The 72089-nt window shown below is 44.8% G+C and overlaps 1 protein-coding gene and 1 long non-coding RNA gene across 3 annotated transcripts; one reads left to right on the top strand and one right to left on the bottom strand.

Annotated features, from left to right (window-relative positions):
- Nucleotides 1-59715: 59715 nt before the first annotated feature.
- LRATD2 (LRAT domain containing 2) lies at nucleotides 59716-65712 on the bottom strand. 2 transcript variants are annotated; one of them, XM_039231984.1, is made up of 2 exons: nucleotides 65286-65712; nucleotides 59716-64689 (listed from the first exon to the last, which is right to left on the bottom strand). In XM_039231984.1, the coding sequence occupies exon 2, from the start codon at nucleotides 64591-64593 to the stop codon at nucleotides 63649-63651; it is 945 nt and encodes a 314-aa protein (XP_039087915.1). In that variant the 5' UTR covers nucleotides 64594-64689; nucleotides 65286-65712; the 3' UTR covers nucleotides 59716-63648. The 2 variants fall into 2 exon arrangements, with proteins under 2 accessions (XP_039087915.1, XP_039087916.1); XM_039231985.1 differs by lacking the exon at nucleotides 65286-65712 and adding an exon at nucleotides 64908-65105.
- On the top strand, nucleotides 65076-70504 carry LOC120231758. The gene is made up of 3 exons (XR_005528406.1): nucleotides 65076-65128; nucleotides 70205-70278; nucleotides 70386-70504. It is a non-coding gene; the product is annotated as an uncharacterized LOC120231758 (long non-coding RNA).
- The last annotated feature ends 1585 nt before the right edge of the window (nucleotides 70505-72089 follow it).

Genomic DNA, 72089 nt, shown 5'->3' with positions numbered 1-72089 from the left:
TAAGTCAAGTTATGCTCATTTTAGTCTATCAGAGGTTTGGTTTTTGTTGTTGTTGTTGTTTGCTTTTTATTTTTTGTTTCTTTCAGAGAATCGGGATTCTAGAGAATATTCAAAATAAACTAAAATGGGATTTTGTTTTTCTGACTCATGCCCAACCTCCTTAAAAACAAAAACAGAAATAAAAACAAAGCCACTCTGCCCACTGACCTGTATAAAACTGAAATTGGGCATACATCAACCAGGCCACAGTTCTTTGAAAACCTTCAGAGTCACAGCCATGCTCTCCCGTGGATAGAACCACAGGACACCTAAATATAATTACCATTTAATTTGTTTTCTCCTTCTTGGCGATGATAAACTTTGTTGCGACTAAGTTCCAATTAAGGAAGAGTTAAGAGAAACCACTCCTCTCTGGGCCTAAGCAGAATGCAAGGGGGCTCCCGGCTTGGGTCTTCCAAGTGGGAGAGGAGCCAGATTATTTGTGTAGCTTAATTTATATCCATTACAATTACAATATGGTGAGTCTGATGCTGGTAATGATCGCCTGGAAGCCAGCCACGCTTCCCCTCTGTCTGGCTCTGGTGGGGTGTGCCTTTTAGGGCCCCTCCTAGCCAGGCTTCCTTCTATTGTCCACAACCAAAAGGCTTTCCCCTTCAGGCCACAGCAAGCCCGAGTAGGTACCCATGGCCAAAGAAGAAAAGGACCAGCGCATAAATATAACTGACAGAGTCACTGGGGATTAGAAAACAGAATCTGGCAATAAATATGGTAATCAGGTAATTTGAGACTTTGGCGCTAGGTCGTTTGAAAATGCAATCTCAGACCTGGAGTCTGGAGCTGATTTTTGTACCATCAAGGAGAATTATGAGACAGTCAAAACTTCTTAATGATATTTAAGTATTTTTCATTGGCCACTTGATAACTTTTTTGTCCACACTAGGGAAATTTTAATGAGGGGGCTGGGAAAGAGATCCCTAACCCCTTCCGAGCTGCCTAGTCCAAGGCAAAGCCCACTCCTCCAGAAGCCAAAGCAGAGTTTGGCTTGAGTATGTAATGAGCACTTGGTGGATGCTTAAGAATTCAATTGAGCTGCTATTTAGAAGAAAGAGAAAGAGATGGGGTGAGGGGGAGGGAGGAAGAAAAGAAGGAGGGAAGGGGAGGAACGAGGAAGCAGCCATCTTTTTCTTCCCCTCTAATTTAATAGCCTGGGCATTTTAATTATGCTTTGCCGTTTCACAGAGGAGAGTTTGGGATATTTAATCAATGTGCAGGTTGTGGTTCAGGCTGCTGTGTTTGCCGTGAGGAAGCCTTGATTCGTCAAGGAAGGCTTCCCTTTGTGTTTGGAAAAGGAAGAGAGAAGCCAGCTCAATGTGTCTTCCTTCAGAAGGTCACTTCCCAACACCCAAGACTGGGTCCTGAGCTCCTTCTGAGGCCATTACCTCCCGCCTCCCTCTGTATCCTCACAGGGACGGCTGTACTGAGATGGCTGGTTTTCTGGTCTCTCCTCCTCCCCCAGCTTCTGAGCCCCTCTGAAGAGAAGGCTGTGTGCTGTTCCCTCTGGGAGTCCAAGGCATTCCACAGCTCCTGGTACAAAATGGCTCAGTTATTTAGTGAATAAATGAGGGGGTACGGCCCATAGGAATAAAAAATGCGCTCATCACAGAAAAATTGTGTATTGGAAAGATGCCACATTCCATTTTCCTGCAAAGGCTATTTGCGTAATTCCTTGTACTGCCCTAAACTGTAATCTGTAAGAGATCAAGATAAAAGAACCTTGGAATAGTAGCTCTCAACCTGATTAGCGATCAAAATCACACTCAAAAGTTAAAATATCGATTTCCTTGTGAAATTCTAGGATGGGGGTCGGCAATACGACTGCATTGTAGTAGCGGTATGGGAAGCAAGATCTCTACTTGATCCTGAAATACTGTTCCCGTTAAATTAGATCATTCAGTCCTTTCAGGTGATGGATTAGGTCATTGACTAGAAAGAATAAGGGGCTTGCCCAAGGTCAAAAGCAAATTGGTGGAAGAGGTAAGACTTGGACCTACGTTTCCTGATTCTCAGCTCTTATATCTCTTTCTTACACTTCAAGTGCTCAGTTTCCTGAGCACCTATTATGTGCCAGCACTCTGCTGGGTGTTGCAAATAAAAGACAAATAGTAATAAAGCCCCTTTATTAAACACTTACTATGTGTGTGATACGGAGTGAAATGCTTTATATCACACAGCCCTGGAACGTACTATTATAACTGACTCAGAGAATTTCAGCTTAAAGAGGTTAACTTGCTCAACAGAAAAAAAAAATCACTGGTTTTTAAATAGCGGGCCCTGCTGTGGGGGGAATGCAGTCTAACAACAGAGCTTAGAAACATCTCTATGTGGTTTGATCCAGTTTTCTCCCCCAACACTCCTGCTACATTCTATCTTTCCTGGAGCCGGTGACTTTGACAACCTAACTCAAACTGGGGAAGGAGACAGACCCTCTTGAGCATAATAAGATATAGAATACAATAAGGTATGGATGAGTCTACAGGGCTAGTTTTATAGAATAAGGCCTTTGTGAATGGGGTTTTTCCCCCTTCATATAATCCCCTTGCAGACCAGTGAACTGTGAAGCCCACTGCTTCTTCCCCGAACCCCAGCCCCCTGCTAGGCTGGAGGATACTTAACACGGAAGAATGGAGTTTGAATGGACAGCGTGGGTGACGGGGTTAAAGGGCTCGGGGTGTTGATTAGGGAGGAAAGGAAGGTCCCAGGGATCACACCCTGCAGGGGATGACGGTGGCCCAGGAACGTGCCTAGGACAAAACCCCAAACCCATGATGACACAAAGCTCAGGGACAAGGCAAATGATCTAAAAACACCATCCCCAAATGCCCATTATTGTCTGGATTCTCAGTCGGTAGGAAAGTGAAACACATTATCCAGGATTTCATGTGCTCTTTATGTTTCTTCTGCTGATATTAACATTTTTGTAACACACTGTTCTACCCTTCTCTTCCATGATGGGGTGGAGCAGGGGACGGAACAATGAGCACATTCCAGAAGTGCTGTGGAGCCCAGATAAAAGAGAAACTAAATCTGCCTGAGGATAGGGTGTTGGAGAAAGAAAATTAACAGGGACAATGTGGCAATGCCCTGCCAGCGCCAGCGGAAGGAGCCTTGAAAGTGTGGCGGTTTAGAACATGATGCTCGGGCAGAGGGTCTCCTGTCCTGGAAACTTACTGAAATGCAGATTCTTCCACCTTCTCTCTGAGACTATTTCAATAGGTTTAGAGGAGGGACGTTGCTTTTTTTAAACTTGGTGTACCTAACTCAAATTCAGGAGGTGCCTGAACTTGGATGGAAATATTTCACATCTTTATTTTCACTGACCTTTATTTTTTTTAACATGTTTTTTAATGTTTATTTTTGAGAGAGAGAGAGAGAGAGAGAACGCTTGCAGGTGGGGAAGGGGCAGAGAGAGGGGACAGAGGATCTGAAGCAGGCTCCGTGCTAACAGCAGTGAGCCGGATACGGGGCTCAAACTCACACACCCTGAGATCATGACCTGAGCCGAAGCTGGATGCTTAACCGACTGAGCCACCCAGGCTCCCTTTTTCACTAACCTTTAAGTGAAGTGTAGCATTTTGAAGGTAGGCCACAAATTAGGGAAGTATTAGTGTCTGTGATGCCACCAACACAAACCACAAATACTTTGAAGTCACATTATTATTGTTGTAGATACCGTGAAATAATGTTTATGCTGAAACAACGGAAGCTACTAAACTTGATGCTAAATCTTATTTAATGTGTTAATAAATAAACATATAATTACCACATCAGAAAACTGATACATAGTTCTAGAGATAGAAAACTGTGTCATTGTTTTCCCTGGTAGATCTCACCTATTTAATTGTGTGCATCATTGTGAGAAGGGCCAAGGGTTCTGAGGACCAAAAGTGACACAACTTCTTACAGAGTAAGTTCCAGAAATCTCCATTTTTAATATGCAAACCTGATATTTCTGCTGCTAGTGGCGCAGAGGCCAAACTTTGAGAGATGCTGGTGTAGGTTATGTGTGTGAGTGTGCATTTATGTGTTTGTGTCAGTGTGTTTGGGGGGATAGCAGGTGGGTGTGAGTGTGTGTATGAGTATGTGTGTATGTGAATGTGTGTGCATATGTGGGTGTGGGTGTGTGTAGATGTGAATGTGTGTGTGTATGTGGGTGTGTATGTGCATACGTGTATATGTGAATGTGTGTATGTGTGTATGTAAATGAGTGTGCATGTGTGTATGTAAATGTGTGTGCATGTGTGTGTATGTGTCTATGTGCATGTGTGTGAATGTTTGTGTATATGTGTGTATACATGTGAACACATGTGTATATGTGGGTGTGTATGTGCATGTGGGTGTGTGAATGCGTGTGTATATGTGGATGTGGATGTGTGTGTATGTGTAATGTAAATGCATGTGTATATGTGGGTGTATGTGTATATGTGAATGTGTGTGTATGTGGGTGTATATGTGTGTGTATGTGTGAATATGTGCATATATGTGGGTGTATATGTGAAAAAGAGTGCATATGTGTATATGTGAACGTGTGTGTGTCTGTATATGTGGAAGTGGGTGTGTATGTGGGTGTGTATGTGTGAATGCGTGTGTATGTGTGTGTATGTGTAATGTGAATGTGTGTGTATATGTGGGTGTGTATGTCTGAAACTCTAATGCAGACAATGGGGGGTGAAATGTAGTGCTGTAGAGTAACAGCGCATGAGATGAGACGGGACAGTCAGCTGGGCCTAACACGCAAGTCTTCACGAGCAAGTACGTTCGGCACAGTGCAAGGAATGTCACACTCTCCAACTGAAATGTAAAGTCATAAACGAGCAATGCATACCACTTAGCCACCCAGCTGTAATTTATTCTTTACTTCCTACAGTCACTGTTAAATCACAGAAACAAAGCTACCAGGTTTATGACAATAGTGGATTTATGTATACGTTATGGCTCTTATTAGCCTGAAATCCAGGCCAAGAATAGGAATGAAAACAAATGAGCTGTGAGAGACAAAAGGAAGCAGGAAATTCTAAGAAACCAGGGCTCCACTGGTAACAGAGGTGGGGACCTGGGGCTCCAGGATCATTCTGGCAGACTGATCTCCACTTGGCTGGTATCCAAGGAAAGAAGCGACTGCAGCCACAAAGGGAAATAATATGCAGGCCACCCACAGTCTTACTGCAAGTTTTTTATTTGACCTCTTCACGTTTAATTATAAACCACATTCCTTTGTGGACTCAAAGGGAACTAAGACCTGAATTTCGTATGTGTTTCCTGCAAGCCAGGTAATGTATATACCTGATCTCATAGAACTTTGAGGGGGCTACTCTGGTCCCCATTTGACAGTTAAATGCAGCTCAGATGGGCAAAAGATTGTGCTTAGCAGAAAAAGTGCTACTGAGATGATCGACCTTTGCTATTTTCACAATTCCACGCTGTTTCTCTAATTTATGTTGAGGACTTTCTACAATTAGGTGGGGAGAAAAATTACGTACTGTTTTTCTTTAAAAACAAAATAAAGACGGAAACAGGACTCATTTATCTCTTCAGCGACCTATCTCTTCCTTTCACAGAGAGTAAAAGGATTATTTTAAGGACAAACCCTTAAAGCCAAAGAAAACAGGAGAGGACATAATGGCTGCATAATCCGAGGAGCTACAAAGCAGACAGATGATGGATATGACAGTGAACACAGAGGGCTGATCCAGAGCTCGCAATGGGAAAGCCAGTTGTACAAGCTGGTTTATGCCACACATGTCCCCAGAGAATCAGAAATTAGTGGAACCGTGCATTTCTGGAGAAGCGGACATTGGGGGCTAACAGCAAAAAGATTCCTTTATTTATTGATTGATTTTTAATGTTTTATTTATTTCTGAGAGAGAAGAGAGACAGCATGAGCAGGGGAAGGTCAGAGAGAGAGGGAGACACAGAATCTGAAACAGGCTCTAAGCTCTGAGCTGGCTGTCAGCACAGAGCCCGACAGGGGGCTCGAACCCATGAACTGCAATATCATGACCTGAGCCGAAGTTGGATGGTCAACCTACTGGGCCAACCAGGCGCCCCAAAAGGGTTCCTTTAAAATAGGTTTAAGTAGCAGTTAAACCCCACATTAATTTCTCTATGGATCACAGCCAGGAGTCAGTTGCTGTACTGCTGCAAAAAGCCTGGAGGTTTATTCTTTGGAGGAGTAAAACCTACCCCGTGGTCACCCATATGAAGGTGAATTAGGGTTGGCTTCCCACATCCCCTCCTTCCTTGGCTGCGTATGGGGCTCCTAGTCTCCTTAAAACCTGCTGAATCTGGAAGATGGTAATAAATGGCCCAGACTCTTGCAGTGAAATGATGATCTCAAAAAACAAAAGCAAAAACAAAAACAAAAACAAAAACAAAAACAAAAAAACAGAGAAGATGTGCTGGGGATTGAGAAGCCACAGTAGCCAGAAAGAAGCATAAATTTCCCACCACCAGCTTCACAGAAATGCTGACACCAAAGGTTGTGGGTGAGGTTTTGCAGTGAGCGTCAGCATGGTGCCAGATATACCAGAGACAGTTGTGAAAGTGTCCGCGTTTCCCCCAAAATGTCCTGGAAGACAATAGGCTCCGTCCTCAGAAGCACACTAGGTTTGGTAAGTGTCGTGATTGGACAGAGCCTTAGCACCAGGGCTGCTCGGTTCTGCCTCCCCTTGTTTTCAGGGAGAAGGAGGAGGGTTAGGAGGATGTGGGGAGGACCAACATTTATTGACCCCAACAATCATCTACTATGTGCTTTCCCTGAAACAGCAAGAGAGAAAAACCTAAAAGCCCATGGCCGCTAGGAGCTGCTCTGGACAGCAGCGAAGACATTCTTTCATGGCCTTTCTCTTCTTCCACCAGCAGATGCTGCTAAAAGGGAGAGAGTATCTTGGACTCTCTTTAAGAACAGGGGGCGGGAGGGGTGCCTGGGTATCTCAGTCAGTTAAGCACCCGAGGTCATCATCTCATGGTTCGTGGGTTCAAGCCTTGCGTCAGGCTCTGTGCAGATAAGCCGGGAGCCTGTTTCAGATTCTGTGTCTGCCTCTCTCTCTGCCCCTCCCCCACTCACATTCTTCTCTCTCTCTCTCTCCCTCTCTCAAAAAAATAAATAAATAAAACATTAAAAAAAAAAGAACAAGGGATGGCAGAATTTTTTTAAAAAGTGTTTTTTTTCAAAGTTTCTGCCTTGCTAAAATTAAAGCTATGTGATAAATAGCTCACTGACTTAGGAAAACACTCCTATGTCCTTTTCCGGTTAGGAAAGACAAGACCCGGCTGTGATCTACAAGGAGAAGGTTGAAGCAAAAGTGGGGGATAAAATACCCTGGAAAATAAAGAGAGTTTTCAACCCACCCCCATTCCCCAACCCACACCCCAGGAGGCTGCAGAGTGGAAGAGATAGGAGGGGCCAGGGCTTAAGCGAGGACCCATGCCCAGAGGTGACGCCAGGCTGAGGCCTGAGGAGCACTAGACTGACTCTGTCCCATCCTGGGGGCTGGCCAAGTTAGTGTTGGGAGAGGGGTACCAGATACTGGCTTTAAGGGGTGCCTCTTGTTCCTCAAGGCAGTCATGTGACATTATTTTAATTAATGAATTTTTTAAAATTTCTTTAAAATGTTTATTCATTTATTTGAGAGTAAGAGAGAGAAAGACAGCAATGCAGGGGCAGAGAGGGAGGGAGAGACAGAATCCCAAGCAGGCTCTGTGCTGTCAGCATGGAGCCCGGTGGGGGGCTCGACCTCACGCACACTGAAGTCACGAGCTGAGCCAAAATCAAGAGTAGGACACCTAACTGACTGAGCCCCCCCAGGGGCCCCGACATTACTTTTAAAAACTAAATCATTAAAGACAAGAATAGCTTTATTATGCGGTACTTTGGAGAATTGTGAGAATCTTCAGACATCTTGGCAGCATGGTGGACTCCTCTCTCAGTCATGTAGAATGGGGACTTGAGATGACCAGTTTAGGTATTCAAGGAAAGGGTGACATGAGAGAAGGCAGGAAAACTCAGGGACATTAAAACATGGTCTCTTCTAACCATTAAGATAGGAAGTGGTGTGTGTGTGTGTGTGTGTGTGTGTGTGTGTGTGTGTGTATGTGTGTGTGTGTGTAACTGCAGTGTCCCTCTTTGCTATCTGAGTTATAGAAAATGTCTTCAAGTCACTTCTCAGAGTGTACCGAGGTATAGAAGAGAGTCCAAATATCTGGCCTCTCCCCTCTTAAGGAATCTCACGTGCTTCCTGTGGAGGAGAAGCTTAGCTCAAAAAGGTGATTTGTGTCACTGAAGGTGAGGAAGTTTTCATGTCTTGTAAATTCTTGAGTTGTTAGTAACTTCTGGAAAAAGTCTGAAGGTCAGTGAGACATAGTGAGTGCAATGCAGAATAAAGAGGAGGAAACTACCTAAGAAGAAAATTTCATGTTCTTGTTATCATGGGAACAGAGTAAGCCAAGGACGCGTAATCCGATTAAGTGGAGATGAAGTCTCCGTAAAGACTGTGTGTATGCATCATTCCTGGTTACCTTGGTAACTCTTTCTTGGTGATCAGAATGTTATAAAAAAAAAAAAAAAAAAACAACCTTGTACATGTGACCTAGCAAGAGCTCCCCAGGGGAAGGTCTGGGGAGAGGTTTGGGAGTATAAGAAGTGAGTTTGGCACAGTTTGGCCAAAAGGAAAATCTTGGATAAGGCAGACCACTGTGCCCTCTGCTCCCTTGGGTGTGGTTAGTGTAGATAACAAACAAAATGCCTGTGGATCCACAGGGCTTCTCCTGCCACACTCCAGGCCCCCTGGCTGGCTGGTGGGGGGCTTTGCAAACACTGAGCAGGGAAGGTAGAAACCGAGGCTCAGATGGCTGTCCCTCCCCTTATTATCTACACTGTGAGATGGGCCTGTGGGAGTCCAGGCCACAGCCTTTCATCTCTTACTGGAAGGTGGGCAGGTCACCAGCCGCTCACCCCAGGAGGTTGATGAGGATTAAATGAGTTAATGCATAGAAAGCACTTTGAACAATCCTTGGTGTGTAGTAAGTTTTCTTACTATGTTAGCTGCGAATATTGGAGTGGTTCATAGTATGTGACAAAGGTGGAGTAGAACCCAGAGTCAGCACTTCAGTGTCTATCTGAGCATGATAGATGCAGAGAACAGAAACGGAGGAAAACGTTGGTTGCTAAACAGAAGATGGTTTGGGGCCAGGTCAAGTCCAAACTGCAGAGCTGGGTCAGAGTCCCTGGCGCCCCAAGAAGACACAGTTCATTTTTATTTTTAAAAAAATTTTAACATTTATTTATTTTTGAGAGACAGAGAGAGACAGAGCATGAGTGGGGGAAGGGCAGAGAGAGAGGGAGACACAGAATCCAAGTCAGGTTCCAGGCTCCGAGCTGTCAGCACAGAGCCCGACATGGGGCTCGAACTCATGGACCATAAGATCATGACCTGAGCTGAAGTTGGACACTTAACCGACTGAGCCCCCCAGGTGCTCCAGAAAAGGATAATTTAAGCTCAATTACAAAGGAAATACGTACACGGAGATTCGTGCAATGACAGAGACAGAGGTTGGAGCTGATTTCTCCACAAACCAAGGAGCACCAAGCAACTACTGGAAGCTAGAAAGAAGCAGGGAAGGATTTTTCTCTAGAGCGTTGAGAGAAAATATGGCCCTGCTGGCACTTTTATGTCAAATCTCTAGCTCCAGAACCATGAGAGAATGAATGTCTGTTGTCTTAAGCCCCCAAGTTTGTGGAAATTTGTTACGGCAGTTCTGGAAAAATAATACCACATGAACTTAGTGACCCCACTGCCCTTGTCCGCCTCTGAGCAGGTCATGTTCCTATTCCCCTCTGAGTAGCTCTTTCTACTTGGCGTCTTTGGTACCAGTCTTTTCTTCCTCAGAATATCATCTGGGTCCCCTAAGCAAAGTGGCCCACCACTCCCCAGAGCTCAGCAGACCACAAGGAGCAGAGGTAAGGAGGCCACCGACTGTTGGCTGCAGTCTATAGGGCATAGAATTAAGTAGAAATACAATTTTGGATTCATCGTCGCCTTGGGTGGGACCATCTTGGGATAGGAAAAGATAGGATTCAGTAGACAGGGAGGGAAAGATTAGGACCTGAGGTCCCTGGGTGGGGGAAAAACACAGATTTTGGAACAATGCTGGGAGTGCCTGACCACAGCAACCCCCCTCGGGCGTAAGGTTCCTCATGAGAAAGTAATAGACACCATCTACTCCCCCTCAGGTTCCCCTCAGGAATTTGACAGAGACCTGACTAAGTATAAGTAGTGGACCATAAAATGTATGACCCACAAGGAATGATATGGCCCTTGGGCACCCCTCATACAATGGAAATGAGCCCATCAGGAATGGACAGCCCAGCACCTAGAGCTTTCTGCCAGTGAGGACCTGAGAAGGAACGAGGGGGAAGAGAAGGCGGGGATGGGGGGTGGGGAGGTGTCAATCAGAACCTTTTATAAAACAAGGTCTTTTGCTTGTTGTAGCAGACATTCACTTTTGAATACCCCCTCTCTGTAAAGAGAGCTTTTATACTATTCTTCCTTTCTGAACTTATACTCTAATAAACTTCTGCTTGCTCCTCATTTTGTATCCACCTCTTCATTCTTCAAAGAGGCAAGATGATGAATCTCCAGTATTCAGGTAAAAAAAATCCTGCAACAATCGGACATCCACCTGCATGCCTAACATATGCCCTAAAGATCAGCATGAAGGTGACATTGTACCTCTGCCTATCCTGAAAGGGTCAGGGAACTGTTTGGGGCAGCTTCATTTGGAAGAGAGAAAAAAGTAAATCAATCTACGGTGAGTCTTTCCAACTTATTCCCAACATAAGGATTGAAGAACTGAGGCTCAGAAAGGGAAACCAATCTATAAGGTGAGAAAACAAATTTTAATGCATGTGTGTCTGGTTCTAAGTGTGTCTTCTTTCTGTAATCAGAATAAATGCCCTCTGTAAAATATGCAACATAGAAAGAGGTGAGTGCTAGAATCTAAAGACCAGGGTCACTTAAATGCTCTACTTCCGCATTCAATTTCTGTAGTGTCTGCGTGTGCGTATCACAAGGAAGGGTGTAACCTGTATAGAATAATGACAGGGATCAACCAAAATTGGTACTCAGACTAGAGTGGAAGAGAGATCTAGGAGAGCTGTGGAAGGAACGGAGAGGACAAAGAAAAGAACAGTTTTAAAGGAAGTGAGGGAAAAGAAGTAGGATAGAACAAAGTCTCTTGGGGGCGCCTGCGTGGCTTAGTCAGTTAAGGCTGACTTTGGCTCAGCTCATGGTCTCATGGTTCTTGGGTTCAAGCCCTGCATCGGGCTCTGTGCTGACAGCTCAGAGTCTGGAGCCTGCTTCGGATTCTGTGTCCCCTCTCTCTCTGCCCCTCCCCCATTCCTGCTCTGTCACTCTCTCTCAAAATTAAATAAACATTAAAAAATTAAAAAAAAAAAGAACAAAGTCTCTCACAACTCAGAGGCTCCAGCTCTAAGTTGAGCCACCAGCTGAGAACAGTGGAGAAAAGCAAGTCCAAACTGGAAACCCCCCAGCAATGCGTGGGACTGAGCCAAGCCCAAATGCCGTGGCTTACATTTCTGGCTGTTAGATACACATTGATTTAATAACAGACTTCCGGAAGGGGAGGGAGGGAGTAGGGAATCAACCCTTTATTAGCTGTGCACATAGATGTTGTGGTTTCTCAGAGGTAATAATTACAAGCCTTCATCTTCTGAGTTGGGAGCCCATTGACAATAGACATCAGTGTCAGGAAATAAAATATCAGCTTCATCACGGATGAAACTGGATTGGACAACTACAGCTCAGATCTGCCGCCAAGAAGCAGTGTTGTACATTTTCCAAGCCTAGACCACCACCCTATCCTGGGTGGAGTTTGCAAAGCCATAGGGCCTGCTGGAGAGCTTTTAGATGAAACAGACAAAGGTGCCCTTTCTGGTGAGAGCAGCCCATGCGTGCGTGTCCTGGCACACAGAGTGAGGGCTGCATCTCAGCCCCGACCGGTCCTCATGGCTGGCCAGTTGCTTTTGTTAGTACCTAACCACTCCATTCCTTGCAGCCAAGTGAGGATTCGCTCCTCAGTCCGCAGCACAGAGAAACTCAACCTGGCTCTAACTTACTGACCCGAACCAAACACCGGGGCAACCATGGGCTTCTGAACCTACCTCCAGAAAAGGCCCTGGATCCAGATGTCCTTACTACATTGGAGATGAAGCACACAAAGGAAACATCGTGCTCATTAAGCAGGCCAAGTGGCCCGAGAAAGCGAAGGGAGGCAGACCCTACAGGGGCCTGTGATGCACCATCTCAGTCATGGACATCAACTATTAAAGAAGTGTAATAGGTTTTGACCAAGACCTATAAGAGGGGATATGTTTTAGCCGGTGGAATTGCAAACTGGTGCATCCACTGTGGAATCAGCATGGATGCTCCTCAAAAAGGCAAAGACAGGGGCCCCTGAAAGACTCAGTTGGCTAAGAGCACAACTCGTGATTTTGGCTCAGGTCATGATCTCATGGTTTGTGAGATCGAGCCCCTACATCAGGTTCTGCACTGTCAACTTGGGATTCTCTCTCTCTCTCTCTCTCTCTCTGCCCCTTCCCTGCCCATGTGCTCTCTTTCTCTCTTTCAAAGTAAATAGATAAACTTAAAAACTTAAAAATAGAATTACTATATGCTCCAGTAATTCTACTACTGGCTATTTACCCAAAGAATATGAAAATACTAACTCAAAAAGATACATGCATGCCTATGTTTTTTTGTTTGTTTTTTGTTGTTTTTTTAAAGAAAGACAGGCTGCCCTATGCAGCACATCATTTGGATGTGTCTGGAGTCTTGGGAATTTGACCACCCTGCGTTCTCCTGAGAAAGGACCCTGAGAGATTGTTTGGAGATTCTAGTGGGCAAGTGCAGCTACTCCTACACCCTTGCCTGAAGAACAATCCTCCTCGATTGGGGAAGGTCACCTTCTTCGACTGACCGAGTGTGCCACCTCAAGAGGGATGCACAAGGAGCAGTGAGGGAGCAAGGGCACATTAGCCCAGTCAGCCAGATTGGCCACATCGACTCTAGTGATCAATGGGGTGATGGGTGTCACAGCCAGATCATAGGATGTACATCCTATGTACCCTTATGTTTATGTACCCAGCGGTGTTTACAAGAGCCCAATTATGGAAGCAACCCAAGTGTCCAGCGACCAATAAATGGATAAAGAAGATGTAGTGTATATACACAATGGGATATTACTCAGCCATCAGAAAGAATGAAAACTTGCCATTTATAACAACATAGAGAGAGCTAGAAAGTACAGTGCTAAGCAGAAGTCAGAGGAAGACAAACACCATGTGATTTGGCTCATGTGTAATTTAAGAAACAAAACAAACGAGCAAAGGAAAACAAAAATAAAGAGACAGACAAATCAAGAAGCAAACTCTTAACTATAGAGAACAAACTGATAGTTACCAGACGGGAGGTGGGCAGGGGGATGGGTGAAGCTGTGGATGGGAACTAAGGAATGTACCTGTTACGATGAGCACCGGGTGATATACGGAAGTATTGAGCCACTAAATTGTACACCTGAAACTAACATCACACCGTATGTTAACTAACTGGAATACAATACAATACAATACAATACAATACAATACAATACAATACAATAATAAATGAATGAATGAATGAATAAATGTTTTATATTATGATCCAACACATGTGTGTGCACACACAACCTGAAATAATCTTGCAGAACCTATATTTACAACATCGTCCATATTTATGTAATGTAAATCTCAACTTTTATTGAATTCAACCTTTAATCAGTTACTGCTCCAGTCTGAAAATACTCTGAAGAAGTGGAAATCCAAATCTTATCCCATCCATCAGAGAAATGACTCTTCCTTCCTTATGGAGGATTCAATGACGGGGGTGGAAAGGAAAGCAGGCATCACCTTCCTGATACTGTGTACAGGGATAAACATTCTGGGACCCCTGCCCTGACGACCCAGACACCGTAGTCTGAAAGACGGATGACAATTTCAGAAATGCCAACATGGTTTAAGTGCTTCTTTTAATTAAAGAAACATGTTTTGTTTGTTTTGTTTTGTTTGTTTTGTTTTGTTTTGTTTTCTTGAACTGTGACTGGAATCAAAAGTACTTTTTTGTTTGTTTTTTCTACAAATATGCCTACTGGATGGTTTCAGAGTGTGACCAAATCAACGCATTATCTGGTGACTCAACTGGAGCGGACCAAAACAACAAAAACATCCTGCATGCTGAACCAATATTTTGTTCCTTTCAAGCTTCAATGGATCCTGCTTGAGACGGAAGGCTTCTGAAGTGTTGATCCCAGAAGCAGAAGGACCCTGGACTTAATGCCACTCTGTCCCCCTAACTTGTAGCCTGTATCCCTATTGTTCTCAGCCACTCTCAGTTCCCATGTGGATCCCCAAAGGCTCCATGTGCCTAGGCCTCTGCTCACACAGCTCCTTCTGTTTAGGGGGCCCTTCCTCCTACCTCTTGCCTCCTTGTCTGCTTGCCTCCCTATTCATCTTTCAAAAGTCAACCTCATAATCACTTCACTCGTTCATTCATTCATTTGCTTTTTCAACAAACTTTAGTTGAAGATTCATCACATGTTAGAACCCATCCTGGTTTATTGGGAAATCCAAAGGTGAACAACACATGGTACTATGTGCTACAATGCATGGTACTACTCAACGCAACAGGCATTTATAAACTAACGTGGTGACGGTAGTCATCCAAGAAAGCATATAGGATATTGTGAGAGGACAGAGCAGGGTTCTTAACTCAGTGTAACAGGTTAATGCTTGACTCAGTTGAAAATGTGGAGGCAGTGGGGATCCTAGGGGTCAGCAATAATTGAGTTAAATATCATTATGCCCAGTTTGGAGATGAGGAAACAAAGGCATTGAATGGTTAAAGCCATTTCCCAAAGTGCAAAGTTATCAATTAACAGAGCTGATACTTGATCGTAATGCACACTGACTCCAAGGTAGTTCTCTTTAATCATTAACTTGAATCATCTTTCATTTACCATAGGAATCCAGAAAAGGGGGCAGTACTTGTGGGCAAATAGAAGACAAAAAGGAAATGGGGTAAGCACGGCTCTTAGATCCATGGTGAAGGCAAGTACTAAGCCTAGAGAGATTTATCGAGGGGGTGGCATTTGGGATGGGGGGTGGGGATAAACCCCCTGCATAGGACCTGTAGTAGAGTATTAGGTCCTTGTAGACAATCTATCAATACTACATGTTGGTTGAACACAAGTCATTTCAAAGTCCAATCAAAAGAGGTATAAATCCTCTGATAATTACTAGAAAAGTGTCCTTGGACAATGCATTTACCCTTTGTGAATTTCCTTTCCTGTGTCTGTACAATGGAGATAGTAATAGGTCTCTACCTTAAGGGGCTGTGGTGAGAATTCTATTTAAATTCTTTTTTTGTTTAAGTTTTATTTATTTCTGAGAGAGAGAGAGAGAGAGAGAGAGAGAAAGAGAGAGAGAGAGAGACAGCATGAGCAGGGGAGGGTCAGAGAGAGAGGGAGATACAGAATCTGAAACAGTCTCCAGCCTCTGAGCCGGTAGTCAGCACAGAGCCCGATGCGGGGCTCGAACCCATGAACTGTGAGATCATGACCTGAGCCGAAGTCGGACACTTAACTGACTGAGGCACCCAGGTGCCCCATGAGAATTCTATTAAGTGTGTAAAGCACCAAGCATAGATCCTGGGACACAGTATGTGCTGATCCACATTCCTTCTGCTTCCCTTTTGCATCCTGTAGGTTTCCCCTGTTTTGGTGAGAATTTAGGCCTATGTCCATCCACTTCCTCTGCCACAGGGTGAGCAGCAGCCTGAAACTCAACCTCATCCTGATATAGGTGAATGCCTGGTAACAACCCTGCCAGAGAGTGGCTGGGAACAGAGTCCCAGGGCACTCAGCAGGGATTTTTAGAGTGAAAATGAGAACAAGGTCCATCTTTAAGAGCTATCCAAGGGAGACTGAAGCCACCCATCCCCGGTAGGAAGGAACTGTTAATTGTGTCATTAATAATACTTAGCATTCTCCCCATGCTTTTCCAAGCTAATTAATTCTGCTCCAAATCCTGGAAAACAAATAGCTGGGTATGTTGGGGACAAGCTTGTTTCTGAGATAGAAGGTTGGAGAAGCTTGCCGTCCGCAATGACTGGGGGAAGGAAAAAGCTGTGTTACTGCTTCCTAGGGTCAAGTCACTCAAAATGTGCAGAGGGCTTTGAGTCCTAGTGGGGACTTGCTCTCTACCCCCAAGGCTTTCTTCAAATGGGGATAATCACCCAAAGGTGCAAAAATACGAGGCTCATCCAGCCATGGGGCACTGCCCAGATGTTAAGCTGGCACCATGGTCTGGAGGTAAGACTTTACCCTTCTCTCTCCTCAGAACCCAGGGTAGAGCTTGTGTACCAGAGGACAAGACGTACAGTCAGTTCAGCAACTCTGCTATCCTTTAACTCAGTGGAGACTAACTTTACAGACCAGAATCTGGAGGTCTCAAGAATCTGACCTAATTCCCTCCCTTCACAGAAGTGCACACTCAAGCATGAGAGACAGAAATGTCAGGTAAACAAAGAGAAAGCTACAATAATGAAAAGAATTACTCCAAGAAGGGGATCCCAAGAGCCTGTGGCAATCTGAGGGGTGCAGAATGGGTTCCTGGGGGAGAACATGCTGGAGCTGCTTGGGCGGTTGATTAAGAGGCAACAAAACACCGAAATGGAAAGGAGAGTCAAGTGAAGACTCGCTGTGCAGATCTTAAGGTCAAGAGGAAGCAAAGCACATTCGGGAACCTGAACATAGTCCCACGCACTGTGGGGAGTTGGGGGATTGGAATCAGATGGTGGCTTTTGTCATCACAGAGCAGAGAGAGGCTAGTGGGAAGACACACAGATGTAGAGGCATGCATAATACATGAGGAGGGTTCTGGCGAAAGAGAAGCGATTGAATGAAGTAGATACTACTCTTGCCTTTCAGGAAAGGAACAAGTCGGTGACAGATGAACAGGGCAGGGTCCTGGCCTGAGGCCAGAGGAAGCGTTTCTCTGGAATGAACTTTTGTCAGAAGCTCCTAGCCCACAAGATCCTGATTCAGCAAGTCTGGTTGGGGCCCAAGAACCTACACTCTGAACAAACATCGTAGCTTACACAGATTTGGGACATCATCTCCGGGTCTTCCTTGGAAGGTGTGGTAGAGATGTCTCGGTGCCCAGGTTAGCCTCACAGGTGCTCTGACTCTGGTCTGTGCTGTTTGCAAAGAAATCCCAGCAGGGACAACACCCACGGTGACATGGGTATGGTGTTGCAGGGAAAGTTTTCTTATCGCTTTCCAGTGTTCTACCTTTCCAAATCCAGAAAAGCTCCTGGAACACAATTTTCCAGATTCTATCCCTTGTAGCAAGATCCTTGAGAGAAAGGATGCATCTTATTTGAAGGTATAGCCCAGCTTCTAACATAGAGATGGTCCAGGGAGATTACATATGCTTGTTTAAATAAATGGAGCCGATCTCCATTTCTTTTCTGAAGAGTGTCCAGATGTTAGCAGCCATCATGGTTATTTGTATGGATATAACCTACCTATCCTATTTTCTCTCTCCAAAATAGGAATCTGGCCTCTCATTAGTCTAGAGCCACAGCTGGCACAGGGACCAATGATTTCATGTGCTTGTGGTGTTATGTCCCCTGCGTGGTCCCTGCAAAGTCAATGATGTGTGATTTAGCTGGTTATCAGTTATAGAACTCTGGGAAAGTGAACTGTTGTCTCCATATTTCAACTTCTTTAATAAAGCAAAGGCATTAAGTATCCATTGGTTCATTGACTCAATAAATTATAATCAAGCACATACGCAAAGACTACTATGCACTCTCCTCGTTGCAGGAGCTCATTGGTCAATAAGACATACTCTAGGGGCGCCTGGGTGGCTCAGTCGGTTGAGCGTCCGACTTTGGCTGAGGTCATGATCTCATAGTTCATGAGCTTGAGCCCAGCATCTGGCTAGCAGCTGTCAGCTCAGAGCCGTTTGGGATTCTCTGTCCTCCTCTCTCTGCCCCTCCCCCACTCTCCACCCTGGTCCTGATGACACAATGATGGATAACGAGACCATCCCCCCTCCACACAATCACCCATACTCAAAATCTGGAAGCATCTTGGAACTGTCCCCCTTCGACATCCCCTTACCAATCACCGTGCCAGGATAATTCTATTGCCTAAATAACCCTGGAATCAAGTCCCTCCTTTCCATCCCCATTACTGCACAGATATTCCAACCCTCTCCTAAGTGTTCCCTGGCTTTCATATGAGCCCTTAAGGTCCTTGCTTTTCCATGGCCCCCAGCTGCACTTTCTCAGATGTAAATCTGATTCTGTTACTGCTCTGTTGACACGCCCTCCCTGATCCCTGGAGTCACTAGACAATAGTGATAATTCTTAAAAGCAACTGCTTACTAGTCCCAGGTGTTGTTCTAAAGGGCTTTGCATACTTCACCTCATTGACTCACAGCAAGCAGACCGGGTAGATTCCTTCCTTGTCCCATTTGGGCTGTTTGCCAAATGTCAGCGCGTTCTTGCCTCTCCTGCTCTCCTTTGGGCAGCAGGGGGTGTGGGACCCTGCGCGCTGCAGTTCCCAGGCCCCCTGGCCGCCGCCTTCTGGTTGGGCTCTGCCAGCGGGAGGCACCGGGGAGAGACTGGAAAGCTGGAGGAAGGCAGGTTGTTCTGGTCTTGGTTTGGTCGCTCCCTGCTGCCGCGGGTATTTCCCCACGGGGGGGGGGGGGGGGGGGGGGGGGGGGGGCGGGGTTGGAGGTGGTGTTGGTGGGAGCGCAGCTTCTGGTCCTCGCAGCCGCAGGCACTGCCTGATGGCAGCGGCAGCCACAGTGCCTCTAGCGCACGCGCGGCACATGCACACCCCTTCGCCATTCTCTCCTCCCGTTTATTCTTCTATCTCTTCCCAAGGATTATAACGAATTACCTGCATTGAAGCCTTCTCTGCTGGAAATATCTGCAGTGCATTTTATTTTCTTGACTGCGTACTGATGGAGACACCACTTAATGCATGAGACACTGAGGCACAGAGAGGTTAATTAACTTGTCTCAAGTTAAACAGCCAGGGAGTACTGCAGAGCGTGGATAGAGAGGAAAACAACAACAACAACAATACTAAATTAGGTCAAAGTTCTTTCCACATGTCATTCAAAGCCCTTCAAAACGGTTTTCCTGACATCTGACAGTCTAATTGGGGAGTGACACCTGGTAGGGGGTTGTATGTTGTTCTGGTTTTTGTAGCTGAATAAATGAATGAATGAATGCCAAAGGCACCACACTTGTGTAAAACCCCAGCAGGATCTGTGACTGTAGCAGATGTTTGATGCATCAGTGAGGAAACACATAATAAACAAATGAATAAACTCCAAGCATACAACCAATTGACCCAAGAAGCAATTTGCAACCTCTGTTCCTTCCAGCCTCAGCATCAGAGGCTGCTGTATCCAAGGCACTGCACATTCACTTTCCTTATATGGAGTCAGTGTAAAATAAATACACATTTGTTAAATGGATGGATGAATCAATCAAGCAAAAATGTGATCAGTCAAGCCATGGCTCAATGATGTTTGAAATTCTAGTTTATTAAAATATGAAATTTTCCAGGAGAATGGCACACACACAAAAAAGCATTACATTTTCCTGAAAACAAAAAGCTTCAACACAGCAGCTCACAAATAATTAGATGTTAATGTTTCTAACTTGACGGGGGAAAAAAAGCCACAGTTAATCTCAGGGGGCATCCTGTATGAAAAAGGGAAAAAAAAAACCCAACACAATGAGTCATGGATTCTAACCTATTTATAACCTGGATCCACAAATGATCTGTTGCTAGAGAAGAAGAAAGCCATTAATCTCCCAACTCAGGGAGCAATTTTATATTTTGAATAAAAACAAAATAAACAGCATTAAGGAGGGAAATAAATCAGATATGCAGTAATTAGTTTGAAAGAGCCGGATTTTCCTGCCTAACGCTCTCTTTGGAACTTAAGCCTCATCCATCAAAGCGAAAGTGTATCGGATGACATGGAGATTTTCCATTCCCTTTTCTGACAAAATTAGTCAGTTGATCTGAATAGTAAATTGAAAGGAGCCAGAAGAGAGGGCAGGAATCATGAGGCTTTAGCAGAACTGGGATCTGATGCTTAATAACATTTGGCTAAGCCCTGACTTTGCACTTGTAACCTCCTAGCCTCTTTACTCATTAAGTTGTTAGTTTTCTATCTGTGCAATCTTAAAAGACTAAGGATTTTTAAAAATAGAATCTAAAAGGGGACCTTATTCATTTTCTAACCCAGTGTCCTTATTTTACAGATTTGGTAAATCACTCAGCCCAGTGATAATAACTGACTTGCTTACGTTTGCACAACACAGTCAGCCGAAATTCCAGAACCCCCATTCTCCCAGCACTTTCTCGTAAAACTCAATAAAGACAAAAGCCCCAGCGATCATAAAGGGGCTCCTTGCTTCAAGCGAGATCTTGGATTTTTTGCACCGCTTTCTGGGTGGGATCCCCTTTATGCTAAATTATGGAGAAGGTCAACTACCTTCCAGGCTCCACTTTCTGTATTCCCCCTTGGCCATTTTTCTTCCCAATCAAAAACCTTTCTCCAGATTCCTCTATCACTTGTTTGTACCTCAGTCAGAATTCTAATTATTATATCCTCTCTCCCAATTATTTTCAAGTGTCCTGTTGGAAGAATTTTTTTTTTCAACAGCAGTTTGGTCACTACTTTATTTGAGGCACAAGCATAATGAGTCTCCAGATATATTTACAAATCCTTGCGTCGGATTTTTACAAGTCTTGTGAATAGAGCTCTGTGCATAACACACCCCTTTCGTCTCCCACAATCCCAGCTATTCGGTTTGGGTCTACATATGCAGAGAGTAATGATCATACCAGTGGAAAGAGGAGGGAGATGTAGAAAGATTAAGATTTCATCAAAGCATTGATCAATAATAATAATAATAATAGATAATATTAGTTATATGTAATTTCTAATAATATTATTAATTATCAGAATAATTCAAAATTTGCCAGAACTTATATGCCCATCAACTTTTGGTCCGTTCATATAACAAAAGCTCTTTAGCCATTGAAAACGATAGAGAGGAGAATATGTATCAACATAGAACCATGTTCAATTGTTAACATGCATTGTTAACATGAGGAATGTGAAGATTTATCAAATGACACTTATTATACAATCCTATTTTTTTCAAAAACAAACAGATTTTTACCGTAGAAAGCATGTAATGATATTTCCAACTTTTGTATTGCATTTCATAACCATACATAGATTTCTTTTGTTTTTTTAAATGTTTGTTTATCTTTGAGAGAGAGAGAGAGAGAGGCAGAGCATGAGTGGCGGAGGGGCAGAGAGAGAGGGAGACACAGAATCCGAAGTAGGCTCCAGGCTCTGAGCTGTCAGCACAGAGCCCCATGCCGGGCTTGGACTCACGAGCTGTGAGATCATGACCTGGCAGAAGCCAAACACTTAACTGACTGAGCCTCCCAGGAGCCCCTTGTTATTTTTAAATATAAAGTAAAACTACCGAAGCCATTGTCCTGCACACCTCGAGAAACAAGGTAAGACATTATGCCTGGGTGTTCTCAGGGAATATGTAAACACTGGGGAGAAGAAGGATCCTTGGTGATTGGTCCCATCCTCCTTCCTACTGCCGTGCTTTATTTTACATATTGGTTTTGTTTGTTTTCATATATGACATTCTTTTTGAACAAAAGCTCCCAAGGGCAGATATGTAGATGTGTTTTGCTCAGTTTCCTTTAATAGTGATCAGAATATGTCCTTATTTCTGGGTATTTTCTTGGTGCGGACAAAAGTCGGAACATAAACAGTTACTGAAAGGCTTTGATGTATCAGGTGTTGTTCTAGAACTTTTTACAGATGCTATCCTGTTTGTTGTCCCAGCTCTGAGAAGCAGGTGTGATTTCCTCTAATTTTAAAACACAGGAGTAGGAGCTTAGAAAGATGTGGTGACCCATTCATGTTCTCTCAGGCAGACCCCGGTGAGACTGAGAAAGGAACTCAGAGCCGGGAGAAACAAGTCTTATCTTCTGGCCAACTCACAGCCATGTTGTCTATCAGTGCGGTTGGCATCAGGGGTTGAATCGTATCCCTGGCTCAAATTCATGGTTGAAATCCTAACCTCTCAGCACCTCAGAATATAATTTGATTTGGAGCCAGGGTGCTTACAGAGGTAACCAAGATAAAGCAACGTCATTCTGGTGGGTTCTAATCTAATATGGCTGCTGTCCTTATTCTAAGAAGGGGAAAGTTGGGCACAGACATGTACCGAGGGGAGATGATGTGACCAGGTGAAGATTTAGGGAGAACGCCATTGAATGTGAAGATGACCAAGTCAAGGGGAGAGGTCTGGAACAGAGCCTTCTCTCCGAGCCCTCAGAACGAACCAACCCTCCCAACACCTTGATTTTGGACTTCCAGCCTCCAGGTGATGAGACACGAAATTTCTGTTGTTTAAACCACCCAGTCTGTGATACTTGGTTACAGTAGCCCTAGAGAACTAATATAGCTGGCTGCCTGGACAATACAAGAAATGTTCAAGGGGTACCCCTAAGCACACAAGGAAGTTTGCGGCCACTGTATGCCTTTGAAGAATGGAATAGGAAAGCAGAGGCTTTGAGGAAGGAATAGGGAAGAGTGGAAAGTGGCCAGTAGGAAAGACATCCCAGAAAGCCCTGTTGCTTTCCTACCCCTGAGGCCTATTCCAGCCCTACTACTAGGGATAAATCCATAAGGTAAATTATTCAGAATCGTGTGTATTAGGGCCCCAAATGCATTATTCAAATTTTTTTTGGCAGCAGACGTACCTTTTTAATTTGGTTTTATTTTAGGCTAAAATTACAATATTAAATTTTAATATTCAGACGTTAGCATGACTTTGCATTCCCTGAACATCTACCACCTCTTTCTTTGGGCATATGCAGAATAGCAACAGGGAAGAGCTGGAAAGAAGACCAGGCTATGGCTGTGGGTCCTGTCCCTGCACCAGAGTGGTTGTGTGACCTTGAACACGTGGCTTCTCTCTTCTGAGGCTCAGTTACCTCTGCTGTCGATGGTGGAGACAATCTGGGTGTTCCCAAGGCTCCTCCTGCTCAGAGTATCAGCAGGTATGTGTGTCTGTAGAGACAAGGGAGAGCCCGATAGAGACCAGCAACAGACGGCAGTGCGGAATTGAGTCCTGATCTGTACCTTTGCCATTGCCAGAGCGGGGAGGGCCACCAGGGGCGAGGAGCATCTACAAGTGTGGGTAGGGACGTGCCTGGAGCAGGTTCCCTAGAGATCTTGACGGAGGCAAACACAAGTTCATGGTGCCTGTTCCTTATTCTCTTTTGTAAATGATAAAATATCAAAGTTACACGTTTGCTAAAAGTAAAAGATTTTCTGGGTGCCTGGGTGGCTCAGTCAGTTGAGCAGCAGAATACAGCTCAAGTCATGACCTCGCAGTTCATGAGTTCGAGCCCTGCATCAGGCTTGCTGCTGTCACCTGGGAGCCTGTTTCAGGTCCTCTGTCTACCACTCTCTGTCTCTGTCCCTCCCCCGCTTGCACTCTCTCCCTCGAAAATGAATAAACCTTAGAAAAAATAAAAGATTTTCTGACTGCAAAATCTTGGATTATTTATTCAAGCTTCTGTGATTATAGAGGGGTGTGTGCGTGCGTGTGTGTGTGTGTACATGTGCGTGACTGTACACTCACACACCTACATCACTCAGGAGGTGCCTCAGTTTCCCTGGTCTCTCAGGCAGGTTCTCAGTCTTTGGGGGGATGGTAATTAAGCTTTGGAGTGCAGATGCTTCAGTAATCCTTCCTATTCTCCACCCCAGGCTGCCTCTTACTTTCTACCACTGTGCAGAGTATGACTTGGCGCTACTTTACTTAGTACTTGGATCTTCTCTGCAGCCCCACAGATTGGGAGTCTCTCTGCTATGACTGATATCCTCGCTCTCAAGAAATTTTGTGCCAAACCTTGGAATGAAATTAGATAGAGAAATTGGTCTCTTCTGACCCCCTTCCTGATAGGCCCCATTAGTCAAATCCAGTGGACTGCAAAAATCCTAGGAGTTCAACACTGAAGAGTCAGGTAACGCCACAAAATTACTGTGACATCGTCAGAGCAGATAATGACTTTCCAGCTAACTTAAAAGTTTCCTAGAAAATGCTTCTATGCTTAGGCCTTAGAGAGGAGGGTTACTCTGCCATAGAGCATAAACTAATCAGGGGCCTGACATCCTTTGCCATAGTCTGTTGGTTAGAAGTGAGTCATAGGCTCTGGCCACACTGCAGAGGAGGAGATTATACAAGTGATTCCTCATTGGGAGTTAGCTTAGGGTGTGTCTACACCACACTATGATGTTTGTAATAATTTTGAACCCCTCCCCAGCCTTGTTCCGCTGCTTCCCCCCACCAGAGTCCAGTAGTGAAAGTGGATGACCAACCAAGAAGAGATGAAGAGATGTACAATCACTGCTTGGCTTTTCCTCCCTTTGTTGAGTAAATATTTTACAGATCATCACTGAGCTGAGAATTTCCTAAGTGAAGTGAACAACTAAATGAACAATAAAAATGGTTCCCACACACATCTATTATTCACTGGGTTCTATGAGCTATACTAAATATTTCAGTGATTTTGTTAACTATAGTAAGTTCTCATTATTAACACCACTTTATAGATGTGAAGGTAAGGATTCAGAACTTGAGCAAGATCTGTCTGACCAAAGGGCATGCCATTCTTGGTACATAATAATAATAAACAAAAAAAATTTATGGAATGCTTAATAGGTTTCGGGCAGGGTTCTGTGGGTTCTACATGTATTAATTAACTCATTTGACTTTAATAGCATTCCTATGACGTAGGTACCACTAGTAACCCCATTTTATCTACAAAGAAACCGAGGGTCAGAGAGATTAGTTAACTTGCTTTAGATCATGCAGCTGGAAGGTGGCAGAACTGAAATTAACCAGAAAGTATGGTCCCGAAAGTTATGTTTTTAATCTCTGTGCTCTCCTGGCTGCCACAACCTTGAAGGAGAAAGAGTGGGTCCTAGTATATCTACCCTCTCAAAAGCTAGTAAAATAGATAACTCATAGTAGAAGAAGAACGAAAAAGTGAATGAAATAAAGTAAAATATCCTTCATCAAGAATGATCTTTCATTTTAGAAGCAACATACTTCATTTGGATTCTCTGGCCAAAAGTAGACTTAAGGCCTTCTGAAATATTTTTATGAGAGCAATATTTTCGACAGTCCAAACAGAGTACAATGACTAGAATTCTAAGCTGAGTTCAAACACTGAGCTAAACTGACTGGATATTTGATGATATTAAGTAACTATTGTTATGTTCATTTCTTATGGCTCCTGTAACAAATTACTATAAATTTAGGGGCTTTTGTGCAACACAAAGTTATTACTTTATAGTTCTGGAGTCTGAAATGGGTCTCACTGAGCTAATAAAACTTATCAGCAGGGTTTTATTCTTTCTAGAGGCTCTGGGGAAAAAACATTTCCTTACCTTTTCCAGCTTCTATAGGTCACCCCCATTTCTTGGCCCCCTTCCTCTACCTCCAGGGCTAGCAGCACTAAACTATGCCCTTCCCGGGGCACCTGAGTGGCTCAGTCTGTTAAGTGTCTGACTTCAGGTCAGGTCATGATCTCATGAGTTCAAGCCCTGTGTCAGGCTCTGTGCTGACAGCTCAGAGCCAGAACCTGCTTCAGATTCTCTGTCTCCCTCTCTCTCTGCCCCTCACCTGTTCACACACTCTCTCTCTCAAGAATAAATGAACATTAAACAAATTTAAAAACACAACTATGTCCTTCCTGTACTGTCATCTCTATGGTCTCCCTCCCTGCTTCCCTCTTACCTTTAAGGCCTCTTATGATTTCACTTGTTCCCCTGGATAATCCAGGATTATCATCCTATTTTAAGGTCAGCCAATTAGCAACAGTAAACCCTTATGTAACCTTAATTCTTCTCTGCCATATAACTTATTTACAGGCTCAGGGATCAGGACATGGATGTCTCTGAGGAGCTACTAGTCAGCCTGCCATGACTACTGGTTTTCTTTTGTTTTGTGTTTTGCAGGGGGAAGTGATAATCGTATGGTGGTTATTAGCATTTTTTTAAGTTTATTTATTTATTTTGAGAGAGAGAAAAAGAGTGCAAGTGTGAGCAGGGGAGGGGGAGAGAGAGAGAAAGAGAGAGAATTCCAAGCAGGCTCTGCACTGTCAGCACAGGGCCCGATGTAGGGCTCAAACCCACGAACCGTGAGATCGTGACCTGAGCCGAAATCAAGAGTCGGATGTTTAACCAACTGAACCACCAAAGTGCCCTATGGTTATTACTATTTTTTAATCTTTATCTTTCAAGGGTACATGCTGCATAATTTACAGATGAAAAGATAGAATGCTTGACCTCTCCTTCAAAGTAATAACAGGGCAAAGAAGAGGGAAATGGAGATCAAATTGGACATGAGCTCAGACCTGTTGACGCTGTGTGTTTGGTATATAGTGGTTAACTGTGCAATTCTGCCTATGCTCAAATACATTTAAAATTTTGCATAAGATAGAGACATAGGGACCAAGAGACAGTAGCATAAATTGAGCAAATCTGTGTGCCAGCACTTTGCTAAATGCCTCATTCGACTTGCACAACAGCCCTATGAAGAAAAAGTTCACAGTCCCACCGACACATAAGAACCCACTGCTCTCTTAGGGTTAGATCTCATCCAAGTATATACCAAGAACTGGTTCTGAATCCAGGTTACCCTCGGTTTCAAAGTTCGTGTACTGAATCACTATTTTAGGTTAAATCATCAAATAGCCTAAGAGGCTATTTAAAGCACTGGTAAGGTGACAATATTTTAGGGGTGCCTGGGTGGCTCAGTCGGTTAAGCGTCCAACTTTGGCTCAAGTCATGATCTTGTGGTTCGTGGGTTCAAGCCCCGTGTCGGGTTCTGTGCTGACAGCTCAGAGCCTGGAGCCTATTTCAGATTCTGTGTCTCCCTCTCTCTCTGCCCCCTCTCCCGCTCATGCTGTGTCTCTCTCTGTCTCAAAAATAAATAAACTATATTAAAAAAGGTGATAATATTTTAGGAGATGTGATGGTTGGTCTCAAAGAAATGAAACCCTAGAAAACACTTGTTGAATCATAATTCCGGTCCTGGCTCAACCGCCTACAAACGATGAGAGGCAAATTACCTCAATTCTCTAGACCTCAGGCCTATATGATGAGATCACAGAATCCATTTTGCAAATTGTAGAGGAGAGTAGGGAGGATCAAATTTATGTAAAAGCCATTATCAACAATAAAGGGCTGTATAAGTAAAAAGGACAAAATGCAGCAATAGGGATGACATTGTGGTTGAAGATTAAAAGGCTGGCGACCCACACACAAAGAAGAAGTGTTTTAATGTACTGTGTCAAGTTCTCCCAAGCCTCATGTTGTTTTTTTTTCTTCTTCATGGAATCTCCTTAGCAAACTCACAGTGAGTGAGACCAACCCTAAGAACACCCAAGAGAGTGACATTTCGGAGTGACGGTGGAAAAGCTTGATCACCACAGGGATAACTCTCCCACCTCAGGGACTGCTATGAATGGGGAACGGGGATTATTTGCGATGTGGTGCCTGGGGAATCGTGACATGGTATATGAATAAGGAGACAAAAACAGATGGTGTCAAATGCACATTAACCTTCAGTGTGACATCCTCCAGGATCTGGTCCCAGCTGGGATCTCCAGGTTTACCATCCAAAGCCCGGTCATCTATACCTTTCATTCTGGCCTGATCTAAAATGAAGTTTCTGGGAAAGTCACACCATCTCACTGCCTTCTTGTTTACAGCTGTCACGTGAGCTCGCCCTGCCTTCACCTTTTGCTTGGTTCCTACTCATTCTTTAAGATTCAAGTCAGGTCCTTCCTTAGGAAGACTTGCCTGACTTGGGTCCACTTTGTTTTTGTTTTGTTTTGCTTTTTGTAATTAATTAATTAATTAATTAATTTTTGAGAGAGAGAGATGCAAGTGGGGGAGTGGCATAGAGGGGGACACAGAGGATACAAAGTGGGCTCTGCGTGGACAGCAGAAAGCCCAATGGGGGGCTTCAACTCACAAACTGTGAGATCATGACCTGAGTAAAAGGCAGACACCCAACCGACTGAGCCACCCAGGCACCCCAGGTTCACTTTGAATTAGTTATCCCTGCTTTGACTTCCATAAAGTTCTCTGACTTCCAGACTATATTGTGTTATCCATTTTAGCACTAGGCCAAGAGGTACTGAAGGCAGCTGTTGACTTTTCTTGCTCTATCTCTAGTTTCTAGACAAGGGCAGAGAACATAGTGTTTTGTGATTATATGTTGAATGGAAGATGGTATGTCACCAAAAATAAATATTATTGAATGTACTACTCCTTTTAAGGGGGTGGTTCTTTGTAATTGAAGGCTTCTTTGCTGAGCACTGCACTGCTTGTGAGAGTGTCAGCATGGAAACAGCTGCCTGCGATCTATGTTGTTGATCATAGTCAAGAAAAGAGAGACTTGGAGAAGAAATAAATATTGTTAAAATTTCCATACTACCTAAAGCAATCAATAGACTTCATTCAATCCCTATCAAAATACCAACAGCATTTTTCACAGAACTAAAATAAATAATCCTAAAAATTGTATGGAACCACAAAAGACTTCAAACAGCCCAAGCAATCTTGAAAAAGAAAAAGAAAACTGGAGGCTTTCAAGATATATTACAGATTTCAAGTTATATTACAATGTGGTAGTTTTTATTTTTTTTAATGTTTTTGTTTATTTCTGAGAGAGAGAAAGAGAGGGAGAGAGAGAGAGAGAGAGAGAGAGAGAGTGTGTGTGTATGTGTGTGTATGGGTGTGTGTGAGAGCAGGGGAGGGTCAGAGACAGAGGGAGACACAGAATCCAAAACAGCTCCAGGCTCTGAGCTAGCTGTTAGCACAGAGCCCGACACAGGGCTCGAGCCCACAAACCATGAGATCATGACCTGAGCCAAAGTTGGATGCTTAACCGACTTAGCCACCCAGGCGCCCCACAATGTGGTAGTTTTGACAACAGTGTGGTGCTGGCATAAAAATAGACACACAGATCAGTAGAATAGGAAGCCCATAAATAAGCCTACAACTATATGGTCAATTACTCTTTGACAAAGGAGGAATGAATATACAATGGGAAAAATACAGTCTATTCAACAAATAGTGTTGGAAAAACTGAACAGCCACATGCAAAAGAATAAAACTGGACCACTTTTTTTTCACCATGCACAAAAAATAAACTCAAAATAGATTGAAGACCTAAATGTGAGACCTGAAACCATAAAAATTCTTGAAGAGAGTGAGGCAGTAATCTCTCTGACATCAACTGTAGCAACATTTTTCTAGATATGTCTCCTGAAGCAATAGAAATAAAAGCAAAAATAAACTACTGGGACTATATCAAAATAAAAAGTTTCTGTGCAGTGAAGGAAGCTAAAAGGTAACCTATTGAACAGGAGGAGATATTTGCAAATGATATAGCTGATAAAGGGTTAGTATCCAAAATGTATAAAGAACGGATACAACTTAATACCTAGAAAACAAATTAAAATACCATTTAAACAATTTAAAAATGGGCAGAAGACATGAACAGACATTCCTCCAAAGAAGACATCTATATGGTCAACAGACACATGAAAAGATGTTCAACATCACTCATCATCAGGGAAGCATAAATCAAAACTAAAATGAGATATCACCTTATACCGGTCAGAATGGCTACACACACACACACACACACACACACACACACACACACACACACACAGGTGTTGGTGAGGATGTAGAGAGAAAGGAATCCTCTTGCAATGTTGATAGGAATGCAAATTGGTGCAGCTACTGTGGGAACCCATATGGAGGTTTCTCAAAAAATTAAAAATAAAACTACCCCGGTAAAAAATTTAAAAACACTAATTCAAAGGGATACATATACCCCTATGTTTATGGCAGCATTATTTACAATAGCCAGACTATGTTGTCAGCTCAAGTGTCCACTGATAGATAAAAGGATAAGGAAGATGTGGTGTACATACATACATATACACACACTAGAGTGTTATTCAGCCATAAAAAAAGAATGAAATCTTGCCATTTGCAAGGAGATGGACAGAGCTAGAGAATGCAATGCCAAGCAAAATAAGTCAGTCAGAGAAAGATAAATACCATATGATTTCACTCATATATGGAATTTAAGAAACAAAACAAATAAGCAAAGGAAAACAAAACAGAGAGAGACAAACCAAGAAACAGACTCAACTCTAGAGAATAGATTGATGGCTGCCAGAGGGGAGGTGGATGCGGGGAATGAGAAAACTAGGGGATGGAAATTAAAGAGTATAGTTACCATGATGAAAAAAGGTGAAATAAAATAAAATAAAATAAAATGATTTTTAAAAAGGAAGAAGGAGGTGGGTGTGAGAATGGGTTAACTAGGTGATGAGGGTTAAGGAATGTACTTGTGATGAGCACGAGGTGGTGTATGGAAGTGTTGAATCACTATATTGTACACTTGAAACTAATATTACACTGTATGTTCACTAAATGGAATTTAAATTAAAACTTAAAAGAAAAAGAAAGGAAGAAGATGTGTTCTTCCAGCTGGTACCTAGAGGATCTGAGGCCATACATGCACAACCATTGAACACGTTTTTAAAAATAATTTTAGGGGCGCCTGGGCGGCTTAGTCGGTTAAGCATCCGACTTTCACTTAGGTCATGATCTCGTGGTTCGTGGGTTCGAGCCCCGCGTCGGGCTCTGTGCTGACTGCCAGCTCAGAGCCTGGAGCCTATTTCAGAGTCTGTGACTCCCTCTCTCTCTGACCCTCCCCTACTCACGCTGTCTCTCTCTCTCTCTCCTAGAAATAAATAAAAATATTTAAAAAAATAATTTTAGAGAGAAGAAGAGCACACATGAGCAGTGGAGGAGGCAGAGAGAGAGAGAGAAAATGTTAACCAGACTCCACCCTCAGGATAACGCCAGATGGGAGGCTCCATCCCATGACCCTGGGTTCATGATCTGAACTAAAATCAAGACTCAGACACTCAACCGACTGCCACTCAGGCATTCCCACTGAACACGTTTTTATTGAAACCTACTCTATGCTGGGCAGTAAGATGCAATAGAGAGCGAACATGCTGTGGTCCCAGGTCTCAGGGAGGTTAGCTCATAAAGTGTCACTAAAGCAAAGCAACAGTGTTGTCCTTTCCGTTTTTGTCCCCCTCAACCTCCAAGAGATTGAATCTTGTCCTTTGTGAATTTTTTTTCATGTGTAACAGTCATTTTAATACAGTTGTAATATCCATTTCCTAGTAAAATTGACCAATGGGAAAAAAAGAGACATAGAGTGACTTGGGAGAGCACAAGATTAGAAATAATGGAAAAGGAGTCCTCTCTGGCTATTTAGACACAAAGCTTAATTTTCATTTACATAAAGTTTCTCACTCATGTAAGCCCTCAAAAGATGATTGTAATGGCAAGGGGTAGAGGTGTAGATTAGAGTTAGAATTAGTCCAACCCCACATGTAAACCAGTTGCTGGAGTCTTCAACACCATCAACAGTGAGCCAGTAGGCTTGGGAAGAGAGAGTGGATTGTCCATGGGAGGTTTTTATGGGTCAGGTTATTAGGAAGTGGTGCCCACCATTTTTACCCACATGTCAGTGGATAAACTCTGTCACAAGGATACACCTCACTGCAAAGGACTCTGGGAAATACACTCTAACTATGGGCCCAAGTGCAAGAGAAAACCACCTTTGAGGAACACAGGGTAGTCTCTACTGCTAGGGCTGAGAGGTGGAGAGTACCAAGAATGAGGAAGTGTTCTGGCAAGACAGAAGGCAGAGAAAGGGCTGATGGGGGGAATGAAGAAGGAAACAGGCAAAAAAAAAAAAAAAAAGGAGAGAAGGAAACAGCAAAGGAGAATTAGAAGGAGTCTGTGGTAAATTGTGTTACAGTTACAGTCACAGCCTCAACTCCGCTGTCCCTTACGGAAAATCTTCAGTGTACTACACTGCTTAGTCATGATTGTGCACGAGTGGATATATCTGGAAAGGGACTAGAACTGAAGAGCAAGGACAAACCTAACGTGGGTGGTAGAATGAATAATCATAGAGATTACGTGCTTCTTCCAAATGATGATTCCGTTTATCAAAGCATGACTGACACTCTTTTTGGGTAGCTGCCTCCAGAGCCAATTTCCAGGCTGTCAAGAAAAGCAGAGCATTTTTTTGCTTTGAGTTTTTTGTTTTGTTTTAAGGAAAAGTCACTAAATGAACACCCTTGTTATGGCATAGCCAAGACTAAGACCCAGTCTACAAATCCTGTTGTCTCTCTACTCCACTAATGGAGCTAAATATGAGAGAAGAAAATGCGAGTCCTGGACCACTCAGGAACTGAGAAAGCAGCCTCCGTAATCCACATAAGGATGGTGCACTTGGCTTATCTCACTAAACTCACCAGATCCCTTGGTAAGGTGTGTCATTTTCTCCATTTACAAATAAGGAAGCTGCAATTACCAGGCCACGTGACTGGTAACTGGCAGAGCTAGGAATAAAATAATCCAGACCGCTAATAGTATCAACAGCAGGAATAGTAATAAAGGGTGATCTTTAGTGAGCACATCCCATATGCTAAGTGGAATTTTAAGAACTTTACCCGAGTTGTTGAATTTTAACCTCAAGGCAAACATATGAGAGAGGTACTGAATACTATTCCCATTTTGCAGATGAAAAAGCGAGTAGAACAGACAAATCACTTATACAGATTTTCTCAGCTGTTTGGCAAGAGGGCTGGTATTTGTACCCAGGCGTTCTGACTATGAGTCTTCTAGATTAGCTCCCTGTCTCCCCAGGGGCCATCTCTGTCAATTACGCCCATTGCTTCCTAACAACACATCCACCATGTGCAAACCCCCTTTGAATATTTATCTAGTCAGAACCCCCAGAGGAGAGAATTTATTTTGGAGCCTTATGTCTGATGAGAAGATTGCTTTGTGGCCCCTCCCATCTGGGTGATCAACCCTCCCAGCTTGCCTGGAACTGTCCCAATTTCACTCTGAAAGTCTTGCATGCCTGGGAACTCCTCGGTCATGGAGAAACCAGGAATGTCAATCACCCTACTTTCAATTCTGAAATCTGTGTATTTATAAACTTTATGCAAGACCCTCTGTCCTACCCTGGAAAGAAGAGGGTCAACTGAGCACATGCTTAGAATCTCAACTCTTCTCTCAATTAGAGCCAAGCCACCCACACTATTTCCTCTTTTTAACCCACCTCCTATAGCTGGTTAAGGAAAACATGCAAAAAACGAGACACCACTGGAAGGAATGAGGAGCCATAATATTCTCAGTAGGTTATGCAGTTTTATCATCTGCGAAGACTCTAATGGGTAGAACATTCTTCATTTTTAGTAAGTCATCTATATGGTACATTTGAGATCAGGCACCATTAGAAATTAGCAAGTGTCTCTCTGATCTGTGCTGTTTGCAAACCCAGAGAACTAATGAAGCTGTGGACAGAAGTTAAGGTATGAAGCACTGGGGGGAGGGGGGGACGGGGAGGGAGGGGGCAGAGAGGACATGGCTAGCACAACTTCTGTAGGGGCTGCACGTGTTTCAACACTGTTTGGGGTCCAACCCTGGACTGGTGACTCAAACGTGGCACAGGAGAAAGTGAGCTTTAGCTACATCCGAGTCTGAACTGAGAGCATTAGCAGGGCATCCGAAGAAGAAAATGTTTCCTGGGCGGAATTTGAGATACGAGTAACAATTAACCATTACCAATTCTCTCACATCACTGCGATTTCACTTAAAATATTGTTTCTTTAGCTTGCCACCCTTAACAAAGGATGTCATCCTCTGTGTCTTGGTCTTCCCGGGCTGCTAAAACAACATACCACAGACTGGGTAGTTTAAACAACAAACACTGATTTCTTACAGTTCCGGAGGCTATGAAGTCCAAGATCAAGGTGTCGGTGGATTCGGTTCTTGGTAAGAGCTCTTTTCCTAGCTTGCAGATGGCGGCCTTTTCTCTGTGTCCTCACATGGTGGAGGGTGAGTGCCGTTCTGGTTCTCTTCTTTTTCTTATAAGTACATTAATCTCATCACAGGGGCCTCATCCTCACGACCTCATCTAAATTTAATTACCTCCCCAAGGCATCACCTCCAAATACCAGCACTTTGAAAATTAAGTCTTCAACATATGAATTTGGGGGGGACACAACATTCAGTCTATAACACCTTGTGTCAGGAGCTCACCACCTGCAGGCTTGCCCCAGGCTCTACAATTGATCATGTTTTTACTCAAGGGAAAATAAACACACACACACACACACACACACACAATTTTGTTTTAATAAACATTTAATTTTGGAATAATTTTAAACATACAGAACAATGGTAAAGGTATTGCAAAGAGCACCTGTATGTCTTTCAGCCAGTGTCCACTATCATTAACATCTTACGTTAGCATGGTACCATTGTCAAAGCTAAGAAACTAACATTGGTACTTTATTTTTAATGAAACTCCAGACTTTATTTGGATTTCACCAATTTTTCCATTAAGATCTTTTTTCTTTTCTGTTCCAAGACTCAATCTGGGATGGAATTTAGCTGCCATGTCTCTTTAATCTCCACTGGTCTGTGACAGCAACTCAGCCTTTTCTTGTTTTTGATGACCTTGACAGCTTTGAGAAATATGGACCAGATATTTTGTAGAATGTCCCTCAATTTGGGTTTATGTGATGAAAAGCGGATTTTATTCCATGATGCATCAGCCATGATTTTGCTTTTGCTTTGGTCAGATGACCTGGAACATTAATAGGGTCCCGCCTCGTTTGGGGGAAGAAGCATGTATTTTACATGCAGAATTTCTGTAGCTGAGTATTGTCCCTCTGTCCTCAGTCCCTCTAGCACTGAAAGATGTCTGATCCAAAGGAAAGAGCATAGACATTAGGATCATAAAAACCTGGATTCAAATCTTGACTTCACATTTACTAACTTTGATCTTGGGCAAGTCACTTAACTTCTGTGAGTCTCAGTTTATTCTTTAAAAACAAAAGAGAGAATCAAATGCTGAGTTTATGGGGGTGTTGTGAAGATTAAATGACCTACCATGTAGCACTTGGAATACTATGTAGTACATGTAGGTATTCAATTAACATCCATTTTCTTCCGCCCACATTTGTCCTTATTGTCAAAGAGCCTGCCTCCAAATATCATCTGTTGTCATTTGTTTCTTACTAATAATATATGGAAAATTAACTCATCAAAATAAAAAAAATTCTAGCTTTGACTGGGGATGGATGACAACTAGACTTACTATGGTGACCATTTTGCATTGTACACAAATATCCCATCATCATGTTGTATACCTGAAACTAATATAATGTTATATGTCAATTAGAGCTAAAAGAAAAAGAAAGGAAGAAATGAAGGGAGGGAGGGAGGAAGGAAGGAGGAAATGGAGATTGGGGTGACACGCCAGCTCACAATTTCCCTAGTAGTGTCATCATCTGTATTATTAATTCCTTTCTTACAGTAATGGACCTGCCTTACTGGCCATAGAAGGGACATGTGATCCAAGTCAGCCAATGGTAGGGTGCCCCTTTCCTGGCCATAGTGATTGGTCAGCCAATCAGAGTTTTTCTCTGAGATTTTTCTCACTAGAGTTAAGAGACTAAAGTTCTCTCCTCTCTGTTCACACAGTTAGTTGTAAGGATAAGCTGCTTGTAGCCTTGCTTATTGCCATGTGGAGACAGCCAGCCTGACGGCAAGAGACCAGCATGCATGGAGAGGCAGGGTGGAGAGATGGAGAGAGCATTCAGTGGAACTCTGGTACTTGGGTCCAGTGATTCCTGAGGATAGTCTATCTCTGGCCTTTCCGTAGTTTGGTAACCTGATTAAATCAAAGATCCTTTTTCCATAAGCTACTTTGGATTGCAGTTTTAAAAAGTGCAGTCAAAAGAATCTGAATAGATTGCTTTTCTGAACTTTGCTGCCTACTTGCACCAGTTCTAAGCACCTTGCTCTATAACCTGTTATCTGTTCCTCCCTTCTCCTATGGACTGGTTGGCACCGAAGTGGCCTCCCTCTTTGGCCCTTCGCCCAATGCTGGCTCTAAAGTTAAAAGTCTAAATTACTCCGACACAGGCAATCTACTAAAGGAACAAGAATCAAAATCTCTAGGAGCAAGTCTGTGAGAATGCACCGAAAAGAAAGAAAACTACAGATAATGTCCCCTAATTGTTCGGAACACAGACCCCCTGAGTCCATCAGACCTTACCCCATACCCTGCCTCTGCCACTCACCAGTTGTGTGACTTCAGGTAACCCACTTAACCTCTGAGTCTACATTTCTTCATTAATAAATGAGCACAAGAATACCTTTTTCATGCAGTTTTTGTGTGGATTCAACAAGATAACATACATGTGATGCCAACCATCGGGCCTGCTACCTTGCTGATACTTAACGTAATAATACCAGTTGTTAATAATGATAATTAAACTTGTGTAAATCACCTGCATCCACCAGTTCATCTTAGCCTCAGGAAAGGTGGGCTAGTCAGGCTTTGTGCCTATTCTGATGTGCTGTAGTATGAAACACACACGAAGCATTGCTCATGAAGTGTTCTTACCCACACACACATACACACAAATCTGAATCTGAGTCATATCAGTCCTCAAGGGCTCCTTTAGGAAAAGAGCACGAGAAAGAATAACAAGCTTACTGAAAGTATAAGGAAACAAACACACATTCAGAATGTGGGACATCCTAAAAGAGAGATGACTCAATTTCTTCAATGAGTCAATGGCAGGGGGGAAGAAAAGAGAGAGAGACAAACACACAGACGGACATAGACAGAGACTGAGAGCAAACCATGTTCTACTCACTTGGGAGGTACTGGAAAGAGTGCTGGTTTTATGAAATGACCTGAGCTCCTATCCCTATCAGCTATTATCATCACCCAAATAAGCTTGTGTGGCTCATCAAGAGGTGATAATCCAAGAGCTGAGGTGAGGTTCAAAAGAGACAATGTCTACAAAATAAGTAATATGAAATTGTAAGTATACGTAATTTTGTTGACATGGTCTCATTTAAATACCTGTACACTAAGTTCCTGCAATGCATACTGTTTCTCTCCCTCTGCTCATACTGTCCTCAAGTGTCCTAAGCTTATCTCTAGCCTGCTCCTCCACCCATTAATGCTGTCCACAAACTCTTCCTGAATATACCTGTGTGTGCTCAGGATGGTGGCAATTATAAACACAGTAAGAAAAAGTCCCTGCTCCAAGAGGATTTCCAATGCAGTTCAACTGTCACAGCTGCATCATGAAATAAAGGCAGGGACAGCCAAATGTGACATAGGGGTTGGGGCAGGCAGACATGGTTTCATCCTCAGCTCTGCCATTGCTAACTGAGTGGGCCAGAACCACTCTCCCCCTAAATCCCCTTGCTCATGGCTCTGGGAGACCCATATACAGGGACGACTTCAACAGGCACCAGTGCTGCCTTCTGGCTCCCTACTGGGTTTGACCACCAGAGGAGCTTGGAGACAGAGAGAAGAGGCAGGCAGGATAACTTCCTTCCTGAGCCATGACCTAGGACCTACTGTCTCCTACAACCTGAAGTTCCTGCTCCTCTCAAAGTGGCCCTCCAGACAGTTCTCTCCTTCCCTCCTCCTTTTAGTCCTGAGGGTAGTAACCTTGCTACTAACTAGTCCTGGAATACTTCACTATCCCTTGTGGCTTCCCATCTCTTTTTGAATGACCCTTTATTAAACTGTTTTCAAACTGCTTCCTTTGTGTGAGCCACCTGTTTCCTGCTGGAAATTTGACTAGTCCACAAGATGGACTTTGACTAGTCCACAAGGTAGACTCTTAAACTTTTGGAGACTTTGTTTACTCATCCGTAAAACAGGATTAAGTGTAATCCCTTCCTCTTAGTCCTAGGTAACTTTGGTTAGGAGAAGCCTGTGGAGCACAGGGAAGACTGAGCAGAGAGAAGGACAGATCAGGGCTCAGATCTGACTTCTGCCCTCAGAAGTTGAGTAACCACTAGCATTTGGCAACAAATTTTTTTGCAGTTCAGTTCCTTGTAGGCAAAAGGATAATAGCCAATGTTTAATAAGACTAAGTTTTGGCTGAAACCTCAAAGATGGGGACAAAGCTAAGTAGCCATGTGTTCTAAAGATAGGACCTTGACCCCTCTCCACAAGAATGCCTGGTCTGTATCCAAATCAACATTCCCAATAGCTTGTTTACAGGAAGGTAGAAGCTTCCTTAGAGAGAAGGAATTCTTCCAGAGACCCTAATAGTACTGAGTATGGTGTCGCTTCCATTCCCCCAGAAGGAAATGAGGACATCTAGCATCATTGATCTTGGACAGAGGATTCATTGGAAGAGGGCAGACTGGATGCTTGTAGGATGTGGAGATGCAGGGACTGGTCCCAAGCTGTCCAGTCTTGGAGCATAGTGGAATCTTCAAGTATGTTCTGCTGGCATTGATTACTAAGAGACTAGTGCCTAGTGCCTGCCTGGAGAAGGCTGAGGATGGGGCTGGTTAAAGCAGCCCAGGATGGCAGAGCAGGTATGTAAGCATTTTACTAGGGCCAGGTGAATACCATGGAAAGCAGCCAGCTTAACTTATTTGCTCAGATGGACTGGGGTACCATGAGGCACAGAGTCTGAGAGAAGTCACAAGAGCTTAGTATAGTGTCTTGTCAAGTCAGGGTCTCAAATGAAAGATGTCACCTGGGAAAGCCAACATTTGGATCCTACCATTTGTAGGGCCTTCAACAGCTAAAAGGACACAGCATCTACCACCAGACCTCTCATTCTTCTCACTACTCTAACCTTGGAAAATCCATCAGCAACCAGGAGTCAGGTGAGGGGTGGAGCAGGTATTATTGAAGAACAGATCAAAGGTCCTATGTCTTTTCTGGTACATCTAGACATACCTGAGCTGGGCAGTGGGGAGAAGCTCTAAACTGGATATGAGATTAACTTTTGATTTAAATTGGACTGGACATTTTAATACTTGTAAGTGACCGGGAAGCTATAGACCATCCCCAGTATGCCATCAGGGGAAGGAAGAGGCAAATGAATTTGAAGGCCATCGGGAGAAAAAGAAAGCTATTTTCTGATACCATCAACCAGGTCCAACCTATTTCCAACAAACGTATTATATTTACTTCGCTGAGTATTTGTCAAAAATAAGTGAAATAACATGAAGTAGTGCCTGGAATAGTACATAGTTGTGAACAGCAATAGTATTCTTAAAGATTTCAATATATATGCTACAGTGCAAGTTAATAACGCACGAAGTAGTCACATTCCAACAGTTAATGTCGAAGAGTGGTTGTCCACAGTGAGCTTTGGTCCAGATATCTGTTTTTAGGGGACCCTGGTTTCCTCCTGGAAGCAGTGTGTCCTGCTTTTAGGCCATGGTTGCCCTTTCAGAACAATCAAATTCTTTCTGTTAAGTCTAGAATATCTAGGTATCTATGTTCTTTTAGACTCCTCCTCCCCCTTCCCCCCGCCTTTAGTAAATCACTAATTGTATCATTTAACTATTACATCCTTTAAAGGAGGGTTAGGTGAGCAAAACTACCTGGATTGAACGGCTGACAAAATGCAGGCTGGGGCATTAAGAAATTTGTCCAACTTCACACGTAGGACACAAACCTTGAGACTTCAAGAAGGCTCACTCCCTGGTTTTGCACAGCAAATGTTGAGTGGCTATACTTGTGAGAGCACTTTTGTGCCAATACACAAAAGCCATGAAAGCTTCTGTGTAATCTGAATATCCCTTCCTGGCCGTACCTGTGCGGCAGGCACGGAGGGTGCATATCCATCTTTAACCACTTCCTGGCTTGTATTGGGGAGACTACACAGATTCAGAAAAACCAGCTGGTATCTGAGTCTGGCCTACAGTAAGACTTCAGCCACCACTCCTCCTTGCCCATGCCCCACTGCCTCTATATGCAGGGCTTTCAAGGACTAAGACTTCTCTTAGCCAAAGAGGAAGGAAGCTTTCTTCCCCCTCTGATTTTTGCCTAAAATATACCATGTAAATTTATAGAATATTTCAACTAACCCTCCAGGTTAGCAATTCTTCACGTTCTGGATGATGTGCACAACCATGGGATTCTCCTGAAAGACTTAGAAATTTCTTAGAAAAAGAAGCCCATGCAAGACATAGATGCAAAAGTGGTCTAAGTATCAGAGGCTTCATGAACACTCTGCATAGACCTTTGGAGATCAGTGCACTCCAGGCTGAGATTCCTGTCCTCATAGAAGTGAAAGAGTACCTCCTCGTCAGGTGCCCTCTGATAATCGGTGAGAACCAGAGGATCGATAAATCCAAAATGGTTCCTCTTCTAAGTAGTGCAGGAGAAGAGAGGACAAGGTCACTTGGGTCAATGCTACTGAAATGTGCCGTATGGGAGGTCCTCGACTCAGTCCTCCCCATGCACTTTCTTGCAGCAGAAAGCAATGCTTCCCAGTGGGACACATTTCAGGGACGTTTGTTTCAAGTTCAGCTTGCATTCGTGACTGTGATTCATGTTATATGGATCGCTATAATGCACAGGGATCAAGTACTATTCTCAGCTGATGAATTTAATGAAAACTTTTTTTTTTAATGTTTAGCTAATAAAACCTTGAAAGAAGGCTGCCAAATGCCTTATATTTTGTGGCCCCTGATTCCTGCATCGCCTCTCCTCTACCACCCAGGTTGCAGAGGGGACTGATGAGCTCATGTTAGAAACACAGTGAACATAAAGTAGGGAAAGTCCCTTTAGAGAGAGTCCCTCTTTGTTAGACCACAGGTGGGTGTCAGTGAGGGAGCTGATACAGAGAGCCGGGGGTGGGGGTGGGGGTGGGGTTGCTCTGCCATTTTTTCTGTTAAATGCCATCATCTGATTTTACCACTACACACATTGACTTTGGTGGAATGAGGGGTGGGATGCATAGAAATAAGAGCAAGGTAGGAAACTCTCGTGGTGAGAATAATGAAGGCAAAAAGACTCGAACAGACTGAGAAAGTTGACTGGAAAAACAAAAGAAAAAAAAAGATAAAGAAGGAAAAAAATCAAAACTAACCGAGATGAACTACTTAAGCTCCATCTCATGACCTGGCGTCACCCCGGCTTAGAAAGGCTCAGCAAACCCCTGCAGCAAGAGCTTTTACCTCAGAGAGGATGAGGAGGGGTGGCTTTTAAACCTTCCTTCATAACCCTTACAAGTGGGGTGAGAAGCCTGCACTATCATGTTGATTTAATAACCGAAGTCACCCTGCTACCTGCACAGCTTTTTTCGTCTGCTTTTCACTCAAGTGGGAAGCTTAAGACCTGTTTGCTGTTTAGCTGGGACTTTCTGGAAGCAAATTCGTTCAAATAACGAAGGTAGCAAAAGGTTTCCCCAAGGGAAGTTGATTCCTCATTACCTTGGTCATTGTCATATCATCATGGTTACCTTGCTAGATGCAAAAATGAAATGGTGTTGCGTGTGTGTGTGTGAGTGTGTGTACAACCTTCCAGAAATCCTGCAAATGTAGGAATTTTTAGTTGTCATTTCATATGTGAGCACACTAAGGCTCCCAAAGGCTAGATGGCCTCCCCAAGGACTCTCACTTCACTCAAAAATCAATAGCATCAGAATTATGTTCCTGATGTTACTGGCTACCAAAACCCTCAGGGTTCCAGTATTTGTTATATTTCCAAAGACTGATTTAACAGATGGATTTGCAGATAGTGGCTACTAAGTGTCAGACATCTTGCTAGGCTGTAGGGATACCCAAATGAGAAACCACCATCCTCAGGAAGCCCACGGTCTAGTAAAATAAACTGTCTACTGAAATATTTAGGAATTTGCCTTAACCACTACAGCACTATACAAATAGTGGCTGCTTTGGTTGGAAAGCAATGTGTCACTCTCTTCTTTCACCCATATCTTAAGGACCCGTGCAAACCTCACATTCCTTATCTCTTTTCCTCCGGGGCTGACTTCCAGGCTACAGGTAAAAGTCTACAGCTAGTCTCTATGTCCCTTTCTGCTCGTTCCTTGTCACTGTTCCGTGACTCTGTCTGTCCACCACGAGCTGCTCAATTGCAGGCCTTTACCCTGGTCTTGTCTTGCCTGTTAATGCCTGGACCCAATTTCTTAATCCTGTGACCAGTAACTCAGACAATTTTTGGAGAGAAAGGGAAGGCAAGGAACTAGGTCAGAGTCTGGCTCTGAGGAAGTACCCAAGGAGAGGGTAGAATAAGTTTGTAGAGTGTGGTGGTTATAAGCAAGGACTCTGGAGTCTTACAAACATTTTCTCATCAGTCTTTCTAGCTATGCGACTTAGAGCAATAATTAATCATTCCCTGCCTTGGTTTCTGGGGAGTTAATAATAATAAACCCCTTACAGGGTGACTCAAAGTAGTGGCTGAATTATCAGAGCAAAAGAATTATCATTATACAGTACTTTGCCATTTAATTCAAAAGGTCCAAGATTGCCGTATGAACACTCAGTGAGAGGTGGTCCCCAGGGCCTTTGTACTGGGTGTGTGCAAGTGACTGGCCCCGATCCAGTCTGCATTCTTCTCTGTGCCCCAGAAGGCCACCTGGAGGAATCCACCAATGGGTCCCCTTGCCATGTGGCTTCCCATAGGCTTTAGGCCAATTATAAATGCCAGCAGAAGAGGGAGGAGTGGGAGGTGGGGTGTTGATTCTGAGTCACACCTGGAGCCGGCCACCTCCTTCCTCTTTAGGTCTCGCTCATGTCAGGCAGCTTCCTCCATACTGATCAGGCCCTCTCTGTTTCTGTTCGCTATGCCACTCTGTCCCTCTTTTCCTTGGACCTGGGGATGATAAAGGACCCTTGTTCATTTTTTTTTTAATTTTTTTAAAATGTTTTTATTTATTTCTAGGAGAGAGAGAGAGAGAGACAGCGTGAGCAGGGGAGGGTCAGAGAGAGAGGGAATCACAGACTCTGAAACAGGCTCCAGGCTCTGAGCTGGCAGTCAGCACAGAGCCCGACGCGGGGCTCGAACCCACGAACCGCGAGATCATGACCCAAGCGAAAGTCGGACGCTTAACCGACTAAGCCACCCAGGCGCCCCAAAGGAGCCTTGTTCTTATCAGCCCCGGTTCTGCATCTTCTCTCAGGATTCCTTACCCCCACACATGATATCAGTAGACTCGATTAAACTCTGCTTAAATGTGACTAACCTGAAGGCCACATCTTCTCCCAGGAACAAGACTGAAACCACCTCCTTCACTTGGCCTGAGATGCTGCTTCCTCCAAAAGAGGGCCAGAGTCAGGCTTTGAAGCTCTTGTCTTCTGGCTGGAGTTTCTGTTGGTAGGATGATTGAGAACGAAGTACTCATTAAGGGGCACCTGGGTGGCTCAGTCGGTTAAGCATCCGACTTCAGCTCAGGTCATGATCACATGGGTTTGAGCCCCACGTCGGGCTCTCTGCTGATGGCTAGCTCAGAGCCTGGAGCCTGCTTCAGAGTCTATATCTCCCTCTCTCTGCCACCCCCCCACCCACAACTCACACTGTCTCCCTCTGTCTCTCTTTCAGAAATAAATAAAACATTAAATAAAAAATTTTTTAAAATAAATTACTCTGGGGAGCATAGGAATAAAAGAATGAAGGAATAAAGGGAATAAATAAGGGGGAATGTTGCAAGGAAATTTGAGTCCCAGAGATGAATAAACCCTAAGGAAAGAGCTGACAAATGGAATTAGGAACAACCTAGCTGAGCTCTCACACCTCCCCAAACCCCCCTACCACATCTTCCTCCCTGTCTAGCGCCTCCAGGCTCCCTCTCTGCCACCCCCAAGGACTCCAGAGAGCAGATCTGGGACCACACTGGCTCTGGGGCTGGGAGGGGCTGGGAATGACTGATGAGGAGCAGAACAGATGTTCAATGTCACTAGTGATGGAAGAAAGGAAATTAAACCACAACAATGGTTTTAGCCCAATGAGGAATGCTTTCTAAACCAGGACACACTTTTAGATTCACAATTTTAATGCAAAGACTTCTGGTGTCAGCCCAGAGACGTAGAGAACCGGAAAGGACATCGCTCTCACCATTAGGATAACAACAAAAAAGCTGGACAAACCACAAGTTAACAGCTTTTATTGAACCTGTTAGCGAACAAGGGGACGGGGGTGGGGGGAGGGCACAGGGCTGTCCTGGAATCTGAGAGAAGCAGGAATCTGTAAAGAGGACACAGGATCCAAGCATTTGCTCATTTACTAACCTGGAGCAAATGCCAGGTAAGAAGATTCAGTTAAAATCATGTGTGGTTATATGTGTTATGTGAAAAATACACAGAGACAAATGTATATGTGTATACACATTCACTTAGACAAACATATGATGGGTAAGTATTAATTTGAGTTTAGCGTACTGTAAATTATCCCATTCCTAGTTCATTTCACAATGTGGGTTTAATCATTCTCATTTAGATCCGTTGTTATCTTTACTCTTATTTTACATTTTATTTATTTATATATTAATATTTATATTAATTTATTAATTAATTGATTTATTAATTTATTAATTTAAATGTTTATTTATTTTTGAGAGAGAATGAGCATAAGTGGGGGAGGGGCAGAGGGAGGGAGACACAGAATTCGAAGTGGGCTCCAGGCTCTGACCTATCAGCATAGAGCTTGATGTGGGGATCGAACTCACAAACTGTGAGATCATGACCTGAGCCAGAGTCAGACGCTCAAATGACGCAGCCATCCAGCACCCCAATTTTACGTTTTATGTTTAAATATTTCAAAATCACATAAAAATGACAGAGAATATAAAGCAAACAACCACAGAGCTCTCGCTCCCCGGGATTAATCAATGAAGATATATGTCACCTTCCTCGCTGGCCACCCCTAATGTGTTTCAATATGGCTGCCCCAGCTCTTTGGGTTTAGCAGACTTCCAGGACGATGCCTACAGCATCTTCCTGCCCACGCCCACCTCACCATTCCTGGACAATTGCACCCAGTGTTCTCCTGCGGTTCTGGCAATCCATCCCCTTCCTTTCCAAATGGAACTCAGTGTGGTGAGGAACAACATCAAAGTTCATTTTTGTTTCACTTGGAGCTGGTGAGCTTTTGTTTTCATGTGTAAGAAAAAGGATCTTCTGTGAGCCTCAGCTTTGAAACAGAAATTGGCCTGGACCCAGACTAAAATAGCATGCATCCTGTCACACAAAGACTTTCATGATAAAAACTCCGATTTTTGAAGCCCTGATTTGTAGTAACTCATTTAACGCATCGTTCTGTTTGTCTTTCCAGCAACACTATGAGGTGGAAGGGCTGACCCTACCCATGTGCACATATGTGTATCTGTCAGGCATCAACACCTGCACTTTCTTTTTTTTAAATGTTTATTTATTTTGAGAGAAAGAGAGAGCACAAGCAGGGGAGGGGCAGAGACAGGGAGGTACAGAGGATCCAGAAGTGGGCTCCAAGGTGACAACAGAGAGCTCGATGTGGGGCTCACATTCACCAACCATGAGATCATGACCTGAGGGGAAGTAGGATGCTCAACCGACTGAGCCTGAACCAGGCTCCCCAAAACCTGCACAGATTCAATGCCTGCAGAAGGTCTTCTCAAGAGAGGAAATGCAGGAAGCAGGATGCGCAGAGGAGAATTCTAAGCAAGGATGCGGTCTCTGGTCTCGACAGGATCCAGCCTTCACCTGCTCAAACAGGGAACTCTGGGGCGTGAAATACACCTGCTTAGTCATTGCCACTTTGCGGCAGTGTGGAAAGACGAGAGAGCTACCTTCCCACAGCAGTAGGGGAATTTGTATGTGGACCAAGAAAAGGGAATCTGGAAAGGGAGTCAACATCCCCGCTCCATTGTCCTCAAACATTTGAAGGATTGAGGCCTCAAGTAGCCATTTGTGTTACAATAGAAGGACAAGGAATCATTAAAAGGTTTGAATTGGGACTAAAGAAAACCTGCTACCTTTTACAGGGTTGGACGCGCTGAATAAGGAGATTAAATATAGGGAGCTGGGAAGGACGGTCTTAAATAGTTAAATTTCCTCTACCACTTGCAAAACCATTCAACTGACGTGAAGAGAGAATGAGTTTAGTCCATGGCTGACTACCTTCAGAACCTTCTGCTATACCTTCTAATGAGGCCTTCATGGAAGGCCCCATTGCCAGCCTTGAGATTGCTGATTTCAAGGCACTTCTAAGACAAAAATAAAAATTCCATTACTTTCTGCGGGAGATGACTGCTCCTTTTGAGCTGGGCCAGAGGGAGCATTCAGAATACATTGCTGGAAGTAAATGGAATTTTTCAGCTATTTAAATTGCAGTTCACCCCTGAAAACTCCATTCTGTCAAAACTCCTGGTTAATACTATTTTCCATGCTCAGCTATTCTCCCCGGATACACATGCAGGAGATGGGGGAGCCCAGGGGAGACTGTGCCATGAAATTCCTTTAAGAGGCCTCAGGTACTAACATCCTTACTGCCATGTAACAAACAAAATTTAGAAAGGACTGAGCTTGAACATGGTGGACAGGTGTGCCGAAAGACAGAGGGTGTTCTACTGGAATAGAAGATTTAATCTGCCTCTCATTATGTTATGTGTTCCTGAGAAAGTCATATTGCTTCTCTGAGCCTTTTAGTTCTCATCTCTGAAACGAGTTTTGGAACACCTTCTTTTACTTTTTAAAATTTTTGTAATGTTTATTTATGAGAGAGAGAGAGAGAGAGAGGAAGAGAGAGAGAGAGAGTGTGAGCATGGGAGGGTCAGAGAGAGGGAGACACAGAATCTGAAGCAGGCTCCAGGCTCTGAGCTGTCAGCACAGAGCCCAACATGGGGCTCAAACCCATGAACTGTGAGATCATGACCTGAGTAGAAGTTGGATGCTTAACTGACTGAGCCACCCAGGTGCCCCTTTGGAACACCTTCTTTGCCTATCTCAAAGAGCTGTTGTGACGATTACATTAGGTTAATTTATATGTAAAATTTATATAAAACATATAAGAACCCTATAATTAAGACTATGGTAGGGCAAAATTCTAAGACAGACCACCAAGAATCCCGTCCCCTGGTATATGTACCTCATATCATCCCTCCTCCCTGAGTGTGAGTATGTCCTGTGAACATGATAGGCTAGTCACTCCCATGGTTAGACTATGTAGTTGAAGTCTGTATCTTAACAGACTGAAGAGAGGCTTTTCCTCCTGGCTTTGTCAAAGAAAGTTAAGTTTCCAGGCCATGTTAGGACCTCGGGGGGGCCTTGAGGAGATGAGATGGGCTGTCAGCCAGCAAAGAAACAGGGACCTCAGTCCTACAACCAAAACTTGAAATCTACCAACAACCTGAATGAGGATGAAAGAAGAGCCCAGGCTCAGAAGGAGAACTTAGTCCAACCAACATGTTGATTTCAGCCTCGTAAGACCTTGAGCAGAAAATCCAGTTATTCTGTGCCAGGACTTCTGACCTCAAAGCTATGACACAATGGTGATGGTTGAGCCTCTAAGTTTGTGCTCATTTGTTACATAACTATAGAAAGTGGATATATAGTTGGTTGTTCTGAAATGGTTGCCTGAGGACCTCAGAAACCCACTTCTCCATAACAACAGTGAGAACAATTGTGAAAACTGTCCAAATTAACTGTTTCATAACTGAAAAATCACCAGTGGCTTGCTGCAACCCAAGCAGCATTTATTCAAGAAAACTGGCTGAATCTCACCAAGTACAGTGAGCATTGTGGCATTTTCGCTGGACTTAAAGCCATCACCCTCTCCCCAGAACTTCAGTAGCACTGAAAGCCAATAGCCTCACAGCTACAGCAGCTGTGAAAAATAGCAGCTTAGCAGCTACTGAAGAAAGCAAAATGGCTTTGGAGCTTCTGGGAAGTCCCATTCCTAGAAATTGTCACTGTGTGATCTGTTTGGGGGTTCATGGAAAATCTCTGCTTTCAAGAATGCCTTTATTTGATCTAATCTGAGCTTGCTCTTTATGAAGAGCCCCACCCACAGAGTATTTGTCAAATATAATCGGTGGCAATTGTTTAATATCACAGCTGCCTGAGGATGTGTTAACAGTTGGAGCTAACAAGTGGCAAACCAAAAGTATTGAAAAGAAAAGCAAAACTGGGTAATGAGATATCCATAGGCATCTTTGAAAAGCTCCAGCATATTCCTGGGAGTCTAGAAGCCCATGTGCATATTCAGGACTGTGGGTACGCCCAGGAAAGCCTTGAGAATGTCCCACTCTCTCACCTCTGATTATCTTGAGTCTCTGTGTGAACATGGAGTTGAGTACAAACTAGAGTTGTAAACTGCCTGTCAGAGCACTGAAAACATAACTACACACACACACACACATACACACACCCTTACTAAGGCTGGAAGATTATTAGTTTGGGTAGTTTTACGGAAACCTCTTGTCCAGTCATTAGTTAACCACTAGGCTAAATGAATAGAAACTTCAGTAAGTGACACATGACATAGATTACAGATGTTACAGAAATAGTCCAAGAAAGTCACTGAATCAGCAAACAGAGGCAACAATAACAAAGCTCAGAGAAGAGAGAGAATCTGACTTTCAGAACTGGCACACCATATTATTTAAAATGTCCAGTGTTCAATAACAATAGCAAAAATTACAAGGCATGAAATGAAATAGGGAAGTATGGCCCATACAAAGGTAAAAAATAGTTTACAGAAACTGTTCCTGACAAAGCCCAGACACTGGACTCACTAGGCAAAGACTTAAATCAGTTATCATAGATATATTCAGTTCTGCTTGGTCATGATGTATTATCCTTTTTTAAATAGGCCTGCATTTGATTTGCTTATATTTTGTTAAGGAGTTTTGCATTTATGTTCACTAGGGATATTAACCTAAAGCTTCTTGCTATTTGGGAGGCCTTTCAAAATAAAACAAACCCACGGGTTTTCCTGAGTGTCTATTCTGCCCCCAAGCTCTACTAGCCAAGAAGCCATAGAGCATGCACTTGCTTAATCGCTATGTGACCTTGGACAAGTTGCGTGACCTCTCCGAGCCTCAATGTCCTCATCTGTAAGATGAGAATAATATTAATATCTGCTTCGTTGGGTTGTTATGGAGACTGAATGAGAAAATAAGTATTATGATAGGTTGAATCATTCTCTCCACAAAAGATATGCTGAAGTCCTAACCCTCACTGTTTCAGAATGAGACTTGATTTGGAAATAGAGGCATTATAGATGAATTAGTTAAGATGAGGTAAGACCTGAGTAAGGTAGGCCCTCCCTCCAATATGACCAGTGCCCTTATAAAATGGTAACTAAGTGATGACACAGACACATGGGGAAGAATGCCATGTCACAACAGAGACGGAAATTGGAGTTATGTTACCGCAAACCAAGGAATGCCTGTAGCTACTGGAAACTAGGGAAAGGCTGAAGGAAAAACATCTCTCAGAGACTTTTAAGGGGAGTTGGGTCCCGTCAACATCTCGACCTTGGACCTTCTAGCCTTCAAAACTGTGAAATAATAAATTTCTATTGTTTTAATCCACTCAGTTTCTGTTGTATAAACCACCAAGTCTGTGGTATTTTGTTATGGAAGCCCTAGGAAACGAATGTGCATGTGAAGCTCTCAGAACAATGCCAGGCATCTGATAGCTCCTTAGTTGTTTGTGTTAATTTTCAAACAATTTCATAAGTTAGGAAATTAGTCTGGGCAAAATACCGCAGACTGGGTATCTTAAACAACAGAAACTTCTTGCTTGCAGTTATGAAAGCTAGGAGTCCCAGATCAGGGTGCCAATGTGGTCAGGCCCTGGGAAGGACCCTCTTCCCGGCTTCCTAATGGCCCTCTTCTAGTTGTATGCTAATGTGGTGGAGAGAGGAAGCTGGCCCTCTCTGCTGAATCATCTTATAAGGACACTAATTCCATCATGAGAGCTTTACCCTAATGACCTCATCTAAACGTAATTACCTCTTTTTTTAATGTTTATTTTGAGAGAGAGAGAGAGAGAGAGAGGAAGCACAAGCGGTGAGGGGCAGAGAGAGAAGGAGAGACAGAGAATCCCAAGCAGGCTCCATGCTGTCGGCACAGAGGCTTGAACCCATGAACTGTGAGACCATGACCTGAGCAGAAATCAAAAGTCAGATGCTTAATGGACTGAGCCACCCAAGCACCCCATAAACCCAATTACCTCTTAAAGGCCCAACCTTCAGATACCATCACATCTGGGGGGTTAGGGCCTCAACATATGAATTTTGGGGAAGCACAATTCAGTCCATAGCAGTAGATTTTATTAACTCCATGAAAATGGAGTCTCAGTGAAATTATAATGTGAAAAAGTATAAAATGATAATGGTATTAAAAGAAGATTCTTGTAGACATGTGAATTCCTCATGGGCCTTTTCATACACAGCCATATATATTCCATAGCAACAGTGGTGTGACTGGCCCTGGACTCAGAGCCTGAGTTCAATTCTGCTTTCTGCCCTTCATGAACTCTGCGGCTTTGGGGACATTACTTAACTGTTTGGAGTCTCAATATCCGTACCTGCAAAGGGGAGAATTCCTAATCTCATGGAGTAGTTGTGGGCACTAAATGACAAATACATATAGTGTCCCCGAGTACCTGGCACAAAGAAGATATCAAATAAGAGTTTGAACATGAAAGATACATAGACAAAGTTGTTTGATCTCACTGTGATTGTTAGAACAGATTTGGACAGCTTCGATATCCACCAATAAGCTACATAAACTATGGTTCATTCCCATAAAGAGATACTATTCAGGCACAAAACAGAATAAGAGAGATTTATGTTAACTTCCTGGGCTCTCTTCCTGTCCCTATGTGTTGTGTGACTTTAGGCGAGTGATTTAACCCCTGTAGGCCTGTTTTCCTGTCTAAAATATGAAAATAAAAGCAGGACCTATTTCACAGAGTTGTCATAAGGATCACATGGCATATAGTCCAGACAAGATGCTTAAAAATCTTCCCAGGCACATAGCAAGCATATAATAAATATTATCCATTATTATATTATAATTCCATTTGGTATGGAAGGAAGGAAGAAGGCCAACTGATTAATTTTTGGGAAAAGATATAAGAATCTACTATTAGCTATTGTTTCTGAGGAGTGAGAGTGGGAATTGAGAGAGAGAAGAGCTTCAACATTCCCTTTACCCCTTGGGTACCATTGGGAAAAACCAGCCCCAAGTCATTGGCTTTCCCCCTTCCCTCTTTCTCACGTAATGAAAGTAGACTGAATGGTAGGTGAGTACTTTCTTTTACTGCCAGCCAGGGCTGTTCTTCAGTCAGGACACATGAGTACAGCAGCTAAAAGACTTCTGTTCTAGTTGGTACATGGCCTCCTTCCCCCCTACTGCCCCCCATGATCCAGTAGGGAAGCATTAACTCCTTGCCTGCTGGGGGGCCCCTGAGAACCTCTGGGATGCTGACTCACCATGTCTGGCTTCCTTAGGTGTCTGTAATCCAAGTTAGTAAATATTTTGACTCATTCTTGGGGCTAGGCATTGAGCTCAGAGCTGCGCATCCATTGTATCAGACTCTAAATGAGTCTTCAAGGGACTTATTCTTATTTTCCCAGTGATGAAATACAGATTAATTATTATATAACTGGCCCAATAGCACACAGCTAATAAGAGTCTCTCTGGCTCCCAAGGACATGCTCCTCTCATTGTCTCTGCTTTCATTGTCTCCTTTTCCGTCTCTAAAAATATTCCTCTGTTCTGCCGTAACGAGTTATTTTTAAAAAGTTAGTTTTACCAGTTTTGTAGTTCTGGCTTCTTCCAACTGGTTCAACAGTTTCAAGAGTAGAGCAGAATTACCAACTCTGTGAATAATTAACAAGTTGAGTTTGATCTCTAGCCTAAAACTGACCACTGAACTTGATTATTTGCCATGAGCGAAAAGACGAGGGAATTTCCCTAGATCAGCCCTTTTTTCGTGCCTGGAGAGGTGGGGAAGCCAGAGGCTCATTCTCACTCTGTTGCCCCTCTAGGAGATGAAGTCCCTTGCCCAAGGTCACAGGTGCTGAACCCAGCCTGGAGACTGGGACTCTAGTCTGTGGGGACTAGACAAGGTTTTGGAAATTAGTCTCAGGTTGAAGTCATTATCAGTTGTGTGACATTGGGCAAAGTTACTCCCTCCTTCCCTCAACTTCTTCCATCATTTATAAATGGGGGTGATAGTATTTATAGGTACTTAAGCTAATATTCTTCAGTGATATTAACATTTTTCAGCAGTCATCAACCAATCAAAGTGGTATGCATATAACTGCAGCTGAGTGCTGGAGGCCCCAACTCTGCAGGCAGGCATGTCCCTGTTAGTCTGTGGGGATATTGCAGGGGTCCCCGGGCAGCGGCAAGGTGGCCAGGAAGGTGGGGGTGCTCTAGGGGGGGCAGAGGCGGGTTTTGGGGAAGCAGATATTTATCAACTGCTATGGAAGTGTTTTAAGATTTTAACACCTACTCGGCTGTTTGAATGGCTACAGGATGAAATAGGGGTCCTTTGCAATGCGAGTTTGCATTTATAGGGGAATTTACTCTGCTTGGTACTGTGGCAAAACTTCTTTTCTCTTACATGATTCCACATAATCTTCACAAACACTCTGGAAGGTGCCACCTCAGGCCCATTCTTTCGATGAGGAAACTGCCTCTCTGAAAGTTACAATGGCTAGTAAGTGGTAGGCCAGTTTTCCAAATTCACGCAGACCCGTGTCAGAGCCAGCCTCACACCTGCAATGGGAGAGAGTGGGGAATCCCGGGCAATAGTGGCAAATGGAAGTTGAAAACTTGGCTAGGAAAAATGAACTACTGGGACCTCATCAAGATTAAAAGCTTCTGCACCGCAAAGGAAACAATCCATAAAACGAATAGGCAACTGACGGAATGGGAAAAGATAGTTGCAAATATGTATCAGATATAGGGCTAGTATCCAAAATCTATAAGGAACTCACCAAACTCCACACCCGAAAAACAAACAATCCAGTGAAGACATGGGCAGAAGATATGAACAGACACTTCTCCAAAGAGGACATCCAGATGGCCAACAGACACATGAAACGATGCTCAGCATCCCTCCTCATCAGGGAAATACAAATCAAAACCACACTGAGATATCACCTCACGCCGGTCAGAGTGGCTAAAATGAGCAAATCAGAGGACTCTGGATGCTGGCGAGGATGTGGAGAAATGGGCACCCTCCTACACTGTTGGTGGGAATGTAAACTGGTGCAGCCCCTCTGGAAAACAGTGTGGCAGTTCCTCAAAAAATTAAGAATAGAACTCCCCTAGGACCCAGCAATAGCACTGCTAGGAATTGACCCAAGGGACACAGGAGTGCTGATGCATAGGGACACATGTACTCCAATGTTCATAGCAGTGCTCTCAACAATAGCCAAATCATGGAAAGGGCCTAAGTGTCCATCAACTGACGAATGGATTAAGAAGATGTGGTTTATCTATAGGATGGACTACTACATGGCAATGAGAAAGAATGAAATCTGGCCATGTGTAGCAACATGGATGGACCTTGAGGGTGTTATGCCGAGCGAAATAAGTCAGGTAGAGGAGGACAGATACCATATGTTTGCATGTATAGAAGGATTAGGAGGAACTTAACGGAGGACCATGGGGAAGGAGAAGGGGAAAAATAGTGGGGGAGAGGGAGGGAGGCAAACCATGAGAGACTCTTGAATGCTGAGAACAAACGGAGGGCTGAAGAGGTGGGGGGAGGGGAAGGGGGGTGATGGGCATGGAGAAGGGCACTTGTGGGGATGAGCACTGGGTGTTATATGGAAACCAAGTTGACAATAAACCATTAAAAAAAAAAACTTGGCTCGGAAAGGATGAGTAAGAGAGATGAGCTGCTGGACACTTCAAATGAGGTGCTAGACACATGGAGTTCTTGGGCAAGAATGACATTAAAAACATGTACCCCTTGGGGCGCCTGGGTGGCTCAATCGGTTAAGCGTCCAACTTCAGCTCAGGTCATGATCTCATGGTTCGTGAGTTCGAGCCCCGCATCGGGCTCTGTGCTGACAGCCAGCTCAGAGCCTGGAGCCTGTTTCAGATTCTGTATCTCCCTCTCACTCTGACCCTCCCCTGCTCATGCTGTCTTTCTCTCTCTCTCAGAAATTAAATATTTAAAAAAATAAATAATAAAAACGCGTACCCCACCCCCATTATGCAAATGGAATAAAATGTTGACAAAAGATTAATCTGTGTCAAGCAAAGGTAGAGTTTCTTTTGCCCTATGTTTATTCAAGCAACTTTGAAACTCTGTCCCAATAATAAGTTCAAATAAAAAATAAAAATCACAGCCCTTTGCACACAGGGCTTCATCTTCCCTCAGCATTTGGTCATCTATCAGTTGGATTGTTCAGTCTTGCCTTCATTGACTCAGTTTTCAGGGTACCAGTGGCCACTGAAGAAGATGTAGGTGGAATGTTCCACCTTGTCAACCTTCAGCAGCACCGAGGAAACCTGAAGACAAACTTTTGTGATTGTGTGATCTGGACATGCTCGCAAATGAGAGTGAGTGTAACTGATGCAAGCACCGGCCACTTAGCAGGAAGAGCATTGCCGTGGGAGTCCGATAACTGTGGGCTGAATCTTGTTTGGTCCATCTCACAGGTCAGCCATCTTGGGCAAATCACGACTTCATATTAAAATAAGATGGCAACTTCCTAGGTTACGCTGGAGATTAAATGAAATACCATTTATAAGGTTCCAACCATGGGGTCTGGAGTACAGTATGTGCTCAGTGAACATTTTATGACCTTTTCTCAAAAGTTCAATTTCTACACTTATTCAAGGAGAATGGTAATTGTATCTTAAAGAGAGGGTGCAGAGATTTAATTCAATAACCTGTGAAAGGCGCTTTAGCAATGCATAACATTATCAACACGTTAAGTAAGTGTTGTCCTTGCTAGGGGGAGTATGAGGTGGCTCCACTGTCCTCTGGTCCCTAACTATACCTCACAGTTGAATGTCTCATTTTATCCTTATTACTTTCAAGTGTCTTCTGACTCTTTAATCTGATTCTTCCAACACGATTATTGAAGCATTATATGCCTCAGAACACAATTCACATCTCCCTATCATGCCTAGCCCAGGGCTGTGGAAGCTCCAAACATGTGGTGAACACGTGCATTTTGGAACAGAAGACTAAGGACGTGACAGGCATTAAAATGAAATGTTTGTCCAAAGTGATCTGTAAAGAGGTGAAACTATGAGGCTCTGGATATTTCCTCCCCTTATGAGTGAATCTTCAATTTCAGGATTGTGACTCGTCAGAAAACATTAGGGTGCAGACAGCTTTGGGGGGGCCATGATTCTTCATCGTCTTGCTCCATGGTATCACAGTGCAGTTAGGAATTGTGTGGTAAAGTTTAGTTTCAGATACACACACACACACACATACACACATATACACACACATGCACATTTAGGTCAGTCAAAGTGGCTAAAAGAAGTTATTCACTTGCCCACTGACCACACAGCAGGTCAGCGGCTGGAGCCATGATATGAAGTAGGCCTGTGTGACCTGACCTTGGCCTGAAGGGGGAAAGGAAGTCATGGAAATACAGTGAGGGGCAGTTTGAGTAGGACTGTCACAATGCTCTGCCACCGGGCGGGTGGAGGTAATCAGGGGATGGTCAGCATTCACCCAGGGCTGCTGACTGTTACTGATTATGAGGATGCAAGATCTCTCTCGTGACAACTGCTTCTCCTCTTCCTGGCTCTTCTGGCCTCCAGGGTCACACTGCCTTCAGAGTTGCTGCAACAGGAGTTAAAATCTACCTGCTACTCAGATAATGCCACGTGCCAAATGCTGGGGCAGAATCAGGTTCTATGTATTCTCCTTGGGTAAGGAGAAGGGAGCGGCAGCTTAAAGGGGGGAGTGGCTGAATGGCCTTCTGGTGGAGGAGTCCTAGCCTGGGGCTTTGGAGACCAGCACACCTGATCCAGGCTGGAAGCTGCCACTTACGAGCTTGGTGACCATGAACAAATCGCTTCACTTCTCTAAACCTGTTTCCTCCACTGTAAAATGAAGATACGAGCATCTGTCCAGAAAGGAGGCTGTTGTGATGATTCAACCTGGACACTGTGGGCAAGGTGACTTCATCAGTGTTAATATTATCATCACACTGTCACTTCCAATTCCCCCTCAGCTCTCCAACACCTAATACCTTAAAATTCTTTGGAAATATTTGTTGAATTTAATGAGTGAACGTATTAAAATGTATAAACAAAACAGTTCATCTACTAAAAATCAAAGCTCAAGAAACATTTCAAATGCCATAGCAGTAGCAAAACAACTAAAGTATCAATTGGTTATCTCTTTATCTTACCAATTTCTTGTATCTAGCTGAGAAATTCTCCAGAACTAAAGGGAAGATCTCTCTCCCAGACAGTAACTTCATTTTGAATAAGGCTTTTCAACACATAACAATATCCTAGATTTTCTCTAGTCGATCATAGTAGGTATTGATCTGGGCTTTATGTGCATGTTTCATTTTGTGCTCACAACAGCCATTTAAAGTAGATACTATTATTGTAGTCCAATTATATTATTATGCACATTATATACTTATTTTATAAGAGTAACTGAAATTCAGAGAGTTCAATCGACTACTGCCATACGCCACACTGTATAGAAGATAAATTAAGGCTTCCAACCAAGTATTTAACTTCTCCCAAGAAGTTTAAGATTATCAGCTTTTATAAAAAAAAACATTTAAACGTTTATTTTTAAGAGAGAGTGAGAGAGATAGTGTGTGAGCAGGGGAGGGTCAGAGAGACAGGTAGACACAGAATCTGAAGCAAGCTCCAGGCTCTGAGCTGTCAGCACAGAGCCCGACACGGGGCTCGGACTCACAAACTGCGAGATCATGACCTGAGCCGAAGTCAGACGCTTAACCGACTGAGCCACCCAGGTGCCCCCAAGATTAACAATAAGCAGAGCCCAGAGTAGAAAAACCAGGTAGTTTGACACTATTCAGTTCTTTGTGTCTAGGTACCTCCAGTTCAGCCCAACCACTGAGAATCCTCAGTTATGAGGTTTTAAAAAAAAAAGGCACCTATAAAGATAACCAAATCTTGGGAGTTAATTATATTGTACACGTTTCCTCCCAAAAGTAGCAGAGCTCATCTTTTTTTTTTTTTTAATTTTTAATGTTTTTTAAAAAATTTATTTCTGAGAGAGAGACAGAGAGCATGAGCAAGGGAGGGTCAGAGAGAGAGGGAGACACAGAATCTGAAGAGCCTCCAGGCTCTGAGCTGGCTGTCAGCACAGAGCCCAATGCAGGGCTTGAACCCACGAACTGTGAGATCATGACCCGAGTCGAAGTCAGATGCTTAACCAACTGAGCCACCCAGGTGCCCCAGCAGAGCTCATCTTTTGAGTCATTTATGGCCACACCTGACAAACAAGGCATCAAAGACTTACTATAGCATCAGGCAAAGACCCAAATTCATACTCTACTTCATCACCTGCTGGCAACTGAATTCTGGGAGAGGGAAAGACAGTGTCACTCAGTTGTTCCCACTTTTCATTCCATCCTAAAACCACTAGCTGCCTGACCCTATTCAAACCAGAGCCATTCCACTACCTTTGGATGATAGGAAGGCTCTCTACTCTAGCAATCTCAATCCTCAAATTCATTCACTCACTCAAACTCACTCTCTCTGCTTGGTCCTACTGGAGTATGAAGCAAAGCCATTCTGAGAGCACCGAGTATTCTTTCATTTCACTCCCCTGACTCCCCCCCTGAATTAATGTAACCTGTGTACACTCTGAAGCCCCCTGGCTTTCTCCTCCACCTCTTCCAGAATTCAGCATAAACGCTTCCTCGTGTAAGCCTCCACGGACTCATTGATGGAGAGATCCTCTTTCGTATACCCTGTACATTCCCGTCTGCTGAAATTAAATTCCTTACTGTGAATTCCTTTTTGGCAAGTAGTTACCTGCCTTACCTGTCAGAATGTAAGTTACATTGAGAACAGGAACTATGGGTCTGGTTTATCTTTGTAGGTTAGGCACTGGGAATTTAGGAGCGTCCCAGTTAAGTACTTCATGAATATTTCATTAGTTACCTCCTTTTTGCCATCATAGGTATAATTTTGGTCTGAATTCTCCAAAGGGGGTACTTCCATTAAACCTATGTCCATCTGCTTCATTTGAAGACCTATCAGCCATCAGCACTTTATAGGGCCATCTTTTATTAGACCGTGTCCTGTACATAGGTGTGAAATTGATTTGCCCTGAGAAACAAACTCCAGGGCAGGGACTATCTCTCAAGGTGTTTTGTTTGTAAGCGATGTTCTAGTACCTAGACTACAGCTCAACATCCTCTAGCCCTTCATAAATAGCTAGTAGCATCTTGTGATTGCAAATATACACTAATCATTCTTGCATCTACTTTGCAGATAAAACTGCTACATTTGTTCAATAAGCAGTTTTCCCAGTTAATTCAGTAAAAGGAAATAAAAGCCCTTCTGCACATATTCTGGGCCTGTTCATTGTGGAGGTCCTTTTAAATGCTTCCAAACATGTCATTTCCCTACATTAAGCAAGCTCTGTCCACATAGAGGAAATGGGAACAGCAGCCTACACCAAGAACGACTAAGTATAAATGCACATTCTGTATTAGGGTCTCCTCCCTCCTTTTACTTCCTTGTGCAGTGAGAACCATGATAAATTAAGGACTCCCACTCTAGGGATAAATGGCTCCCTGCTGCTAAGCTTCCCATTCCCCTCAGCATTCACCTTTTTTTCCTATTCGCATTTCTCATAGGAGCCTTTTGACAAAGCCCAGGCTTTTAAATCTCTCAGGTCTGTGGCAGCATCTGAGTCAGGTGCTGCCGACCTCCCACACACCAGTCCCAGATGCCACATCTGTTCCTCTATCTACCAAGTGCTGGCACCTGCATCCTTATTATGCCAACAGTGCCATATGGTCACATTTTCCCATTTTCTGTAGTTCAGTTACCCAATGAGCACGTGCCCTTTGTCTGAGACTCCGAAACCAAAGATGCAATGGACCTCAATAACCAAAACGCCCCAGCATAGACTCCAATAGAGGCGCGTGGTGATCAGCAATGTTCATATTGGTTCTGAAAAATCAATGTGCACGGAAAATTTATGTTTATGAGATATTTTTCATGAACACTGATAACCTAGAAGCAATGGGTGATTAATTCTCACACAGCAAACATAGGGAGGGTTGTCACTAAATGAATTCATCAAAATGTTTACTGAGCAACGTAGTGATGAAACACACTAATAATCTCAGAAAAATTGCAGCTTGATTTTGGACCACATATGGCAGGAAAAGGTATACAAGTGGAAAAAAATAGAAATTCAGTTAACGCTAATGGATGGTTTATTGGAAACCCTTATAGCGCTTTTCAAAAGGATTTGACAGATTTTGTTTTAATAAGATAGTGAAGAGGAAGTAGTTCAAAAGATGTCATCAATCTTTTATTTAACTAAACACTGCCCTTCATTTTGAAGGAAATGATACAATTTCAAATCAGAACCTCCTTCTCAAGAAGTGGTATGAGAACATAACATTGATTTAACATACAATCTTCAACAAAAAAACAGTTTACACAATTCACCAGGAAATAAAATACACATAGAATTTACCGTGTTAGTCAATGGAACCCCCGTGGGTCACAGGAATTATAGCTAAGAAGAAAACACAGTGAAAACTTGAATAAACTGGTCAAGTTCATAGTCACCACGATTTGAAAAAAAATAAAATAAAATGTAACTTTCCAAACAAAACCATTCAAGGGCCATGATCACAATAGATTTTATTCTAATTTATAAAAAAAAAAAAAAGGTTAGACAATCACGTAATATCAAGAGTCTTCGACACAGTGAATTCCATTTTAAGAAAAAAAAATAGAAAACAAGTAGCATTAAATTTTCTTCACTCTCCATAGCATATGTCATATAAAATTAAAGTTTTGCTTCCAAAAATATGTTTCCATGTGGTTGTCGTGTTGTCTAGTGGTGCTCTTAGGGCCAGAAGCACCAAAGACATCGGAAGTGTTAACCACAGAAGTTGTTATTTTTTCATAAAAACTAAACATTTTCTTAAAGGTCTGGTGGAAAGTCTTCTGCTAGGCATTTTAGTGCTATAAAGTCATTTTAAATCACATGTGGAAGAAAAGCTACAAAAAGTAAGAGTTCTTTCAATACAAAAAAAGTTGTGTAGCTGAAGTTGTGGGCTCCTCTGACATACATAAGCAGTCTCAATAAAATATTTGCTCAAATAAGAAAATAGAATTTGTTTCATTACTTTTCAGTATTCACTCTAGTCCGCGGCCCTGCTTATCGCTGCCACAGCTTCTCGAGAAGGTCAGAATCAATATTTCTTTCAGAGAACATACATACTTCACAGAACAAAATAGTTCTAAAGTCATATTACGAGGGAGAAACAGAAATTATTAAATAGATCTTTTTTTTTTTTTTTTTTTTAAAGTGCCAGATGTAACCATAGCCTGGACATGAAAAACTCACTTATCCACAACACTGCCACCTTGAGGAAAGAGCAGAGCTGGTGGATTCCCCCTTTCTTGGAGCCTTCATTGGTTGGTCGTTGCTTTCAAGTGTTAGAACCCTAACAAAACTTCCAAGCAAATCATTCTTTGCCTTACACACTTCACTTCCCTGGTAGCCAGTAAAGCCATGTGCGTTACACGGGGAAGCGGTACCTGGGGTAGATGGATTTTCTTGTCTAGCTCATTTTCACAAAAACCTCTTCTCTAGAGGCAGAATGATAGCTCGGGTGTGGATTTCACAAGTTCTTCCTTCAAGTTGGGACTTCTCACGAAAAGCAGTTCCTCTGGGGCGCCTGGGTGGCTCTTGGTTTCGGCTCAGGTCACAATCTCACAGCTTTGAGGGTTCAAGCCCTGTGTCTGCGCTGTGAGCGCACAGAGCCACCTGGGATTCTCTCTCCCTCTCTTCTCCTCTCTCCCCCTCCCTGCTCATGCTCCTGCTGGCTTGTGAGCTCCCTCTCTCAAAATGAATAAATAAAAACTTAAAACAACAAAAATGCAGTTCCTCTGTAACAACGGTCAGTCACTGCTGTACCTCCGTGTAACCAATGACATTCACTTTCCAACTGAGGGCCAGGGAGGGACACAGAGATGGGGGAGGGGAAGAGCTGGCTGGCTAACCAGCCCCAACCTGCTAGGCAGTGCCCTTTTGTTCCTCTCCTTCTGCTTACTCGCACACTTGTCTTTAGACTACTGTGTTAAGCATAAAGGAAAATCCAAATCTGTTAGGTACGTTAGGCTCTCCTAAAGGTCTCTTACCTTGCTCAGCTTCTCCACGAACAAGACAATATAGACATGAAGCTGTGACATTACTCAACGTGGAAAACGAGATCTACATTTCGGATGGGGACTGGGAGCTCTCCAAAGTTCCAGACTAGGGCTGAGTGTGGTTCATCTTTTAGCAAAGTGACAGGCCCTGTTTGGTGGTCCTTGTGAGAATAGGGAACACAGCTAAAGCCCTGAAATTAAAGTATTTCATACTGAGGTGCTACGATGGTCTAGGCTTTTAAAAATTATGGCCTCAACTTCCAAGTTTGAAAAAAGTATACCAGGACATCTTTCCGGTCTTGTAAAGTCCCTGGGGCGAAGGCCCCAAGGTTCGCTACAGGATGTTCACACAGAATTCTAATCCCACAGCTAAGAATTCACTCACAAAAGGACTTGTCCTCTATAGGGACTACTGAGAGAAAGAAAAACTTCACTCAACTTTTGAGATAGCATTAGCAATGCCAATCTGCAGCAGAGAAGTACTGTGAAGTCAAGGGCATGCACCATCAGAGTTCACAGGAATACAAGAGATGGGTTGTAAAAATTTTCTAAAAGTCCCGCGGTAAAGCAAACAGGATCACTAGCAGATCCAAACAGCGTAGGCCCAGCCTGTGGCTGACAGAACTCACCGCCACCAACCTGTGCCTTAGGGCTGTCACCAGATTCGGTGCGGACTATACAAGGTGGCCTTTGTGATAGCATGTCACCCCTCTTAATTGCAAAAGCGCTCTCTGAAGGGGTGTTCTCCAAGGAAGAAAGATACTACTGCATTAGAACTAGACGTTGCATCTTGAATTACACTGCATCAGGTGTGGCTAGCAAAATAAATACCTTATCAGTGAACAGACTTCAAGCCTAAGATTTTACCAGGGGCAGAATAAAACTGAAAGTGAGGGGGATGGGGCAGTGAGTAGGCAAACAAAACAAAAAAAAAAAGAGAGAGAAAAAGGAAAAGCAGCAGGCCCACCCCCCAAAGCCTTACATTTTAAAAAAGGTTACCCTCACTGTTCAGGAAGGAGGTTAGGGCGACGGGTGGGAGATTAACCAATTCCTGCCAGGACAACCCCATTTGGCTGTTTGTGTAGTGGTTACTTTATGGGGCGGCACCAGCTGAGGCCCTGTGTGACCTGCAGACCAACACAGCCAAGCAGGTTTAATTAGATCAGAGACACAAAAGGGCTATTCCCTCCTTTGATAACAAGGCGGCTGCAAGTGCCCACAATAGCAAAACAAAGGCGGCAAAAGAGAACCATAATTGAATCCTTCCCCTAGCTGGCCCCTGACGATGATTTACTTGGAACCTGGGAAGCGGTGGCTGGAGCAGGAGGGAGCAAGAGACGCTGCTAGAAACCAGTGCCAGATGATGAATTACTTGCGGGCAGGTGTGGGGGCGGGGGGAGGGGGGAGGTAGCAAAGTCTTTGTTTTGTAGCCCAAGTTTATCCAACTATTTATTACACTTCACAGGGGGGCTGCCCTGTTGTGGTCTGCTGCTTGCAGACCTGGGCCTGGTCTCTGGCCTTACACCGCAGGAATCCCCAGCCTCCCCCCACCTCCCGGGGCGTGGCGGTAGCTGATCTGTGGCTCTGGAACTGGCTCCGGGCTGTCGGGGTGCCGCAGTACTGGGCACCCTCCAGGCCTTCAGGGGGAGGGAGGAAGCGGAAAGGAGGCCGTGGCGGCCACTAGTGCTCGGAACTTTCCTCCACCTCCGAGTGTGTAAGAAGGGTGGATTTTGGACCCAGGTCCAGCAAGGATTAAGTATCGGGCAAGGGCAAGTCCACCATTTGGCTCACCGCAGAAAGAAAGATCCAGCAGGGAGGCAGGAAGTGCCTCTGGCCAAAGTGCTCCTACCTGCTCCCTCTTCCTCCTCCGTCCAAGATAAAAGCTCAAGCCACAGCTGGCTGCGCAATTCGCCAACTCTCCTTTTTCCAAGGGGCCCAGGAGCCCAGATGGCGCCCCGAGGGTGCTGGAGGGGGGAGCGGGGGGAGCGAGGGGAGGGAGGGGGTGGCTGCCGCTGCGAACGGATCCCTCTCAAGGCCCCGCACTCGGCTCGCCCCTCAGTGCACCGCCGCCTCTCGGGCCTGGTCCTCCGGGCCCGGCGCGGGGGGGCGCCCGGGAGGCGGCGTAGTCCGAGCCGCGTCGCTGTCGCCCTCCTCCGGCTCGGCCGGGTGCAGGTGCATGGCGAGCTCCTGCAGCACCGCCGCGCGCCCGATCTGATCGTTGCGCCGTTTCTCCATGATCAGGTCCTCCAGGCTCTGGAACTCGAGCGTGTGGCTGCGCTGCGCCGAGAGCTGGATCTGCAGCCGATAGGGCTGCTTGCCGATGCGCAGCTCGCCGCCGATCTTGAACTCGCGCTTGCCGTAGCGGCACCAGGCGGCGAAGCTCTCCGAGTTGCGCCAGCTCAGCTCGCGCTCCTTGGCGCCCACGTGCGCCAGCGCGTTGCGCACCACGGCGCCGGGGCTCAGCGGCTTGTAGCGGTACAGGTCGTTCACCACGCGGCCGCGCCGGCCCTGGCTCGCGTCGGTCAGGAAGCTGTTGCTCACCTCCAGCCTGTGCAAGTGCACCACCTGGAAGTTGCCCACGTACACGGCCCAGTGCGGGTACTGCGCCTGCGACACGAACTCCACCAGGTCGCCGGGCCTGCACTTGTTGAGCAAGTTCTCGGGCGTGTAGGTGCTCAGCGCCGCGGAGCCCGGCGAGAAGCTCTTCTGGTAGATGCACTCGTCGCGGTAGAACACGGAACACTCCACCTCGTGCAGCCGCGGGTCGTAGGGCTGCGGCGGCGGCGGCGGCGGCGGCCCGTCGCCGCCATCGGGCAAGCCGTCGCCGCCGCCGCCCTCCGGCCCCTGGGGCGGCGGCTGCGGCTCCACGTCCTCGTCGTCGTTGGAGAAAATGTAGGAGACCCCGATGCGAGGCCCGTCGTCCCGGTCCACGCCGGTCGGGTCGGCCGTGGGAACTTCCTTGTAACTTAGGTGGGTCAGTTTCTCCACCTGGTTGCCCATCACGCTGCGGATACACGTTCACACAGCCGAGAGGGGAGAAAGCGAAACCACCACCAGGGTCATTGGCACGGGTCCCCGGACGGGGTCTGAGAGCACCTGTGGGAAGAGGAGAGCAAGGAAGCCATGTGTAGGAGCCCCTCGGTGACAAGGACGATTTCTTACGAGAAGGAAGAAGGGCTGGGGGCAGAGCCGCTGGGGCCATCTTACGGGGAGGCTCGGGTGCGGCGAGGCTTCTTCCCCCGTTTCTCCACCTCCAGGGTCGCGGTCACGGGAGGCCGGGCAACTCTACCTCTACCGCGCCCCCAGCACCTCACCTCGCCCGGGCAAAAGCCCATTGCATCAGCGGCTCCAACGGCTTCCGCCGGCGCCCTACCTGCCGAGCCCCGGCAGGAGGGGGTAAAGAAGAGAAACTTTACTCCAAGCCCCCTTTTCTTCAACGTCCTTTCACCCCAGGGCCCTAACTTAGCCCCGGAGACGCCCCCCAAGCCTCCGTCCTCGGGGAAACCGGCGAGGATCCCGCAGCTCGGCCGGGCAGGTGAGCCACCCCACCCGGCTCACCTGCTGCGCTCGCTCCACCGTCTCGCCCGCCCCTCCCCCGCGCGCCTGCCCTAGGGCTTTGGGTTACCGGCGAGCACTCACCGCAGGGAGGTGGAGGCCTCGGGGAATTACCCCTCCCCCCCCCCCAGCCGCACCTTCCGACTTCTAGGGTGAGTTTGCAGGTGTGGGATCCGCAGTCCCTCCTCTCCGGGCGCGAGTGGCGGCGAGGCTGGGCAGGGGCGAGCGACGCATGTCTTGCCCCCGCGGCTACGTAGCGCCCCGAGATATGAAGGTGGGGGGCAATGCCTGTTTACACCGCACCCCCTCCCTCCTGCTGGGGCTGCGGTTCCCCCTCAGCCTGCTCTCGGGGGAGGTGGGACGCGAGAGAAGGCGGAGAAGGAAGCAGCCGGGCTGCCCGGCGGCGGCAGCTCCGGCTCGGACCCGGCGAGCAACAAGCGCCGGAGCGGGAGGGACGGGATTGGAGATCCGGCTCCAGGCTCCCCGGGCGGGAGCGCAGCCCCTGGCATTTAAAGAGACAGACGCTTGCTCCCGGAGCCCAGGTCTTTCCCACACGGCGCAGAGCCTCCGGGATCCCCGCCTCCCGCCCCGCCCACCCGGGCCGCGGGGCTCCGCCCAGGCCACGCCCCCGCGTCGGAGCGGGTTTAAATCCGACTGGTAAGTAATCAGCCGGCGGGCGGGCTGGGTGTCACCGGTCGCTGATATCTGCGCCGGCCGCTGGGAAGTCTGTTTTATTTATTTCTAGGAGAGAGAGAGAGAGAGAGACAGCGTGAGCAGGGGAGGGTCAGAGAGAGAGAGGGAGTCACAGACTGAAACAGGCTCCAGGCCGGCAGTCAGCACAGAGCCCGACGCGGGGCTCGAACCCACGAACCGCGAGATCGTGACCTAAGCGAAAGTCGGACGCTTAACCGACTAAGCCACCCAGGCGCCCCGCCTACTTGCCTTCTTAGAGCGAGGGCTTTCTGTGGGGGGGGCTCGTCGCTGGTTGCTCAGTTCGTATTTTTCCCAGCCGATGGCTTTAGAAAGAACTTGGAAGGCATACGCCACCTACCAGTGCAGAGATGAGGCAGGAAATTGGAGTTTGGAGTTTGTTGTGCTTCCCCTCCGCCTCTTCTTTCCCACAGTACCTGGAGAGGGAGGAAAAGTCATTAGGGAGTCAACAGACGTTTGCTTCTTTTCTTTCCTAGAATGTATTTCTTGCCAGAGGTCACAGAAAAGAATGTTTTACTAGCACAGCTCAGTTTAGAGGTGTTCTTAGAACGAGTGCTGTGAAACTTCAGGGTAGGAAAAAAAAAGTTCACAGAAAGGGAACAGAATAAAACAGAACGAAGACTAAGTTGCTGGCTTGCTTTCAAGCCCTGCGCTCCATTTATTAGATGTCCCTGGAAGTTAGCACAACGTTGATTTCATAACCTCTTTGTTTCGAGTGTTACCAGGTCATCCGGTAGTGAGAGAAAGCATTCAGCCCTCCTTGTTTTTCTTGGGGGCCAGGGGACACAGGAATTGTGTAATCGTCCGTACATTAAAAACAAATTAGCAGAGGCCCCTCCTGGATGTTTTTCCTACTTGCTGATTTACAGAAGGAAGTGACAGGAGAGGAGTATTGCCTATTAACCTGCTCTACAAGAGGGCACTTCCTCCCTCCATGCTGATTTTGCTTTTTGTTTCTTTGTGTATGCGTGTTTGGTGTTTTGTTTTATTTTGTACCTACGAGGCAGGTTACCAAAGTGTTCTTTGTCTTCTAAAAAAATAGTAGATGGGAGTGGTGGCGGGCCCTTGTTAATAGACAAGCTTAGACAGTCACTGGAACACCAGACTAATGCGTGGTGGAATTAAGAATGCAACTTAAGACCTCTTCTACCCTGTTTTCCATCACTGTTTCTTTTAACTAAATTTTTCCAGGTAACACTATTATTTATTCAGTGTGCATACCAACCAGTGGAAACAGGCATACACTAACACTACTGCGATCCTTTTTACTTTGAGAGAGATAAAAAAAAATCAATCTACTTAGGTCCTTTTGAGCCCGAACAATCAATATTGGCGGGGCTGTGATGGAAGTTAGTCCTTCAGCAAGTCTAAAATCATAGTATAAGTTAGACCAAAAAGAGACTTCTGTGTGCATGCTGTGAAGATTAAATTTAATTATTTTCTGAACAGCCTGGGGCATGTGTTCTGAGGTGCTGCTGTTACCTGAAAGCTTTGGGTCACCACCATGTGAGCTCACGTAGGTACCCATTTTACAGGAAGGAGCTAGGCTTATAGAGGCAATGGTGAATCATCCCATGTTTATTAGGCTGGGAAACTTGTCTTATACACCACACGTTCATTTTACAAGTTTAACAGGCACCAGCAGTGATAGGCCACTTGACCCTTAGCTGCTACTGGGTAGGTTGGCTGGGGATGGGAGAATCCGTAGAAGGACACGGTAGTATGACAGTTTGCTGCCAGCACTCGGGGACAAAGATCTAATAATTAGGAAACCACACCTAGCTGTCTAGATGTCTGTCCCCTTGTCTTGAGGTGCTCTGTTCAGGTATCTGATAGTGGCTCAAAAACGTTTCTTCAACCGACCAACTATAAAGTCTCAGAGAAAACTTGCTCTGAGTCATTTTTATATCCCAAAGCGTGGAACTTAGTAAGTGTTCAATAAATGCCTGATAGATGCTTTGGTGGAATTCTTGGCCATCACTGCCTCCTGCGTAGCTTCTTCTGTTAATTCCTGTTTAGGGGCCCAAACTCCACCTGATCATCTTGGTCAGAGGTTATATAGGGCTCCCGAACATACCTTGCTCGTCTCCAATATCATTTAATTAATTTAAAGTAGCTGTCAGCAATCTGGACACTTGGGAAATCTCATGTTTACATTTCCCACTTCACCTGAAATAGCTAACCATATGAGCCCATCAGGCCCACATTCCATGATAGCAACAAAGAGCTAGAACTAAGCGATGGTTGCTCTGGAGATGAGATGCAGTCTCCAATTGGTTCCATCCTGTCCTACCTACCTCACCTACCTGGTCCTTGACTGGCCCAAGGAGTCTCTGTGTTGGCCATCTCTGCCATTCAAGTTCTATACTATATATATATATATATATATATATATATATAATTCATCAGCTGGTTATATGCCACCTGGTATTATTCTTTAATTCATGTATTTAAAATGTCTTTTCTAGAGAGAGCTTGACTCAAAACATATTTGTTGAAGACCTACTAGGTACCTACTTGTCTTATACACCACACGTTCATTCTACAAGTTCGACAGGCACCAAGCGAGGTTTTACAGATATTCATGTCCCCATGGAGCTCAGTGTAGCGGAGGAGACAGAGAAATAAGTAGACTTCTCAGAACAGTATGACATGTTCTGAAGGAAGAGGAAGTAGAGGGTACTGAGGATAAGTTTCAAGGCATGCGGATATAAAAATGAGTGTCAGAATGTCTGCCATCAAGGGTGTTGGAGTCGTGGGGGTGACACAACTCTAGATTAATAATGACAATGACCAGTGAGCTCTTGATTCTATTATTTTATTAAGTTTAGGTAGGCTGGATGACTTCTCCCAACTGGCAAGTGGGACGATTTCACAGGTCCCCTTGACTTCAAGGCTTGTGCTCACGACCACTTTGTTTGAAGATTTGACAAATACTTGAGTTTCGCTGGTTTTACTGGGCGCCAGAGATAAAACCCTGTAGACAAAGTCCTTTCTCTGATGGCATTTATACACTGATAGGGGGACACAGGTGGCAAGTTAGTCAATGAGTAAGAATTTCTGAGAGAGATAAGGACCATGAAGAAACTCAAATAGGGTAATGGGATTAACCGTGGGTACAGAGAGGGTGTTGGGGTGGTGACCTATGATGGTCAAAGATGGACTCCTGAGGAAGGGGAACTTGAGCTGGCCTTGGCATTCCCTCCATATTCCTAACCAAGGGGGCAAGGAATGGAAATGTTCAGGAAAAGGAAAGGAGCCAATGAGCTAGGGGGCAGGGTTGGGAGGTACTGTCAGAGAGGTGGGAGACTTTGAAGTTTGAAGGTCCTTACTCTGGCTGCCCTTGGAAAATGGACTGGAAAGGTATGGAAGGGAAGCATGTCCAGTAGAGGGGCCAGGTGGTGTGAGAGAAGGCACTCCGTGCTGATGGAGTCTGCCAAGCAAAGGATGAAGCCCTGTGAAGCCATCTTCCCAGAGAGCAGCCGCTCACTGAAGAAATGTTCATTGCGGGGTGCTTGGGTGACTCAGTCGGTTCAGCTCAGGTCATGATCTCACAGTTGGTGGGTTCAAGCCCCGCATGGGGCTCTGTGCTGACAGCTAGCTCAGAGCCTGGAGCCTGTCTTCGGATCCCATGTCTCCCTCTCTCTCTGACCCTCCCTTGCTCATGCTGTCTCTATCTCTCTCTCAAAAATAAATAAAACATTAAAAAATTAAAAAAAGAAAAAAGAAATGTTCTTTGGATTTGGATTCTCAGCCACATGATAGCTTCATCCCCCCAGCCTGGCAGTGACCCAAAATGTCACATCCCACACACCTTCTTGGAGGAGGCACTCAATAAAAACAAGCCGCTCTGAAGGCCAGTTGGTCACTCTCGCAGTATCCCTGTCCAGAGCAGCGGGGAATCATCGAGAACTGATATGTCTACCTGACAAGGCATGGGCGCAGACTCTGCAGGTGTAGTGGTTTGAATGGCTCATTCCAAGAATGTACAGAGGAGGAGCATGAAGGCAGAATTATCTGATTAGGCAGATTGGAACTCTGCCTGTTCCCCAGGCTGGGCCCCAGGCTCACAGTGGCAGCAGATAGTGGAGTGAATTTGCCAGAAAACAGGTTCTTCCACACCTCCTTATTTGGGGAAACTCCCAGACTTACCTGCACCTGTTACCCACTGCTGCGGCTTTGTTGAGACTGTAAGAGGTGAGCGGTAGCAGAATGGAAACGGATGACCTGGGCTGGCGTCCTGTTTGCCAGGTACATGACCTTGGAGCCTCTCTTCTCCATTTGGCCTCCTTTCCCAGTCTCTGAAATGGGGCTGAGGCTACTCTTCGTCTTGTGAATCCTCTAGGGAGACCGCTTATGTGGAAGTACCTTGTAAATCCTGAAGACGTGTGGAGGTGCCAGGCATTATGCGCACATCGTGTAAGAGGCAGATGATGATTTTAATATGGGGAGAAAAAGAATAACCATTTGTTGTGGGAATGGACTTCCTAAATTTCCATACTAATCCTGTTTTTTCCATTTCCCAGATAAGCACTCAAAGGCCCCGGGATGTGAATCTTGCTGACTGTAAGTGAGAGAAGCTGGATTCAAATCCAAATCTGGCTGATTCCAAGTTTACTTTACATGCTTCGTCAAGCTGCCTTAGTAACACCAGCATCTATGTTCATTCAGACATTGGATGGTGGGGGGGTGGTGGGGGCGCGCTAGTATGTCCTCTGGATGTAGAGCAACCACTGTGTCCTGGTGTGCTGGGATATTAGCACTGAAAGTCCTGATATTAGCACTGAAAGTCCCATGTCCTAGGCAGACTGGGACAGTTGGCTGCCCTCCATGGGGGTCAAGGGCTTTCATGGGGTGTTGCCGGGGTTGGAGGAGGGATGGACGGGACCAAGGTGAGTCAGGTGTTTTATTCCAGACTCACTCCCACGGAGGGCCCCCATTTCCCGGTGAGGTTATATACACAGCAGCAACTGCATGAGCAGAGCCAGCCCATAAAAAAGATAACACATACTGTAACCTGCTTTTGTATTCATTCTTTTTTCTTTCTCCTTTTTTTTTTAATGGGCTGCTTCATAGGAGGTGAGGGCTGGGTCTCTCTCCCCTGGGAGCTGCTCTCCCTGCCCTCCTAGGCTGGCTGTCTTGGGCTTGAAAACCTGCAGAAGGAGTTTTGCACTTTAACTGAATTATTCCTTGACCTTCAGATTAAGGAAGGAATCAGAGAGGCCGCCGAGTGGCATCCTTTTCCTCGCCTCCTCCTATATTTTATTTGCTTCCCTTCCCCCTTCTCCTAGATAACCAGAGCAGGCTCTCTCTAGCAGGCTGGGCCACAGCTCGTCTGTCCTGGGGGTAGGGGTGAATACGAGATGCCCCGAGAAGAATTCTGGGGTGGCTACCCCCCACCCCCAAACCATCAGCTCTCCAGGCATTCATCCTGTGGCTCAACGGAGAGGAAGCCTTTAATCCTTTTTCTAGAAGAGGGCTCACCAGTGGGAAAACACTGAGGCCTGTCCCTTCCAGATCCTTGCTGTTTTGGGAGGCCCCTGACAACGTCCTGTTGATGTTGAACCGGAGAGTTTGATTTGTGCTCAGGAGTCTGAGCTTGTAGCTGGGCTCCTGCAGAAGCCTCATGAAAGATGCATTTCACCAGGCGGTTCTAGGGGAGAGACTAGCTTAAATTACAGCTCTATAAATCCAAATATTGGCATATCTGCAAATCCAAATGTAGAGATTTAAAAAAAAAAAAAAAAGCCTAAATTCTAAGAATCTTATTTTGCACTTCTTGTGCAAAATGGGGAGGATGAGGTATTTAGAGAGGAGACCAGGCTGTCAATAATGAGAAAAGCTTTAGCACAGCAAACCCAAGCCCCTTTTCTTTCCTTGGGCATTCTTCATGCTTCCAGAGACAGGAAGAAGAGATGGTATGAGAGAGGAAGACAGCATTTTTTCAGCATGGCTTTCTGCAGGACAGATTAGGGGGACCACCCACCCATCGTTTGGGGCATAAGGCTCAACAGATCTGGTTGGGCAATTTCTGTCTGCTTTCCCCAAGCCACTTCTAGGCTGGGGGTCTAGGGAACCCCATGGGACACTCACCCCACTATAATTTGTTCACAACCCAGCAGCCCCCAGCAATCCCAGGAGATTGAGCCAAACCAGATACTCCTTTGCCCCAAACCCTCCTGTGCCTCCCTGTCTCCCTTGGAAAAGGGCCAAAGTCCCTAAAATAGCCC

The sequence above is a fragment of the Hyaena hyaena genome, unplaced genomic scaffold, assembly GCF_003009895.1.
Source record: "Hyaena hyaena isolate Hyena2069 unplaced genomic scaffold, ASM300989v1 scaffold_62, whole genome shotgun sequence".
Classification (NCBI taxonomy): Eukaryota; Metazoa; Chordata; class Mammalia; order Carnivora; family Hyaenidae; genus Hyaena; species Hyaena hyaena.
Note: the sequence above shows the minus strand (reverse complement) of the source record. Positions and strands in the feature narration are given on the sequence as shown.

Coding starts and splice junctions, on each gene's coding strand:
- LRATD2 (XM_039231984.1), bottom strand. CDS start 64,593: ATGGGCAACCAGGTGGAGAAACTGACCCACCTAAGTTACAAGGAAGTT.